General features: G+C 42.0%; 1 protein-coding gene and 1 pseudogene across 1 annotated transcript; one reads left to right on the top strand and one right to left on the bottom strand.

Moving 5' to 3' along the window:
• The first annotated feature begins 18,629 nt into the window (after nucleotides 1-18,629).
• LOC140134125 (peroxiredoxin-like) lies at nucleotides 18,630-19,268 on the top strand (annotated as a pseudogene).
• Nucleotides 19,269-34,436: 15,168 nt separating this feature from the next.
• Nucleotides 34,437-50,672, bottom strand: LY86 (lymphocyte antigen 86). The gene is made up of 5 exons (XM_072154720.1): nucleotides 50,464-50,672; nucleotides 46,420-46,506; nucleotides 36,793-36,921; nucleotides 36,102-36,154; nucleotides 34,437-34,595 (listed from the first exon to the last, which is right to left on the bottom strand). The coding sequence occupies exons 1-5, from the start codon at nucleotides 50,582-50,584 to the stop codon at nucleotides 34,503-34,505; spliced, it is 483 nt and encodes a 160-aa protein (XP_072010821.1). The 5' UTR covers nucleotides 50,585-50,672; the 3' UTR covers nucleotides 34,437-34,502.
• Between the last annotated feature and the right edge of the window lie 21,417 nt (nucleotides 50,673-72,089).

Here is a 72,089-nt window from a genome sequence, read left to right as displayed (position 1 = left end):
GGGGCATGGCCGAATGAAAACCCGACAGATTCGGAAAAACCGCCGCATTAAAAAAAAAAAGTGTTGCTGGCAAGGTTTATCAATAAAGCTGCACTAAAGACAACTTACATTGCAGCCTGGGACTAAAGTAAAGCATCTAGAGAGCTTCACCAAAGGTCACAGGGGACAGAGAGGTCCGTCTGTAACTAAGAGTCATCTGTAAGTTGGGGGTCCTTAAGACGAGGATCATCTGATTAATTAGCACCAAAGACTATATTGAACAGAACTTTATTGGGTGGATACTCGAGTATAAGCCGACCCAACTATTAGCGGAGATGCTGGGGCTACAGCTGCCGCGTCCAAGTGGTGGGTTACACCAGCATTTCAGTGCCCAGTGAAACTTGTGACCGTTGCTCTAGGCTACCAGAAACCAGCGCTCTGTTGCACCCATTTGAGCATCCCAAGCTGCCAGTTGCTGGTACAATCCCCAGATGCCAACATGGAATTATACTGGTGGAGTGTGTGGGGTTCAGTTTATTTGCTGTCGTCGTCCTTCTGGAAGGGCCCCGATGGATCAAAGGGATTGTATGATGGGGGCAGGTAGGTCACGGGGCCTGATGGAGGGGTGTGATAGAGGGGGCCTGGTGGCTGAAAGGGCCTGCTATGTTGCCGGACCTGTTTTGACCACAAAGGCTGCTTGGACAGGGGTGCAGCGCATCGAGTGATGCAGGTCCTACGGAGGGCAGGCTGCGCCCTGCAGCACCGGATCTAGTGATGAGTGCCAAGAAAGCTCCAGTGAGCTACAGTGCACTGAAACCGTGCTGAGGTAACAGTGAGCAGCAGATGGGTCCTGCAGATGGTGTGGAAACTGCTGGATAACGTGTTGATCTGCATCTGATGGTCATTGGCTGCAGCTGGGCTGCCTTTCGATCTCCGGGATCGGGACAATCCTTAGCTGGTAGGGTCTGTGGGGGTCTTGGAGCCTGTGTGGGATCTGTGAAAAAGGGGCATGAAAACACGGGGCATGGGAAAGATGCGGAATAGTGGAAGTGATTTCATGATTTTAGTGATGATATATGTGCTCCATTGTTTTTACTGTACTGTGCAATATGCTGTTGCTATAGCTATAAAAATATATTTATTCATAATGAAAAAAAATGAAGGCAAGATGAAGGCTTTGTAGTTTTCAGTATTTTTCTTTTATCTCCAGGAGACACATATTTTTACTTTATCTTTTGGACAATAAGTCCCCGATTCTTTTATGACGGCTTTTTACAACATTGGATTGATTGGAATGGAAACAGAGAAGTTCAGCTACAAAAGGCAAATCAGGCTATAGTTCAATTTTTGTGTATTCATCTTAATTTATGCTAATGTCTGTCACAGTCTATGGGGATTAGTCCCTTAGGACTAAGTAAGTGAACTCCCTGGACCACCGCGGGAGATAACCACCTTAGCCACACCCGGGAGCGGAGTCTAAGTGAACTCCTGGTCTTCGCCAGAGCCCGCCGCAAAGCGGGATGGACTTGCTGCGGCGGGGAGTCACCAGGTCGCTCCACGGGTGCGACTAGGCCCACGGTGGCAGCCAAGGTAGGGACAAGGGGACCACGGATGGCAGGCAGGACCACGGGAAGGCAGGCAGGCAGGACCACGGGAAGGCAGGCAGGCAGGACCACGGGAAGGCAGGCAGGCAGGACCACAGGAAGGCAGGCAGGACCACGGGAAGGCAGGCAGGACCACGGGAAGGCAGGCAGGACCATGGGAAGGCAGGCAGGACCACGGGAAGGCAGGCAGGCAGGACCACGGGAAGGCAGACAGGCAGGACCACGGGAAGGCAGGCAGGCAGGACCACGGAAAGGCAGGCAGGCAGGCAGGACCACAGGAAGGCAGGCAGGAGTACCGGAGTGCCACAGGATACCAGGACCGCCACAGGATGCCAGGACCGCCACAGGAACCACAGAACAGGGGAACAACACGGAACACAGGAAACCGGGAACACGGGAACTCAGAGGCTTCTGGAAACGCTCAAGAAGGCTTTCTCCTCAGAAGAATGAGCTGAAGATCCGGCAGGGGATGCCAGGCTATGTAGCCGAGCCTGGAATGCCAGAGCCAATAAGGAGGACGCTGGCCCTTTAAGGCTGGGAGAGGTCCGCGCGCGCTCCCTCTAGTGGCAGGAGCACGCGACTGCATGGAAGAAGCATGCGGCCTACACGCTGGGAGCAAGAGTGCAGGCCGGAGCCTGGAGAGGTAAGTGAGAGCTGGGGGAGCGGGGACCGCGGCAGCAGGCACGGGTACACCCTCAATCCGTACCGAGGATCGTGGGTGTAACCGTGACAGTACCCCCCCCCCTTTAGGGCCCCTCTTCTCTTCTTCTTCAGCCTGCTGTTCTTCTTTCTTCGCCTCCTCCAATTCTTCTTGGTGATGAGACACCTTAGGAGGAGAGACGGCACCGGGAAGACTTGGGAAGCAGGCTGGGTCGGCTCTAGGCACACCGGAGCAGCCTCAGGGGAGGCCAGAGCAGCCGTGGCAAGCTGCAGAGTCTCTGGAGCAGCTGTGGCAAGCTGCGGAGTCTGGAACACCACTGGAGCAGCCGTGGCAAGCTGTGGAGTCTGGGGCGCCACTGGAGCAGCCGTGGCAAGCTGCGGAGTCTGGGGCGCCACTGGAGCAGCCGTGGCAAGCTGCGGAGTCTGGGGCGCCACTGGAGCAGCCGTGGCAAGCTGCGGAGTCTGGGGCGCCACTGGAGCAGCCGTGGCAAGCTGCGGAGTCTGGGGCGCCACTGGAGCAGCCGTGGCAAGCTGCGGAGTCTGGGGCGCCACTGGAGCAGCCGTGGCAAGCTGCAGTGTCTGGGGCACCACTGGAGCAGCCGTGGCAAGCTGCAGAGTTTGGGGCGCCACTGGAGCAGCCGTGGCAAGCTGAGGAGTCTGGGGCGCCACTGGAGCAGCCGTGGCAAGCTGCGGAGACACTGGAGCAGCCACGGGAAGCTGCGGAGGCTGGAGAGTCTCTGGAGCAGCATTGGCAAGCTGCGGAGCCACTGGAGCAGCTGCGGGGAGCTGCGAAGCCACTGGAGCAGCTGCGGGGAGCTGCGGAGCCACCGGAGCAGCTGCGGGGAGCTGCGGAGCCACTGGAGCAGCTGCGGGGAGCTGCGGAGCCACTGGAGCAGCTGCGGGGAGCTGCGGAGCCACTGGAGCAGCTGCGGGGAGCTGCGGAGCCACTGGAGCAGCTGCGGGGAGCTGCGGAGCCACTGGAGCAGCTGCGGAGCCACGGGAGCAGCTCTGGGAGCTGCGGAGCCACGGGAGCAGCTCTGGGAAGCTGCAGAGCCATGGGAGCAGCTCTGGGAAGCTGCAGAGCCACGGGTGCAGCTACGGGAAGCTGCGGAGTCACGGGAGCAGCTCTGGGAAGCTGCGGAGCCACGGGAGCAGCTCTGGGAAGCTGCGGAGCCACGGGAGCAGCTGGAGCAGCTCTGGGAAGCTGCGGAGGCTTGGGCGCCACTGGTGCAGCTTTGGGAAGCTGCAGAGGCTTAGTTGCCGCTGGAGCAGCTCTGGGCAGCTGCGGAAGCTTGGGCGCCGCTGGTGCAGCTCTGGGAAGCTGCGGAGACACTGGAGACCCTGGAACCATGCAGGACAGATGAGGTGATCGAACTTGAGGTGGTTCAAATCTGGACTGGATTTTTGCCAGGAACTTGGTATGTGTAACCATGTTCAGGTCACCACTATCCCATAGAGGAGTAGCCCAGTCCAGTGCCTCTCCAGTGAGTAAAGAAAAAACACATGCCAACTTAGTGCGTTCGGGGGTGGACTGGGAGGACGTCAGCTTGATGTATAAGGAGCACTGGACGACAAAACTCCTGCAAAAATTAGGGTTGCCATCAAATTTGTTTGGCATCAAAAAATCTGATTCAGAGTTCGCTGCCGAAAAACATGGCTGTGGGACAGAAACAACAGGAGGAGTCACATGAGCCTGCTGCTGAGAGATAATAAACCGCAGGGTGGCAGCGAGTTTATCCAAGAGTTCTTTTTGCGTAGCAATCTCTTGGGCCTGCTGGGCAATAGTGCTGGGAAAGTCACCCAGAAGCTGGTACGGATCCTCGACACAGTCCATGGCTTTTGCAGGATACAAGACCTTGGCGGAGTCCATGGCCGGATCTTACTGTCATAGTCCATGGGGATTAGTCCCTTAGGACTAAGTAAGTGGACTCCCTGGACCACCGCGGGAGATAACCACCTTAGCCACACCCGGGAGCGGAGTCTAAGTGAACTCCTGGTCTTCGCCAGAGCCCACCGCAAAGCGGGATGGACTTGCTGCGGCGGGGAGTCACCAGGTCGCTCCACGGGTGCGACTAGGCCCACGGTGGCAGCCAAGGTAGGGACAAGGGGACCACGGATGGCAGGCAGGACCACGGGAAGGCAGGCAGGCAGGACCACAGGAAGGCAGGCAGGCAGGACCACGGGAAGGCAGGCAGGCAGGACTACGGGAAGGCAGGCAGGACCACGGGAAGACAGGCAGGCAGGACCACGGGAAGGCAGGCAGGCAGGACCACGGGAAGGCAGGCAGGCAGGACCACGGGAAGGCAGGCAGGCAGGACCACGGGAAGGCAGGCAGGACCACAGGAAGGCAGGCAGGACCACAGGAAGGCAGGCAGGAGTACCGGAGTGCCACAGGATACCAGGACCGCCACAGGATGCCAGGACCGCCACAGGAACCACAGAACAGGGGAACAACACGGAACACAGGAAACCGGGAACATGGGAACTGAGAGGCGTCTGGAAACGCTCAAGAAGGCTTTCTCCTCAGAAGAATGAGCTGAAGATCCGGCAGGGGATGCTGGGAGTCGCCAGGCTATATAGCCGAGCCTGGAATGCCAGAGCCAATAAGGAGGACGCTGGCCCTTTAAGGCTGGGAGAAGTCCGCGCGCGCTCCCTCTAGTGGCAGGAGCACGCGACTGCATGGAAGAAGCATGCGGCCTACACGCTGGGAGCAAGAGTGCAGGCCGGAGCCTGGAGAGGTAAGTGAGAGCTGGGGGAGCAGGGACCGTGGCAGCAGGCACGGGTACACCCTCAATCCGTACCGAGGATCGTGGGTGTAACCGTGACAATGTCTTTTTATTTCTAGCACACACAGGAGTTGATGCTGCAAAGTGATGATTTTTGAAGTCACATAATTTATCTAAAGAAATGAGGAATTTTTATTTTGGTAAAAAAGTGAGAACATGGGTCAGATTTAACAAAATGAAAATGTGTCCGAATTCTAGCATAATTTGCACCAAAAATGTTTTTCTTAACCATTTCTTACACCACATCTATTTGTATAGATACTTTTACAAATGGGACAAAAGGTTAGTGGAAAAGTTATAGGAGCTATAAAACAATACCTGATAGGCTCCAATGCTATGTAGAAAAATAACTTGAGTTCCATTATTTATAATATTTTTTTTTATTACAGGGAGATTTTGTATACAGTTTATATTCTAACTGCTACTTGAAGGTTTGTGTTCGCTGGATTTTTCCATGTTTACTGTATGAAAACAATTGTGGAAACACAAAAAAACTGGAGTCAATTAAAATTATTTGCCCCTTTAACCATATCCCCCTAGAAGGAAAGTTGGTCTTTGTAAAAACACATAAAGGAAACATGGGAAGTGAAAATAGCACCAAATTATTTACCAAATATATTAATCATTAGATTAATATTAGGTGTAACCAGGTTGTGATGTGGAAAGGGCCAATCTATTGAATGTTGCCTTCTCTCCTGGTTTAACCCAGGAAAATCCCATGATGGATGACATGATCAGAAATGTAAATCCTCTATATTATGTCAGTGGATTAACCTAGGAAGAAGTGCAGCACTGCTTCTAAACCAATATCATATGCAAATCACTGGGCCCAGATGGTTTATACCTCTGGCTACTGCTGGAATTATATAGTGTGATAAGCAGACCCCTATTTTAACTGGCACAGAGCAAATATGGGCCAATATCTAAAAAGGGTTAAAAAAACAACCACATAAACTACAGACCTGTGAGTCTAACATTTTAGTTTGTTAGAGATGCTGTTGTAAAAAGGAAACTAAAAACAGAAAAATTGACAAGCAACTACTTACTTGATCCATCCAAGATGGTGGACAATAACAATCCGTCCCTGCACCAAAGTACGAAACTTGGAGACAAAGACATTAAAAACAGACCTGGCCGGAGCCAGGTCACAGCAAAGAGGGTCAATGAAGTACAGACTCACAAGACAAAGGAATATTTGGAACGCAATGATCAAAGCCACAAGCCAGGTAAGGAGCTAACTAAAATGAAAATCTATAGCCAGCACCCGAGGAAGAGTGGGAAGAACTTATGTGATCTCAGAGCCCTGGCCTCATAGAGAACAAGTAAGTATTGTAAGTAGCTGTAAGTAGCAATAACAACAGGTTAACTAATGATGAACCAGAGCTGAACTGCAAAAAAAGACGGGTGTGGTAAATCCAATCAGCAGAGCAAGCTTAAATCCATGTTAACACTACAGTTATTATAGAAAGGCACAAAGATTCAATTAGCGCTATCTCAGTAGCATACTATGGACAGCTTATGAAAAGGAAGTACTTTTGCCCTTACACATGGAATACTGTGTACAAATTTGGGCACCAATGTTCAAAAAGGGCACAATTGAACTGGCTGCAGGATAGAGCAATCAAACAGACTAGAATGTTTAGGGTAGTCTATTTTTTGTTTGATGTTTATCCAAGAGTAGAGATGAGCAAGTTGGTTGAAATTTGGGCTGGATGGGTTTGTCCAAATTTTGTGACAAAATTCAACTTTGACCCATACACGAACCCCATTGAAGTCAATGGGGACCCAGATTTTAATACCCAAATGTGGCTGCAAAATGAGGGTAGTAAGGGCTAGAGGGCTGAAAAATGGTCGGAACAACGTGGCACATCCCTGCCCACAGTGGGCCAATGAAAATACTTGGAATAATAACTTAATATTAAAAAAGCAATCAAACAGTAGGTTTAGCGCTCATATCCTACATGTGGTAGCAGTGGCTGGTAGGAAGGCCATCTTGCAGTTATGGAACCAGGCATTGGGGCCTACCCATTGGCTCTTCCTAGACAAACTATCCTCTATTATGAAGATGAACTGGGTAGAAGCAATGCAGCACAAGGAGACTTGAGTCCAAGGGTACATTCAAATGTAGGGGAACTTTATTTATTTGTTATCAAAACATGCATGGGACAAATTTGTTTCCTGTCAACAGTATAGTCTCAGGAGTTGACCCCACCAAAGGACAACTAAACCCAGCCACATGCCTGGTCCTTTTGGGGGGGGGAGGTAGACTGCTCCTGTTCTCCTATGAAGTAACAGATGGGCAAGGAGGGGGTATTTCATTGTCGGGTAGTGATGGTGACCAGCTCATGTCATCATTTCATAATATTTTTGCGTTTCATCTGTATACTATTTTTTGTGCTTTTTTTGGTTTTGTATTTACTTTTGCACATAACTAGCTGTTCATTAAACCCTAAGCCACCATAAGAGTTTTTGGACCAATCACGATTTTTTAAAATCTGCCCTGTTTCTTTATAAGTAGTTTTAAATGTGGAACGCTTTAACATACCCAGGGGATTTTAAAACAGTTTTCTCGTAAGAAATTTACTTAAAAAGTACTTAAAGTTAGTTAAGACATTTGTCTATTGTGTTTAATTATGGAAAAATGTGAAATTTTGCAAAAATTTGAGAAATTCTCAATTTTCAGAGTTCTAAATTATTTGCTTTTCAAACATATTGTCATACCCCTACCAACAACAAATTCATAACTAACATTTTTTGAATGACTGCTTTGCAGTTGCATGGTTTTTTATGCATTCTCTAATTTTTCTAAGATGTTATGGGACTTTAGGGTGAAATTTTGGTAAAAATCACCAAAACTTAAAGAGGGATCTACACAGCTTTTAATTGACTTTGAGAGGCTTAAAAGAGTGTAGATTACACCATTATAGAAACTACACCCCTAAATGTATGAAAAACCAACTTTAAGCAGTTTGTTAATCATTTAGGCTTGTCACAGCGGTTAAAACAAAATGGCGGGGCAATTTACAATTTGTAATTTTTTTGGAAATACATTAATTTTGGCCAAAAATGTAAACATTTATAGTGAATTCATTGATGAAAAGTACAAAGATTGATACCCAATTTTTCCCGAGTACAGGCAGTCCCCGGGTTACGTACAAGATGGGTCCATAGGTTTGTTTTTAAGTTGAATTTGTATGTAAGTCAAAACTGTATATTTTATAATTGTAGCTCCAGACAAATGTTTTTTTTTTGCCCCAGTGACAATTGGAGTTTCAAAATTTTTTGCTGTAATTGGACCAAGGATTATCAATAAAGCTTCATTACAGACACTTTTAAGCTGGTCATTGCAGCCTGGGACTATAGTAAAGCATCCAGAGAGCTTCACCAAAGGTTACATTGGGCAGAGGGGTCCGTCTGTAACTATGGGTCGTCTGTAATTTGGGTGTCCTTAAGTAGGGGACTGCCTGTATGCTGATACCTCATATGGGTTGGTAAACTGCTGTATGGTTGTACATTCGGGCATAGAATGAAATGGAGAAACATTCAAAGCAGATTTGCATTGTGACATCTGAAAGGCTATGAAATGTTTTTTTTGTTTTTTTTTTTGTAATGTGGACATATGGGGGGTTATTTTTCCGGGATGAGATCCACTTTTCAGGTACATCATTAAGGTTGGATTAAATAGCTAATTGATGAGATTTTATTAACTTTCTTGGTGGGAATAAGAAAATCATTAATTCTGGTTTAGGATTTTTAGCTTTTTTGTTATTTTTGTTCTATGCGTCACCACAGTTACAATACTCCATTTATATAGCTTTTTATGATTGACTTGTTTTCCAGAATATAGAACTCATTTGGTGAGTTGGCATAACATTTTTTTTTTTAATTTCAGAGCCGATTTAAGGCTTGTTTTTTGTAGGACAAGCTGTACTTTTTATCGGTATCATGTCAGGCTAAATGTTACCTTTTGATCACTTTTTATCATGTTTTTATGATGTTAATTGTGAAAATATAGTTTTTTTTTACTTTTTTATGGCGTTCACCATACGGGTTCAGTAACAATTTTATTTAATTGTTCAAGTTGATAAGGAAACATCAAAACCAGTTATGTAGAGTTTTTGTGGTGGAATGTTATATTTGATTTAACATTGGAATGGGATATTTTGGGACTTTTATTCTTTGAGTCATAATTTTTTTATATTTGTACTTTTTTTAACTGTTTTATTTTATCCCAGTATGGGATTTAAACAAGTGACTTAATCATTTGTTAAGTAATATACTGCAATACTGATGTATTGTAACTAGAGATGGGCAAATTGGTGAAAATTCAATTCGACCCGGTTCGCCGAATTTTCAGAGAAATTTCGATTTAAACCAAATGGTTAATGAATCACGGCATGTGACATAACGGTACGTCACATGCCGGGTGTGGGTGCATGGAGATGGCTCACGGGTTGAGCCCTCTCCATAGCCAGTAAGTCTTGGCTTACTGATTCGCGGGTGTTAACCCGCAGAATGCGGCTGGCAAAGGTGTTGGTGGCTTCAAAAAGATTCCTGGAATGCAGAATTGAAAAATTCTAGAATTTGGAGTTACAGGGATGCAGAATTGGAAACTGTGAAGTTTAAAGTTTAAAGTTTTGAGAATGTGGAACTGAAAATTTTGAATTTGAAGTTCTTGGAATGCAGAATTTTCACAACTTTCAGTTTCAAGTTCCAGGAATGCAGAGTTGAAAAATTTCAAGTTGAAGTTCTGGGAATGTGGAAATAAAAAATAAGAACCTGAAGTTACAGGATTGTGCAATTTAAAAATGAAAAAATTTTAAGTTGCAGAAATGTGATACTTGTTCAGACCATGGCAAATCGAAGTTGTGTGGGACCCATGCGTTGTTCATCCTAATGAATGTTAGGATGTACACGTTATCTGTAGTGAGGCAGATCCTCTTGTTGGTGATGACACCACTGGCTGTGCTGAACACGTGTTCTGCAAGCAAAACAGCACCTGCAAGGCTTAGGTGACCAAATATGACCAATTATGCCCTCATGTCCAATTTGGGCTCCACCATGTTAGCCACATTCTACCTCCTAGTAGTGCCTGCACCAAAGTGCACTTGTACTCCCTCGTTTTAGTCTCATGCACTAGTATTGGATCCAGAAGGGTGGTCACCCAGTATTCAGCACTGTTGAGTATCGGGATAAACTAGAGTATCAGTGAACAAGCACTGAAGCACTGAAATATACAGAGGTTCATGGGAGCCAGGCAGAGCAGAGGAAAGGAAAAAGCTATCCTCGGTGAAATGTGTCTTTCTCTCCTTCCTCTCGAGGACCAGTGGTCAGTGGTGAAGTGTTGCAGGTCACTACTGTGACTCACTCGGGCATTCTGGAGTTGGAATTCCAAAATTGCCTGCTGCTACTAACATACCCTTTCCAGCATTTGTAAAGTGGAATTCCACCTTGTTGGTACATCACAAATGAGGTGGTGGCTTGGTAGGCCAAAGTTCCATGGCACACACTTTGAGTAGCAGCTTCTGCAGGTCAGTATAGTTGGACAGGAACATTTGCATGATCTGAGAACAATGTTGCCTATAGTGGCTGTTGGCTCCGAGGATAGTGCTGTGTTGGTTAAGGAAAAAGTCTATACGACTGTATGAGTCATGCACTGGAGAGTAATAAGTCTTTCGGATGTAAGATCCGGCAGATATCTACTAGTTGGAGACTTTGCAAATCCTTTTTGAGGGAACTCAGCTGTCGAAATGGTATGTGACTCTTCACCGAAGAGTCATCAAGTTTGACGTCTAATGGGAAGTCTCCACACAGCACCAGCCTCCCCTCCGAGAACCCTGACAACTCATTCAGTATTTTCCTACAGACTGAGACTGGGTCGCGTTTAGGTAGATATAGGTTCCCTAACGTAAAGATCTGGTCAAATATTTCTAATTTGATAAAAGCATATTTACTTGCTTCATCCAACCGCTTGTCCAGGACAACATGTGAGAGAGAACGGTGGACAGCAATAGACACTCCCTTAGAGCTTGAGTCAGGGTTGGAGCTATGGAACCAGGTGTTGAAATATTGATCTCTAATCACTGGGAAGTGGCCAGTTTTAAAATGCGTTTCCTGCAAAAATAAGATCTTGACACCCTGTCTTCGCATTCCATAAAGACATTCAACCCTTGCACATTCAGAGACCTAATTCTCATGGTCGCCATGACGGGTATGTGGTCGGAGTACTACTCCGTGTACTACTCCAAGTTTGGGGGAAGAGGGACGGGGAACTAAGGAAGAAACACTAGGACAAAAAAACGGGAGAGAGGTTCACAAGGGGCTTGGCCAGGGAGGGGTCTGGAGATGGGGGAAAACCAACTGAGAATAACAGGGAGGGAGGGTAATAGGAAATAAAACAGTAGTGCCTTGTGTTGTAGCGTCTTTTAGTTGATATCTATTTACGCTGCATATCACATCTCTGGGATTTTCTTGAGTGGCTGGGCGGGCTTGGAGGGCTCGGTGTGCCCTATCCAGCTCCACTGGAGATTCAGCAGGCAGATACAGTACTGAGTTGAACACCGTACGGAGCACCTCATGGAGCTGAGAAGGTTCCACTAATTCCGGGAGGCATCTTACACAAATGTTATTACACCTGCCCCTATTTTTGGTGTGTCATCGAGCTGGTCTGCTAGGTCTACTAGGTACTGAAGTTAATAGAAGCCTTGATTCCTGTGAGTTTACTGTGTCAGCTAATGCAGAATGGGTAGCCTCCGAGGCCGTCACCCGATAGGTTACCTGTTGAACTTCTTTATGCGGTACGGTGATCTCTGCACTATAAGATTGCTCCAGCTGCGCCACATAACACTCCATGTCTTCTTTTGTGGGGATTGCTTTCAGATGAGCCTTGAGGGTGCCTTATTCAGCCAGGCCCTCCAGCGCCTGGGAGAGCAATGCAGCTTGTTGTGGAACATACACAGCTTTTGAATACAGATAGTAGTGTGAAGGTTCCTCCGGGCTGATGAGTGGTAGAGAATGCAAGCTCATATGGCACGGGGTTTGAGTGGGGAGCAGCACTGGAGAATGAGGCCATGGAGAAGCTGAAGCCGATAATACATTATGCCAAGTGTCCCCCATCGTGGGCGATTGGGTCATCTGGGGGGGGGACCCTGTGTCAACAGGGGACAGAGGAGTGGGTGGCACATGTCGTCTCCCAGCGGGTGAAGCTTTATTTCCGGCACTTATAGGAGAAGGCCTACTGGGAAGCAGGAATGACCACCAAGGGACCTGGAGGGAGACCTCCCAGTAGGCCAGGGCAAGCTCCTGGTGGATAACTGAGCATTTCCGGCTGGGAGACCCACCAGGGAGCCCAGGATGGCTTCCAGTGGAGAGAGGGCCGGGTTAGATCAGGTGCCACTGGGGTATAGCTGGCAGGGCTGCTGTAGATGGTGTTGCTGTCCATGACATCTCCAGGGGCATGGAGCTGAACCCCTAGGGCAGAGGGCCTTGCTGGAGTGGGGGAGATCATACTCTGGGGGGCAGGTTTGGGAACTCTGCCTCTGTGCCCGTACTGTTTAGAGAACACAGCCCGGTGGAGTGGACCTGTGGCATGGGTGCTGGTTGATTGGGTCTGCCAGCCGTCCTGTCTGTACACAGGGCTCCTCCTCTTCAGCAGCCTCCACCTGAGCTCCAGATGGTGGAGTGGCTGCCAAAATGTCTCCGCCATCAGCTGCCGCAAGGAGAATGGCAGTGGCAGGAATGGTGGCCGCTGCATCCGGTGGCGACTGTGCAGGAGAGCCATGTGCGTCAGCCATCTTGTCTTCTGGCGTGTCAGGGGGTCCACACGCCACACTCTCCATCCCGATCAGTGGTCCGCAATCTCTTCATCCCGAGGCTGCCGCCACTGGGAGACGGAACCACGTTCCATGCCAGGATCCTTCTGCTGGGCCGCTGCAGCTACTCAGCTGGAAAGGTACCTCCCGATACCCCTAGGCGAGCTGTGATGGGTCACAGGGGTCACAACTACTTTCCTGCATGCTGTTCACTATGAAGAGCGCTTTTACGATTCACTTGATGATTCATTAACACAGACAAGGCACATGTTGTTTTTTGAAATGCATCCACACCAAAGTCCAGCCCCTGTGACTACCCCAGGATTTTGTCAGGGTGCAAGGTAAGTTATATTGTAATGCAAATGCATAGAAAAGGCAGAAAAGATGGGTACCTGAATGTTTGTTCATTAAGTTCCGACCGCGGCGTTTATATACTGTATATGTACTGATATGGTCATCTATATCTTCAAGTATTACTACGCTGCGCCGTAGTCTAATGTTATAAGGTGTTATTGTTGAATTTAAAAATGAAAAATTCATAAATAAAATCTTTAAAAAAAAAGAAAAGGCAGAAAAGCAGATTTGTAATGCACGTCTAATAAGCTTCTGCAACCAGTCTTTAGTGAAAAATGAGGTCCCTGGTGACAGGTTCCCTTTAAGATCTCCTTAGATCCAGCAAACTTTGTGTCTTTGTTTTTGTCCAATACATAATTTAATCTACCTGTTGAACATTACTCTAACAAGTTTCAGACACGTGACTGTAGTCAGACTGGCACCGCCACCTCTGAATTCAAACAGAGGTATTATGGAGCCTGGAAAGAGGTGAGTATAACAGGTCTATTACTCTTACAACCCCCTCAGCCACATGTATCAAAATTTTTATTCCAAGACAAACCCATTAATGGTGTTGTTTTCTCAAGTTTGCTGTAGTGAATACCTCTATTCAACAGCAATCTTTACACTGACAACCAAAAGGTTAACTATGGTTTGAACTTTTAAATTCAATTGACATATCTCACTATCCACTACAGTTTTGGACATGAGACTACCATCATGTTATAGACAATCATCTTGACATACATCATCTCATACACTAATTTGTCTTCCAACTATTTAGTTGCTATGTTAGTAATTTATAAATCCACCTTTGTCGTTCAACACTGCCTCAATACTTCTTTTCATGCTCTCAATCAGAGTCACTTCAACTCACTTGGGCAACAAACAATTCTTACTTCAGTGTCACTAGAAAAAAACTTTTAAATGTTAGCAATAATTCAATGAGGACAATACTTTACCAAATACTTCCAAAACACCTTGCACCTGTGCATCTAGAACCTGCTGGACTCCTGGACCAGATATAAAGTGTCTTGGGTACAACAAAAACCCCCTTTAAGGGGTTGTTGCCTGTATATTTCCTCACCTATGCAATAGTATGCTACATCACCAGCATCCAGACTGAACTGGTCTATTTATCAACACTTTCTACCTGTATAGGTATTTCTACCTGTGGCTATGACTGTATTAGGCAACAATACCTCTTATATTACTTAAAGGACATCTACCACCAGGATTAAGGATTGTAATCCAAGCCCACTGACAGGTGTGTGCCCCCTCTGACAAGATCCATACTTCTTTTAGCTTCTTAGGACCTTGTTTTTCTGATTAATGTTTTAAAAATTATGCAAATGAACCTAAGGGGCTTATGGCTCCATAGATGTCAATGGAGTCTGGAGCTCCTCATGTTCATTTAAAACCTTTATTTCTTAAAAGCCAGAGCATAAGAATCTACAAGAAGAGCAGATACTGTCAGAGGGGCCACACACCATTATGTCAGTGGGCTTGGTTTACAATCTTTAATCCTGGTGGTAGATGTCCTTTAAGTCCTTGTTTAAGTCCATGTCTACTCTTGATCACTGGTTGTATCCTATTTGCAGACTCCTCAAATGGCTCCATGACATGCAGGCCTAGCCATTTCATAAGTACTATCCCACTGTGACAACATGTAGCTTTTAGTGTCCCACCAGTCCTGACTTATGAACTGACCTATGGGCACTCTGTCTCTATATGCTATCTATGGGCGCTCTGTCTTTATATACTATCTATGGGCACTCTGTCTCTATATATGATCTATAAGGGTGCTGCAAGTATACACTATCTAGAGGGGCTCAGTCTGTGCATATTATCTATGGGGGCTCTGCCTGTATACACTATCTATGGAAGCTCTAACTGTATACCCTATCTAGGAGGGCTCTATCTGTGTATACTATCTATGGTGGCTTTTCCTGTATACACAATCTATGGAGGCTCTACCTCTTTACACTATCTATGGGGCTCGGCCTGCATATACTATCTGTGGTTGCTCTGTGTGTATATACTATATATAGGGAGGGGCTCTGTGTATGTATCCTATATATGATGGCTCTTTCTGTATACACTAGCTATTGGGGTGGTCTGCCTGTATATACTATCTATGATGGGAGAGGTCTGCCTCTATAAACTGTGTGTTGGAGGTTTTGCTGTATTTACTAGTTATAAAGGGGGGGTCTGGCTGTATATACTATCTATATATTAATTAGGGGGGTCTGGCATATATAATATATTAAGAGGTGCTGTATGTACTTTTATTTATTCGGGGGACTATATATAGGATGTTTTATTTGTGTTGCCAGTTGTGAGGATTTCCTGCAGTGATAAGTCGCGCTTGGGAGAAATTATAAGGAAGTTCTCTTTCTGATGGAGCTGATCGTCAGCAGTATGATACTTCTGCCTCTGTCATCCATGGACAGAGACACTACCTCTGTTAGGCGCCATGCCACAATCTATCGAGGCATGTCTGAGGAAGGGGGCGTGTCCCTCGAAACGTCACAGCCAACATGGAGCTCGATAGATCGTGGCATGGCATCTAAGAGAGGTAGTGTCTCTGTCCATGGATCAAGATAACGTGAGTCAAGCCTATTTATATTACAATTTCATGTGCCGACTTTGTTGGATCGGCGAACTATAACGAAATGTTAATGTTGGAACTGAAGCTGGCTCCTGTGATCCAAGGGTGAAACATTGTTGCAAGCGATACAAAGTTAACATATACGTTTATGGGGCAAATTAATTTTCTAATGAAGAATGTATTGAGGTAAATCCTTGAAGTAAAAATAATGTTTTGCAAAGTTATTTGTGTGGTCATTCTTTATGTCAGAGTATTCCTTAGAGTAAGCTTCTTCTTAGTCACTCCAGCAGTTTGGCAGGGTGTTCTCCTTCAAGCACTTTTCCTAACGGCAGGACACTATAGATTGTGACTGTTCTCTTCATTCTACTTAGTCTAGGAGCAGACATATTCCACAAAAAGACAAAACAAAAAAAATTACATTGACTCGCAGGCAGCACCACACAGCATCTGACAAGTTGTCTGGCTTTGTAGTAAACAAGTCTTATTTTATCACTCCAAAACATGTTCTACTATATCGCTGTGGAAATTTACCAGTTTCTTTTTAGTTAGAGAAATGTTTCTCATTGTAACTCATCGTGACTGTGGGGCTTAACCTTTACAATTGTGCTAATGCCCCCAGAGCTCTTCTGGCTCATTAGCATAATTTAAAAAGTTGATTTTAGATAAAAAATGTAAGCCATGGATTACAAAAGTAAGTGTCCCTGGTTTATCATGCTTTATAATGGTAGATTTCCTTCAAGCATTTCTACAGTTTCATAGAGACACAGTACAAATAAACAGAATGTATATCACATCATACAGTATTAACCAATTTGCATCTATCCAAGTGAACCCTCTATGTAAAATAAAATAAGAAGTTGCTGACTTTGAACAGAGGAAATATGCAAATGTCCAAAGTTCAATGCTCGTCTGCTACATGGCACTGCATTACCATGGGTAGACAACTTTCCTATAAACTACTTATAAACACGTTAGTAAAATATGGTAATCAATATGGTCAGTTTACAGACATCGTAGCACCAATTCCTTGTTTATGATTTACATTTTATATATTAGTAGTCTCTTATATCTAAAAGTCACATTTTCCTCATTGTTTCATAGCATTGGTGTGAATTTACTATTGTCATGGAAGCAAGTGGCCATTCTTGTTTTATTATATCCTTGAAGTTTAGCGAAAATAAGATTTGGATTCTTTGAACCTTATTTAATGACCTTTTAATATTGGATATATATTAAGGCAATAAATATGAGACATCATCCATAAATCTGAGATAGGTGCTATTAAATATTTTATATCTAAAGTAAAGTCAGAAGAGATGCTTTTGGTTTACCTGTCAAGTTATAAATTGTAAATAATGATCATTGCTCAATATGTGTTTTTTATGAGGCTGGAAGCTGACTTATTCCTCTACAAACTGATCATTAGCTCCCACACAAGAACTTTATGTCTCCGCCATCAGTCATTTCACAATTGGTCTCATAAATTCCATTGCACAATTTTCTAAATTTTATCAGTATTCAATCAAATTATCTATCAAAAAGAAAAAATATTTAGCATAAATAGCAAAATTGCTGAGGCCAGTTGAAAGAAGACTGATGGCTGATAAAATCAAGTTACATTCACTTTTATTACTTTGAAGGCGGGAGCAGTAAACATTTAGAATCCTGTTAGCTGGTATAAAACTTTCAAGTTGTAGCAGCTGCAAATGCTCCTAAGTATAAGAACTGTCTCATGCCCCAGGGCTGGATATGACTACTACACCTGCACCCATGTGGTTTGCTGCTAGTAACAGAAATATTGTCTAAATATCTGGTAGTTCTTTGGCTTACATGGAACCAACCTGATATCCATAATACTTATTGTTCAGGTCATCAGATCTGTATTTAGGTCAAAATTTGCTGCCATAATACAAGAATTTGAATGCATTAATATTAAACATCAGAATAGACTGGAATGATAGTGTGATTAATTATACTATTACTGCTCTAAAAGAACACTCTTTTTCAGATATTTGTCATTGGTCAGATACAGTCTTGAATGAGGATCATTACTCTATAGATTACACCTTGGAGGCTGCATGAAAGCTGCTGGACTCCTGGAGCAGATGTCAAGTGTCTTAAGGTGGCATAGCCTATACATTTCTTTACTTGTGGAATATACTACATCATCGGACCCAGCACCAGGGGCTGTTCAGAGGGTGAGGCTGTGCAGGAACAGTCTTTCTGCCTTTGACTATGATTGTATAAAGGGAACACATTTTTCACAACTACAGCTCGGTTACCACAGAACCCTAGTAACTACCTGACACCTTTCTTTTAGCTAAAAATTGACCTCAGATTCCAATATATTCAACTTTTTAATTTTACCTGGTATCTAAAGATGTTTGTAGCGAGTCGAAGTGGGCATGGCCTCCTCGGGCTGAATCCAACAGCTCCTCCCCATGATTTCTCTGCATGTTGCAGTAATGTGATTTTACTACCAGGGTGACTTAATCACAGGTCCTTTAACCTATAAACAATAGAAAACTGTACACCAAGCACATTTCTAATGAAACCACAGCATATCATATCCCATAAAATCACAGTAGCCTGCATGGAGAGGAGTAGAAGTGCATGCAAGCATGCTGTAATTTTTTATGTTGTCCGATATGTGCATGGGGTACAGATTGCTAATGTTAAGAGGCTAAGGGACCTGTGTAGATGTTACCCTGGTCACATGACATTGGGCAATTCCCATCGACTCATTTTATAGATCCCTAGATACCAGGAAAGTTTATAACTTTCATTTTATGGGCCCGTCTGCACAGATCGAGCGCCTGAGCCCAGAGACCACGTAAAAATCATCATGTCTGCCGGAAATGCCAAGATTCTAAATCTTCCTCTGGATTTCACTGCCAAAGCCCTGATGTCAGATGGACAATTAAAGGACCTCAAGCTCGCGGACTATAGAGGGAAGTACGTGGCCTTCTTCTTCTACCCCTGAACTTCACATTCGTCTGTCCCACGGAGATCATTTCCTTCAGTAACCGCGTGGAGGAGTTCAAGAAGCTGTCTTTTTGAGGTCATTGGGGCATCCGTGTACTCTCACTTCAGTCACTTGGCCTGGACCAACGCTCGCCGCAATGATGCCGGCTTGGGAAACATGAAGATCCCCCTGGTGTCTGACCTTCAGCACAAAATCGCCAAGGATTATGGTGTCCTCAAGGAGGATGAGTCCATCGCCTTCAGAAGCCTCTTCATTGTTGACAATAAAGGAATCCTGCGGCAGATCACCGTCAATGATCTTCCCGTTGGCTGCCCCGTGGACAAGACCATGTGGCTGGGCCAGGCCTTCCAGCACACGGACAAGTATGGAGAAGTCTGACCTTGCCGGATGGAAGCCCGGAAGCGACACCATCAAGCAAGCAAGGAGTATTTCTCCAAACAGGGCAGGCCGGCGGTGCTGCTACTCGTAGTCGTAGTCAGGGCCTCGTCTTGCATCTAAGGACGATTTTATAATGTACAGGTTGGCAGTGCCCGTCCGACGGGGTGGCATTACTTCTGAGTTGTAACATTCCTCTAAAGTTAAATTAAAAATTCTTTTGCGAATGAAAAAAAAAAAACTTTGATTTTATGGGGATCTGAGGGAAACAATTTTTAGCTAAAAGGCGTCAGATACTAGGGCTCTATAGGAATGTGTCACTAGCTGTATTTGTGAAGAATATGGTGACAGGTTCCCTTTAAGCACAAATACCTCTTATGTTATTTATACTGCCGGTTTTCCTTTGATGTCCTTGTACAAGTACAATCGGGTCGGGATGACTGAAACGTCGTAATTTTTGATCTGTTACTTAAAAATGTTAACTATACTATGTGAAATACTCACTGAAAAATTAAAAAAGAGAAAAAAAGAATACAGAACATGTGTCACATGTTTCCTGATTGGATACAGATTGGATTGAGAATCCCACATTGAGGACCACCACTAGAAGAGTGTGCAGTTTCTATTGTTCCAGATACCTTGTACAAGTCCAAGTCTAAACATGATGACTGCATATAATGCTATTTGAAGTGTTCTCAGATGGTTCTATGACAACCAGGTCTAGCCATTGTGGGATGTGCTGTAGGCCATGCTTGTCCATTGGATTCTGTGGGCAGGCCCGGTGTAGGTGTAGCCCGTACTGGAACACAAGAAAAAAGTTCAGGTAGCACCAGCTGCAAGAACTCTTCTTCTTGTTATATATGGTGCCACCTGTGTGGTGGGGTTACGTGCTGGATCCCACTATACTTATATTCCATTGTATGCAGTGTGTATAAATAAATGTGTACTTCACAACCTATTCTTTTGTCATAGGATGATCATATATTAGAGACAACCCCTTTAAGATTAAAATGTGCTCAAAATTATAATTAATTTACATTTTAGCTGCAAACTAAATAAACTTCTGAATTATTTTAGCCTTTCTAATGGCTAAATATATTCCAGACCCTTTTGTGAGATGTGTTGATTAGCGTCTTTGGGAATCACTTTTTCTTGGCACATGTTTAGTGTTTTACACACATCTTAAATGAGATATGAAGCTGCTGGCACTTTCTTCAAGCAAATGCTTATGTTACACAGTGAAGTATCTGGAGGTTTGGAGTGGTAATAGTCAGCAATGTCAGTCAATGTAGTGAGAAATTATTATGGGCTGCTGGCAAAATGTCACACTGGCAGTGTCGATCCTGGATAATACAAATGTTAAAAGCAAGGCTGTCAGATGAACAAACCCATTGTGATTTAGGTGTGTGTAGAGTTCTCTAACAAGATTTAAGGCACGGAATAAACACATCAAATATTGTTACAGCTTTTGAGTTTTATTTTATAACATGGGAAGATAAAAGGTTTGCTTCTATAAGGTGAGCGGCTAAGTACAGCCATAAACAAACATGAAATCAAAGTTGTCACAACTTTGGCATAAAGATATGTCACATTTTCTGACCTACAAGGCATATTGGAGGTATCTCTGGTCAAAAGTGTCTGCATCATTAAATTTGTCCCTCCAAGGCCTCCATTTTGACATGAACTTTAACGGAGAAGGAGAAGATTCAGTTTTTCTGGTAATTTAGAAATTGATTTTTTTGTGAATTCATGGATGGTCTTATCAGTGACTGATAGTCCTCCATGTATCATTGTGCATACACGGATAGCCTTCACTGATGACTGGACTGCTCTATAACCTCTCAACAATTATAATGATTATTTCAATGTGTTAAGCCCCTCCTGACCAATAGACAATACCAGAAGCTCTTACTTGGGCCAAGGAGAAAAAGAACTGGACTGTTGCTCAGTGGCCCAATGTGTTGTTTTCAGATGAAAGTAAATTTTGCATTTCAAAATTAACCCCTTAAGGACGCAGGGTTTTTCTGCTCATTTCTCGCTCTCCAACTTCAAAAATCCATAACTTTTTTATTTTTACATGTACAGACCTGTGTGAGGGCTTATTTTGTGCGTAACAAATTTTACTTTCCCATAATGTTATTTATTTTAACATACCGTGTACTGCGAAGCTGAAAAAAAATTCCAAATGTGGAAAAATTAAAAAAAAAAACGCACGTGCATCACGTTCTTGTGGGCTCAGTTTTTTCGACTTTGACTGTGCACTCAAAATAACACCTCAGCTTTATTCTTTGGTTCGTTGCGATCGTGGTGATACCAAATTTATATAGGTTTTATTGTGTTTTAATACATTTTCAAAAATTAAACGAATGTGTACAAATAAGAAAATTTTTTTTTTGCCATATTCTGACGCTAATAACGTTTTCATACTTTGGCGCAGTGAGTTGTGTGAGGTGTCATTTTTTGTGAAATGAGCCGACGTTTTCATTGCTACCATTGTGAGGTCTGTGCAACATTTTGATAATTTTTTATTACATTTTTTATGTGATGTTAAAAGGGTGTAAAAGTCGCATTTCGGACATTTGGGCACCATTTCCCGCCTCGGAGGTCACCGCCGGCCGTAACCGTTTTTATATTTTGATAGATCGGGCATTTTGGGACGCGGCGATACCTAATATGTTTGTGATTTTTACTGTTTATTATGTTTTATATCAGTTCTAGGGAAAGGGGGGTGATTTGAATTTTTAATATTTTATTAATTTTTTTATTTTTAAACTTTTTTTTTCCTTTTTTTCCCCACTATTTCTTAGACCATCTAGGGTACATTAACCCTAGATGGTCAGATCGCTGCTACCATATACTGCAATACTTCTGTATTGCAATATATGGCATTTTTGCAGCACATTCATTACAATGAGCCACTGGCTCATTGTAACGAATCTGCAGAAGTCATGTAGCCTCGTGTCAAACGAAGACCCGAGGCTACCATGGCAACCAATCGCCGCCCCCCGATGACGTTCGGGGGCGCGGCGATCGTAATAAAGACGGCGGCGCACGGGCGCCGCCGTCTTTTAAACGCCGCCATCGACTTTGCCGGCGGCAATGAGAGGGTTAATAGCCGCGATCGGTGCAAGCACCGACCACGGTTATTAGCAGTGGGGGTTTTCTGCAATATGCAAAAACCCCCACCCTTGTATGAAGAGGACTCAGCCCGTGAGCCCTCTTCATACACTCCTTATACCTCTGCGCCGTAGAGCTACGGCGCAGAGCGTTAGGGGGTTAAGGTCCCAGAGTCTAAAAAAAGAGGCACACAATCCAAGCTGCTTGAGGTCTAGTGTGAAGTTTCCACAATCAGTAATGGTTTTGAAGCCATGTCATCTGCTGGTGCAGGTCCACTATGTTTTATCAAGACCAAAACCAGCGCAGCGGGCTATCTGGAAATTTTAGCACTTCTTGCTTCCCTCTGCCGACAAGCTTTATGGAGATGGAATTTTCATTTTCCAGCAGGACTTGGCACTGGTTCACACTGCTAAATGTACCAATACCTGGTTTAATAAGCACTGTATCACTGTGCTTGATTACCCAGCAAGCTGATCTGACCATAACACCATAAGAATCTATGGGGTATTGTCAAGATGAAGAAGAGAGACACCAGACCCAACAATGGAGATGAGCTGAAGACTACTATCACACAACCTCGGCTTCCATAACACCAGACCCATTAGCTGATCACATCCATGCCTTACTGCATTTGTGAAGTCATTCATGTAAAAGGATCCCAGACTAAGTATTGAGTGTATTTACTGTACATACTTTTCATTTGGGCAACTTTTCTTTGTTCAAAAATGTCTTTACAGTTGGTCTTATATAATACTAGCTGTAGATCCTGGCCTTGCCAGGAATAGGAAATAAGCGCTCTTAGCTATATAAAATAGAATGGGTAAACAAAAAATATTTTATATGTATCTATCTCTCTCTCAGACTGTTTCTCTCTGACTATCTCTGTCTCTGACCGTCTCTTTCTCTGACCCTCTCTTTACTGTTTCTGACCGTCTGTGTCTGTCTCTTTCAGTAACTGTCTCTGACCATCTTTTCAAGTGACTGTCACTGACCATCTCTTTCAGTGACTCTCTCTGTTTATGGCCTTCTCTGTCTCTAACCGTCTCTTTCAGTGACTGTCTCTGACCATCTCTGTATTTGTCTCTGACTGTCTCTGTCTAGACTGTTTCTGACTGTCACTTTGTCTATGGGGAAATGTATCAGTGTCCCAGAGTGTCAGAGAGCAGAACTGTTCTAGTTACCCATGGCAACCAATCAGAGCTTTATTTTTGCATAGCTGTTTATAAAATTATAGCTGATCTCTGATTAGTTTCCATGGGCAACTGGAACAGTTTTACCTCAGACATTTCTGATAAATCTGCCCCATTTCTGTATCCCTATCCATCTTACCGCACACATAAGCTGTCTTATACTCATTGCCTATAGTGACCAATCAAAGATCATAACTCATATTAATGAGTCAGCTCCTGAGGCACACTATTCCACAGATTGATAGTTCTCATTGTAAAAAAGCCCTGTCATGTCTGGTGATTAAACCTTGTTTTCTCAAGATGCAGACAGTGCCCACTTTGTCGATAATTTAACCGGGAAATACGTTCCACCATATTTTTTGTATGGACCATTCATATAGTTGTATAAATTAATCTTGTCCCCTCTTAGTTGTCTTTTTTTCTAGGGTAAATAAATGTAGTTTAATCTTTCCTCATAACTGAGACCCTCCATACCCCTTATAATTTTTGTGGCTCTACATTGAACCCTCTCCATCTCCAGGGCATCCTTTTTATGGACCAGTTCCCAGAACTGGACAGCATATTCCAGGTGAGGCCGAACCAATGCTTTGTACAGTGGTAATACTACATCCCTATCCCGAGAGTCCGTACCACTTTTGATACATCACAAGATCCTACTGGCTTTAGAGGAAGCTGATTGACATTGCATGCTGTTATTTAATCTATGATCTACTAGTACCCCCAGGTCCTTCTCAACAAGGGACTCTGCCAGGTTTACTCCACCAAGGACGTATGTTGCATGTGGATTATTATTAGCTCCTAGGTCCATAACCTTACGTTTATCCACATTAAACCTCATTTGCCGAGTCGAAATACTCAGTTTGTCCAAGTCACCCTGCAGCCCATGAACATCCTCCATAGACTGTATTACACTACACAGCTTGCTGTCATTTACAAAAATAGGCACTTTGCTATTAATTACTACTCTATATTATTAATAAATAAATTAATTAAAGAAAATCTACAATTTGATTTCATGAATTATGAACCAAACAGAATGCTTGAGAATGCTCTCACTACACTGATGCAGGCACATAACTTGTTTAATCTCTGAGCTGAGTGGTTTTGCTGAATATAAAATTATAAAATTCAGGACCTTGGGAAATCTGGATACCTACATAAACAAATGATACACTGAGCTTCCTGAACTGTGCAGACAGAACTTATCATCTGGGAGCTGGATGACTCATACACAGCAGCTGGGGGATAGTGCAGCGATTGATTACTTCTGCCTTTCAGGGATAACACAATGATTATATAACACAGGCCTCATCCAGACACTGTAGCTGGAGTGCGCTGTCAATGTGACACCTAAACTTAGCCTCCCCAACAAGAGATATGGGGTGAGGTAAATATTACTTGTTTATTTTTTATTAGGGATTTATCTGGGACCCATAATATAAAAATTACCAAAACTTTATTAAAATAAGTTTTAATAAGATTACAGTAATCTTACTAAGTAAATCTCTACTAGTGACTCTCCTGTACTTGCAAACTGTATTCCAGAAGTTCATCTTCTGTACTTTATTTCTTCTTATTTTTTGCAGATATTTATAGTGAAAAAAAAAAGTCAACGCAATGTCAACTCAACATTTTTACCAAATCAAAAGGGCCAAAACTAGAGTAGATATCAGTGCCAGTCCATTTTGCTTGAGTCACTCTTTCTTGGTCAGTGTCCATATTGCTTTAAAAGAAACATCTATTGCTGACAGCAATGGTAATTTGTAACATTAAAAAAACCTGCTGTCTTGCTCTATATCTTCTAATTTGGATACTTAGACATAGACTAAACATCAGTTAGCTGCAAACATAGCCTATATAAAGAGTCCGTGACTAAATAAAGATACTAACATATTTGTTTATGACTGAAAACAATTACCCAGGGAACAAGCTGCATGGACTTTTTGTATTAGAGTCTGTTCTATTGGTTAGGCTGCTGGTGCACGTCCATTAAAATGACCTTTTGGAGATCATGGGGCCACGAGTAAACTTCAAGCCAAAGTGAAGAAATGATTACACTGAAAAGCTTAGCTACAGTTTCTTATTAGTAAATGTAAAGTGAGATTGCATACTCCGACCACAATGGCTTCATTATATGTGTGCTGTTTATTTTAGTGTGCAATCTTTCTATCCTTACTATAATGGAAAACCTTTTTTTTTAATCATAAATTTTTTATTAGATTTTCAAAACAGTATAAGAAACATATGTCTTGGGGCAGTAAACCCAGGCACGGGATACTGTCCCTTATTAATAGAGAGGAACACATGTATATGGTGTTTACAGTCTGTGTTTTTATAGTGAGGGGTACATGTATATGGCTTATACAGTCCATGTTTGCATAGTGAGAAGTACATGTCAACAAAAAGGAAAAAGACGTGCGGCACTCACCGGTCACAAGGGGAATGTTCACTTTATTGAGGGAAACAGTTCATGGCAGGGAGGATGCACGCCACGCCAAGGTGACGGGCCTTTTCGCGCAATGTGCACTTTCTCAAACCTCGGGCAATGCGAGACTACTGTGAGCAGCTGATATACCTGCCTCGGGTTCGCGTTGCCTGGGAAACAGTACATACACAAGGTATTAAAATACATAGCAAAATAACTTAAAAACAACATAGAACAATGTTTGAATATAATACCTGTTCACTTAAAGTGAACGATAGTAACAGCTGGACATTTTCTATAAATGTATATGTGTGCATCTCCTCGTGGACAGCCAATGGGCGTACACTATCCTATTATTGGATAAGGTCACTGCAGATGGGCAAACCCAGGGGCAGGCAGATGTGGTGTCGCGAGGGCACTATGTTCAAGAGACGGGGGCAAAAACAAGTGGCTACTAACGCAGTAGAAAAGACAAAAGATATAATATAAAATATCAGTTTGTACGGTCAAAAGACCAGGTCATAACGTGTGTACCGCGTGATAGTTGAGGGCGAGTTTCTTCTAAAGGAATACACTGAGATCATTTCTATCATTCAACCCCATAGCACCCAATGCATTGTATTTGAGAATGAGTTTAGGCTCTTGTCTTAAAAGGGTTTTGGGGCGATCACCTCCCCGGGGATCTACTTCTACTTTTTCCAAACCTGCAAATTTTAGCACTTCAGGGTTGCTCCCATGTTTTTCCCTGACATGGTTGATGAGGCGGGGGCAGCCTTTTCCTGTACTGATGGAGTGACAATGTTCACGGAACCTGGTGAACAGATTTCTAATGGTTTTGCCGATATAGTAATATTGGCAGGGGCAGGTGATTGCGTAGACTACAAATGTAGATCTCCAGTTTATGAATGACCTGACTACATGTGGTGTTCCACCCAGTAGAATTGTTTTGGTTTGTAAAATATGCTGGCAAAAATTACATGTACCGCATTTAAAATTCCCCACCGGGGTACATTTTGATAGCCATGTGGCTTCAGTTGAGGAAAAAACTGATGAGGCTTTAAGACATGAGGCTAAACTCATTCTCAAATACAATGCATTGGGTGCAATGGGGTTGAATGATAGAAATGATCTCAGTGTATTCCTTTAGAAGAAACTCGCCCTCAACTATCACGCGGTACACACGTTATGACCTGGTCTTTTGACCGTACAAACTGATATTTTATATTATATCTTTTGTCTTTTCTACTGCGTTAGTAGCCACTTGTTTTTGCCCCCGTCTCTTGAACATAGTGCCCTCGCGACACCACATTTGCCTGCCCCTGGGTTTGCCCATCTGCAGTGACCTTATCCAATAATAGGATAGTGTACGCCCATTGGCCGTCCACGAGGAGATGCACACATATACATTTATAGAAAATGTCCAGCTGTTACTATCGTTCACTTTAAGTGAACAGGTATTATATTCAAACATTGTTCTATGTTGTTTTTAAGTTATTTTGCTATGTATTTTAATACCTTGTGTATGTACTGTTTCCCAGGCAACGCGAACCCGAGGCAGGTATATCAGCTGCTCACGGTAGTCTCGCGTTGCCCGAGGTTTGAGAGAGCGCACATTGCGCGAAACGGCCCGTCACCTTGGCGTGGCGTGCATCCTCCCTGCCATGAACTGTTTCCCTCAATAAAGTGAACATTCCCCTTGTGACCGGTGAGTGCCGCACGTCTTTTTCCTTTTTGTTGCCTTTTACTGCTAATCGCTATACTGGGCGTGCACCGCGGTATTGGGACACGATATATGTCATCCGGTTCACCATCCCGGCTCACGGACCTGCTTCTGTCCTTGAAGGCGATATATGAATGTGGTAGTGCCGGTAGCTGGTGCCTTTCTTACTTGAACATGAGAAGTACATGTATATGGTGTATAAAGCCTGTGTGTATATCTATAGTGAGGGGTTCGTGTATATGGTGTATAAAGCCTGTGTGTATATCTATAGTGAGGGGTTTGTGTATATGGTGTTTACAGTCTGTGTTTTTATAGTGAGGGGTACATGTATATGGCTTATACAGTCCATGTTTGCATAGTGAGAAGTACATGTATATGGTGTATAAAGCCTGTGGGTATATCTATAGTGAGGGGTTCGTGTATATGGTGTATGAAGCCTGTGTGTATATCTATAGTGAGGGGTTTGTTTATATGGTGTTTACAGTCTGTGTTTTTATAGTGAGGGGTACATGTATATGGCTTATACAGTCCATGTTTGCATAGTGAGAAGTACATGTATATGGTGTATAAAGCCTGTGGGTATATCTATAGTGAGGGGTTCGTGTATATGGTGTTTATAGCCTGTGTGTGTGTATCTATAGTGAGGAGTAAATGTATACTGTGTATACAGCCTGTGTGTATCTATAATGAAAGTTACATGTATATGGTGTATACAGCCTGTGTGTGTGTATTTATAGTGAGGTGTAATGTATGCAGTCTATACAACCTGTGTATGTATCTATAGTGAGGGGTACATGTATATACCTCCCAACATTTGTGAAAAGGAAAGAGGGACAAAATGGCGGCGATCCCCATAAGCCACACCCCCAATCACTCCCTGGCCACGCCCTAAATTTTAGCCATATTAAAATAATAAAAATCATCTCAATAAAAAAAAAAAAAAAATGATCCTCATTGGGATTTGAACCCAGAACCTGCAGTGTCCATGTCCAATAATAACACAGCGCCTCAACCCACTGAGCTATAACCTCAGTGATTGACAAGCGTTGGTACTGCCTTGGTATATAGGGAGGGATCTTCTCAGAGATTATTGTAATTATTGAGACTATTATTATTATTATGGAGATTATTATTATTGAGATGATTATTATTATTTTTACCATTATTAATAATCATCTCCATAATAATAAAAATAATAAAATTTATAATAATAATAATAATAGTCTCAATAATTACAATAATAATCTCTGAGAAGATCCCTCTCTATATATCAGGGCATTAGTCTGTGTCACAATGTAACACTGGCTGATAACATGTCTTAGTAACCAGAAATCCTCAGCTCTGTATCACTGGGCTTATAGCTCAGTTAGCTAAGCTCCTGTCTATGGTGCACAAGGTCCCAGGTTTGAATCCCAGCCTGGCCAAAACTTTATTTAATTTAATTATATAAAGAGCTTGTGTCTGGGGAAGCCCTGGAGACCATTTATGGACAGATACTGATCTGACCTGATGACGTGGTCCCTGCTCTCTCCGCTAAGCCGACACTTCTCTGAAAAGGATTCCCTGCCCGATGTCTGCTCTGGGGAACCCTAGGAGATGCAGTGACCATATATGGACAGATGCTGATCTGAAGCTGATGACGTGGTCACTGCTCTGCGCTAAGCCCGACACTTCTCTGAAAAGGATTCCCTCCCGATGTCTGTAGAAGCCATTCTGTACTGTGAGTTCAGACTTTCAAAGTATTTACTATGCGGACACAGCGCAGGGACACAGCGGGACCTGGGGGGAGAATCCGTGACAATCTCATAGCTGCCCGTGACGCGGGGCAGAGGTACGAAAAACGGGAAAGTCCCGTCAAAATCGGGACGGTTGGGAGCTATGCATGTATATGGTGTATACAGCCTGTGTGTGTGTGTGTATTTATAGTGAGGTGTAATGTATATGGTGTATACAGCCTGTGTGTGTGTATCCATAGTGAGGTATAATGTATACAGTCTATACAGCCTGTGTGTGCATATATAGTGAGGGGTACATGTATATGGTGTATAAAGCCTTTGTGTGCATCTATAGTGAGGGGTACATGTATATGGTGTATATATAATGAGGGATACATGTATACAGTGTGTATATATAGTGAGGGGTACATGTATACAGTGTGAATCTATAGTGAGGTGTACATGTCGGAATGAGGGGGGGGGCATGGCATACAATTGCATCATACAATTTCATATTGGTAAAAAGGAAAAGATTGACTGTGAAATTATGTATTATCAGAAAAGGGGTGCTGCTAGGGCCGTGGCCTAGAGATCAGCTTTTGTCCTTCTTTCTCTTTCTGAAAAGTTTGGAGGTATGTATTTAGATAGTTTGCTTACACAGGAAAGGTAACTAGGAGATACATAGTAAATCAACAATGATCAGACATTTTACATATGATATGCGCATTTAGAATTGTCTAGGCGCATATTTACAACATATAAAGTAGCTCTGAGGGGAATGAAAAACCATATAAATTACTCCTTTACCTAAAAATTGATCTGTTAGCGAGTCAAGTAACTAGAAAATAATGAAGACTTTGTGAATGAAAACAAGTCTTTATTGAACAATCTATTCATAAATTACATCACAAGATATTATCTGACTAAAAATACCCCATTTAAAAGGACATAAAAACACAAAGCAAAACAACACGGACAATGGGGCAGATTTACTTAGCCGGTCCATTCGTGATCCAGCGGCACGTTCTCTGTGGAGGATTCGGGTCTTCCAGCGATTCACTAAGGTAGTGCGCCCGATGTCCACTAGGTGTCGCTGCTGCGCTGAAGTCCGTCAGAGTTCACTGAAGTTCACCGTCCTACCCTGGTAAGCGCGTGTCAAACTACACTTTTTTTAAAAAAATACGGCCACGCCCACCTATTTTCGGTGTGTGCATGCCGGCGCCGATGCGCCACAATCTGATCGTGTGTACCAAAAACCCGGGGCAATTCAGGGAAAATCTGCGCAAAACTGAAAAATTCGGGTAACCCCTCAGAAAAACGGGATTCAATAACCTGTGTGCAGGTTATAGATAGTGCAGGATGCCAGGGTAAAGGACAAACTGCTTTTATTGTCTCTACTTACAAAAGCACAGGATAAAAGCTTGCATGTAAAAAAATCTTTTATTGTGTATTTGCTATCGTCAGAGAAGAAGCAAGATGCTCATAAGAATGACTGGAGGGAAGGTACACCTGAGGAGCACCTTTCAATGTTCACCCACCATTTGTCCCTTTTCGTCTAGCCACCAGGCCTTAAGTTGTTTGGCAATCACAGCTTGGTAGTAAACCTCTACAGAAGGGCAACCCAGACCACCCTCAGATAATGGTAAGAGCAGTATAGAGAGCGGAGTTCTCGCATTTTGTCCTTACCATAAAAAGGTGGTAAGAACTTTTTGAATTTGAGATAAGGAAGACTTTGTCCGTACTATTGGCAGGTTGTGGAAATTATATAATATCTTTGGCATCACCTGAGATTCTGCCTAAGCATGAGATAGATAAGTTAGTCTGAAGATCCCGAGTATTGGTTTGAGTAAGTGCTTTAAAGTTCATAACCACTAATTTGCTAGCGGGGAATATGAGGGTATCTGGAAGCTTCTTCTGTGGTTTAGCTCTAAGTGGGGGAGTCGGGGATGACTGGTGCCTCCACGTCAAGCAGCAACTCATGCCTTGTTACCAATGCAGTACTGCTGGCAGAGGAGTCCAGGGTTAACAATGGCTCTGAAAGGAGAAGATCACCCTCAGTCACTGGAGGGGGAGATGTCGGAGGCTTGCTGACTTGCTCCGTTGCGCCCTCATATGTCATGTGGCCGATGCCATCTTGGGAAGCCTTGGTCACTGGGAAAAACTTAGAAAGCTTCTGAGGGCTCTTATTTCTGTGGCTCTTCGCCATGTTCAGTAAGCCATTAGGTGTATGTGGGTGAGTTCCCCACTGTCATACAGTTTTCTAAGTTCTGCTAATTACCACCTTGCAGTGGAGCCAGCAATTTACATGTCTGCTACCAAGCACAACAGGACACGCCTCCCCACAGAAAGCCTTTTAACATGTATCGATTCCCAGAGTCACAGAGGCTAGAAACTCATCCATCAGCTGGAAAACTAAGCATTCAGATTGAAAAGGGTTAAGGTGATACAGAATCAAGCATACAATCAAGCATACAAGCCATAGTATGGTCAAGACCTCTTCTGAAAAAAGAACATGTTCAGAAATTATTTATGTGTCTTTATTTCTGAATACCATGAAGAAAGTGCTTGTCCTCAGATACCTTAGCATCATCATTTGTGGAATAAGTTTTGGTGTATGCATAGCTACAGTGGTGGCCAAAAGTATTGGCACCCCTGCAATTATGTCAGATAATACTAATTTTCCAAAAAATTATCGCAATCAAAAAGAATTGTCAAAAAGCCAAATTTGATATAATTCCACACCAAACATAAAAAAGGGGGTGGACAAAAGTATTGGCACTATTTGAAAAATCATGTGATGCTTCTGTAATTTGTATTATTAACAGCATCTGTAACTTACCTGTGGCACCTAACAAGTGGTGGCAATAACTAAATCACACTTGCAGCCAGTTGAAATTGATTAAAGTTGACTCAACCTCTGTCCTGTGTCCTTGAGCATGGAGAAAAGAAAGAAGGCCAAAGAACTGTCTGAGGACTTGAGAATCAAATTTGTGAGGAAGCATGAGCAATCTCAAGGCTGCAAGTCCATCTCCAAAGACCTGAATGTTCCTGTGTCTACCGTGCGCAGTGTCATCAAGAAGTTTAAAGCCCACTGTGGCTAACCTCCCTAGATGTGGACAGAAAAGAAAAATTGACGAGAGATTTCAACGTGAGATTGTCCAGATGCGGGATAAAGAACCTCGACTAACATCCAAACAATTCAATCTTCCCTACAGGCCAAGGGTACAACAGTGTCAACACGTACTATCCGTCGGCGTCTGAATAAAACGCAACTGTATGGTAGAATACCCAGGAAGACCCCACTTCTTACAAAGAAACATAAAAAAGACAGGCTGAAGTTTGCCAAAACTTACCTGAGAAAACCTAAAACGTTTGGCAAAAATGTTCTCTGGTCATAGACAAAAGTAGAGCTTTTTGGGAAAAGGCATCAACATAGAGTTTCCAGGAAAGAAAAGAGGCTTTCGAAGAAAAGAACATGGTCTCTACAGTTAATCATGTCGGAAGTTTCCCTGATGTTTGCTTTGCTACCTCTGGCACTGGACTGATTGACCATGTGCATGGCTTTATGAAGTCTTAAGCATACCAACAAATTTTGCAGCATAATGTATGGCTCAGTGTGAGAAAACAGGGTCTTCCAGCAGGACAATGACCCAAAACAAACTTCAAAAAGAACTAGAAAATGGTTTAGAGAAAGCACTGGAGACTTCTTTGTTCTTTGAAGGTACTCATAACGTATGCGAGCAGATTTTTGCTTCCATACGAAGGCTCTAAACAGTGATAGTATATTTTGAAAATATCTCTGTGGTATCCATACCGGGGTACTATGTATAATGTATAGGACTTGAGGCGTAAAAATAATTTTTACTAAGTTTTCCCTGCCTATAGGGGACTTTGGCAACTTACACCACGTATTAGTCTTCTAATCCGGGCAAGGATTGGGTCTAAATTATTAGCTAAGTAGTCCATAGGCCTAGCCGTTACTTGCACTCCTAGATATTTAAAGGAGCTGACTACTTGTAGTTGGGCTACTGTCCTTCAGATCTCAGGGGTTATCTCTACAAGGGGTAAGATTGCAGATTTGCGCCAGTTTATCTGGAATCCAGAGTACGTTCCAAAATCCTGCATTAACGCCATAAGAGGGTCAATAGATCTCTCCAAGCATCCAAGCATGTTGTGTGCTTTCTACCTATTTTATACTATAGGAACCTGTTATCACATTGAGAACACAAAAACTTACTTGATTCTAGGCCTTCTATGTGCAAAATAAACTATGATTCCTTGTTATTGGAGGTATTGAGACTTAGAATTCTTTTCAAACTTTTGTTTCTTCTGCCAACTTTCTAGCAGACTAAGCATGTAAAAAGCCCCATTACAGAATTTCTGGCAGAATGGGGCGTCCCAGTCTGCCATATTTACTGTAGTTTCCTCTGGAAAACCGTCTGGGACTGCAGCTGACTTCTATGCCTGGTCTAACTTAGTGGACATTACATTCTGGTGATATATTGCCAGCCAGATATACCGGTACTAGGAAGCCGGGGGCCTTTTGTGCAGTACACCGGTAAGTTGTGTGGATCTACAGTATGGACACATCTTCGGTTTTGCATAAAAGAGAGCATTTTTGAAGGTAATGTAATGATCTCAGTTGGTCTGGGCAGTGAAAGTTAAGTGTTAGGCAGTGCCAGGGTTTATTCTGCATATCCAGGCTCTACTGGTTATTCACTTATCAAGTTTCAAGGACCATTGTCCTGGCTGCTGGCTTTAACAAGAAGTGAAACACGGATGTTTATCTTCCTGCACTGAGAATGCAGATAATTGTAGGGAGCAGCTGCAACTCTAAGGTTGCACAGTTTTCTCTCTGATTTGGGTTGTTCAGTGTTTTTACATAGATTTAGACTTTCCTGCAGTAAAAGCTGCTCCTGCACACAGATGAGGTGGTGGTTGAAACCTTGTAAGCACCCCATTGAGAACCCCCTTACATTGATGAAACATACTGTATAAGGAGAGCTAAACAAGTAGACCTGCTGGAAAAGCTTGAATTATTCCTCACATACGAGGATACCTTACAATAAATCAAAGTAAACATTAGATCGTTATATGTCAGTACAATAACTAATCACAATTGCATCAGATTCAGACACTTTATTTAGATTTTATTGCCATAAGTAGCTGTTGCCATAATTATTGCCATAATTAAACTGTTGGATGACTATAAACAGTGAAGTTTACACAAGCAATTATATAATTATTTTCATTTATCAGCTCCAGGTTTATGAAATATTCTCCCTGCAAAAGGCAACAGAAGAGATAATGAATAGCTAAAATATCAGTTGGGTCCTCTCTTTTCTTGCTGTGAATGAACTTGTGGATGAACTATGAGCAGTTGCTCTAAAATTTATAATCAAATATCTAAACTGACCTGTAGATAACTACATATGTTATTATATTCAGATTTAGTCTAAATTTACACATTCATGTTTTCCTGCAGATTTTCAAAAATAGTAACGCAAAAAGGACGGCACCTTACGGTAGTAAGGACGGCATCACTTGGACAGTGCATTTGCAGGATGTTACAGAGCAAGCTCCGGGGATGGGACTCCTTGCAACACATAAGACACCCTACTTGCCGATAAAATTGCCGCATGATGACTGAGCTTTGGTTGAGAGCATCTGTATTCAGTGATCCAGATATATTATTGTGTCTGCGCTAGTTTTTTGTCTAAGGTTACATTCACACAAACGTATGTGGGGGCTTATATATCCGTACCCCATAGATGGCAATGGCCAAATGTTGTGGTATTGCTCTGTACATGGGAAAAATAGCCGTGCGGGCATACGTTTGTCTGAATGCAGCCTCCTGAGAACAGACCAGATTAACTTAGAGCGTGCAAAACTATTAAATAATGTGGCACAATGTGCACATTATTGCACAAAGGCAGATTGCCCCAGTTTTCATATATCTAGGCCTGTGTGTACATGTTGAGGCACATATATAATTTTCTTGTCACTTTCTTGGCCACAATGTTGAATTTGCACTCCTTAAAGGGAATCTACCACCACAGATCTACCTATAGGTGCATCTATAGGATGTCAGGATATCCCCTTTAAGGGCTAATCCTAACGTCCCCGCAATCTTTTACTAACTTTTAATTCCCTAATATGTAAATTTTCTAAAGAGGCTACTGGGCATGGAGTTGCCGGAGCTAAAGCTACATGGTGTGGCTACTTCATGCCCCAGTAGCCTCTTTGATCCTCCTACCAGAAATCTTTGGTGTGCAGCTCCTCGTACCTGCGCGCCCTCGTCCGTGAAACCTTGTCCGGCTTCAGAGCCATGACCGCGCAGCCGCGGGCCTGCTGTTCTGCACATTTGCAGACGGAAGGTTTCTGGGATGAGGGCGCGCAGCTACGAGGATTTCTGGTAGAAGGAGAAAAGAGGCTACTGGGGCGCGGAGTAGCTGCGCCGTATAGCCTAAGCTCCGGCAACTCCAGGCCCCAGTAGTCTCTTTAGAAAATTTACATATTAGGGAATTAAAAGTTAGTAAAAGATTGCGGGAACATACGGATTAGCCCTTAAAAGGGCTATCCTGATGTCCTATAGATGCACCTACCACCCGATCTACCTTTATAGCTAGATCCGTGGTGGTCGGTTCCCTCTAAACCTACCTGCTTTTTTCTGCAGTGTTACCCGAGCCATCACCTGATTCCAGATGTTTCTTTTAAAAAGTCACAAAATAGTGGTTGTTTTTGATTAAAAATTTATATATGATCAAAGTGAACTAAAATAATTCTTACTTTTGGAAGACTTGGACCTCCAATTTTAACAGAATGATTGTATAGCACAAATTCTAAAAAAAAAACAGTTCAGAAAGTCTATAAAATATATCCCTGTGAAATAGAATCAAACAAGCAGAACATAGACTTGACTTGAATCAAAAGTATCTAAAGACAATAACATATTTGACTTGGCCATTTTTAAAAATACACTGAGACCACTTGGAACTAACCATTTAGGTTGCCATAGAAGTGTTGTACATTAAAGGGTGGCCTTCTAAAAGTCAAGCATATGAAAATGCAATGTTAAAGTGTCCAATATAGTACAAATAATGATATCCCAGAATCATGGATTTTATGCTTCATCAACATATTACAATTGACCCAGAGTACTGACATTGTAGACATGTTATCCTAGGCCACATGCATAGGTGGTCTTCATTCTATATATGGTAATCACTCTTGTAAAACATACGGGAGGCTTGAGTACTAAAGTACAGTACGGGAGGCTACAGTACGGCTGTCATTCCAGAGGCCAAGTCACAGCCTATACCAACCTGTACTTTGTATCTGTATTTGCTGGAAAGTGATTGGCGAGCCATACATTTTCTATAATAAGTTTAATGCTTTAATCTCCTTTATAAATGAATAAGCATTCATTATATACCGGTACCTTTGGGAGTAGTAATGCATATTAGTTGATTTATGTTACCTCCTTTTTTCTTTCCACAGAAGGAAAACTTTGGGGCTGTTTTCTCACATAAAGTTTTTTCTTCATGGAATAAGTAAACTCCATTGTAACCAATCCTAGAATTCATGTAGAGTAAATTGATATCCTGCCCTGAAATAAATAGGAAAGTATTTTTTAACCTTAAAGCTTAATGAAGCAGCAAACCCTAAAATTACATGGATCCTGTGGGGTTTGGGTTATAATATCTGATTCCCAAGTAAATAAACAACATGTTGAACACTTTTTGTCCATATACCTGAAAGAATTGCATTTTCTAATATTTAAACATCATTTTCTCTGCATAATATATGGATAATTGGAAAATGTCTGGCTGTCTAGGTAGGAGTCAATGGTAACAATTCTAGTGATTGAGGCTCCTAGCTCATAAGGTCATTGTCAATGTGTGTGATCCAGTAAAAAAGTGTATAGTTACATCCTGGTGGCTTAAAGGATATCTACCTCCAGTTTACCGGTGGTAAAGTGTCCTAATTAGACTGCTCATTCAGTGTAGGAGATGGGGGGACTGTTTTTAAGGCATCTTCATTGAAATGTGAACTTTTTAAAACAGTCAGTGGCGCTCATGTGACAACAGGTTCAATAGAGGCAAAGCTGCTTAAAGGGTCATATTCTATGCAAAAACTAAACATTTAGGTGGGCATTCATTTTTAGTGAAGACATTTATACTTGTCTTTTCTTGGGGTTTCCCGGTTTTGGACATGTTTGATGTATCAGGAAGCTGAGTCTGTGGAGTTTTTGAGACTTTTTATTATAAGTCACACAAAAGTCATTTTGTCTAGAGTTTTTCCTACGCCTGATAAGGTTTGGACTTTTTAACCATGTTTGCAACAAAATTTCATACATCCAAATAAAGTTTTTGGGGTTGCTATGAATAACCACATATTCTCTACCTGAGTTGGCTTTGGACATTATACATGTACTTTGCCCTGACCATACCATGTGGAGAGTAACTAGCTTTAGTGTGAGTTCATATTTCTACTATTTGATTATGTGATTTTATTACATTTAAAATGCCCATCAACAGAGGTTTTTCTGGAACTAGGTGGAAAATTTAGAACCAAAAGCTTTGCTTTTTCATTTACCTAGGCCTGATTCTAGCCTTTTTCTGCTTGAGGGGGAAAACTTAGGCCCCTTCTCCACTGGCGTTTTTCACGCGCGAGTTCTGCGCGTGCATTTGACGCTCAGAACTCGCATTGCACTCTGTCCCATTGTATTCAATGGGTCTTTCTCCATTAGCGTGGTTTTTAACGCGCGTGCTTGCGTTCGTTTGCACGCGCGTCAAAATCGCAGCATGCTCTATTTTTGCGGGTCACGCGCGTTTTTCACGCCCCATTCAAGTCTATGGAGATGCATCAAGAACGCATTGCACTCGCAATCATTGCAAGTGCAATGCGAGTGCAATGCGTTTTAAACGTAAGGGTTGCTAGGTGACCAGAATAACATTATTTCCCCTGCTCGCGATCGAGCATTTAATTAAAAAAACACAATGAAGAACAGTGAAGAATAGAATAAAATCATTGTACACAGTGAACACAGTGACCACAGGATCATTTAAGATAAAAACACAGTGCAGAACACAGTGCAGAATAGATTACAGATGTTCGGCACATCTGCTTACTTGTCGGGAGATACGCGCGGAACGGTGCGAACAAAATAGCATGTGAAGAACAATATATATGTGTGAAGAACACATTGCAGATGTATTTAAACATCTGCAATGTGTTCTTCACACACATATATATTGTTCTTCACATGCTATTTTGAACAACAATGTGCCCATCCTTGTAGTGGATAACATCGGTTACACCGCGGCTGGCAGCGCCTCCTCTCCCCCGCAGGACATTCCCGCAGGGTGTTATCAGATAACACTCCCGTGTGTACTGTATGCGGCACTGCCTGCCCTCCATGTAACTGAAGCTTTCCCTCAGTCATGTAGCACAGCGTTCATACACGTCAGGGACGTATGACAATAGTAAGCAGCCGCCACCCCCTTAATGTGTGCTGCACAGGTGCCGTGTCACTGCTGGGGCTGTCCCATTGTCGCAGGAGAAGAGGGGACACGAGGGCTCGGAGACTGTGTAGTATGCAGCTGTTCCCTCACTCAAAGTCCTGCAGCGCCGCAAGGAGGACGGCAGCAGGCACCTGCTGTACACGGGAGCACGCAGCCCGACACCTGCGGCTGCTATCCCGTACAGAGAAGGGGAACCTGGCGGTGTGTGAAGGTTTCCTATGTCACTGGCACCGCTCAGCAGACGTTACCCCGCGCCTGTGTGTACAGCTACGAGTAAAGGGAGGGTGGGCGACACCTGGGAAACTTTGTGCGCGCTCACGCCGTGCCCTGTCTACACCGCGGGGAGAAGAACAATATATATGTGTGTAGAACACATTGCAGATGTATTTAAACATCTGCAATTTGTTCTTCACACACATATATATTGTTCTTCACATGCTATTTTGTTCGCGCCGTTCCGCGCGTATCTCCCGACAAGTAAGCAGATGTGCCGAACATCTGTAATCTATTCTTCACTGTGTTCTGCACTGTGTTTTTATCTTAAATGATCCTGTGTTCACTGTGTTCACTGTGTACAATGTTTTTATTCTATTCTTCACTGTTCTTCACATCTGCTAAATTGTCGGGAGATAATATACGCGCGGAACAGTGAAGAATAGATCGCCGATGTTTGCAAATTATCAGAAGACATTATTTTTCAATTAAATAACACATTTTAATCCCAAACCATGGTCCCTTTGAAATATGCTCGAGTCTCCCATTGAATCGCGCGTCAAAAATGCGCCGAAAACGCAAAAAAAACGCAAATTACTCCAAGGAAAAATGGAACAAAAACGCAGCCAAAACGTCAGTTTTTCACGCATTGCACCCTGACGTGAAACGCAACGCTAGTGTGCAAGAGGCCTTACATGGGTCTGCCCATGAAAGAAAGTTCTTTAATTTTAAACCTCCCTTACTTTACAATTTTAGTCAGTTTTATTGCTGTTTTTGGTCCTATCATCCAAACTATCTAATTTTTCTTCTGTCGTTTTGGCGACTTTGCTCTTTTCATGTACCTTTGTTTTCTAGATGTTCAGTGTGACTTTTCACTTTTTTTGCTTATTTTTGTGACTTTTCAGGCGCAAATCTGCACCTGGTCCAGGACAGGTGCAAAGGCAGTATTTTTTTCATGGACCCTATTTTAACATGTAAATTGGAATTACCATATATACTCGTGTATAAGCCGAGTTTTTCAGCACAAAAAATGTGCTGAAAAACGTCCCCTCAGCGTATACACGAGTCAATACTTAAGTCAATGGGCTTAAAAAATAATAAGCTTATATACTCACCCTCCGGTGGCCCTGATGTGCAGCGCTGCTCTCCCGATGTCCGCGCGGCTCGTCTTCTGGCTTCCCGGCTCGTCTTCTGTCTTCTGTAAGATCGTGCCGGAGAGAACAATGGCAGCGCCCAGCACAATGTGACAGAAAAGGAGCCGGGAAGCCAGAAGACGAGCAACGCGGACATCGGGGGAGCAGCGCTGTACATCGGGGCCACCGTAGGGTGAGTATATAAGTTTATTATTTTTTTAAATTCTGGGCTGTATACTACTGGGGTCAGGCTGTATACTACTGGGGGCAAGCTGTATACTACTGGGGACTGGCTGTATACTACTGGGGGCAAGCTGTATACTACTGGGGGCAAGCTGTATACTACTGGGGACTGGCTGTATACTTCTGGGGACTGGCTGTATACTACTGGGGGCAAGCTGTATACTACTGGGGGCAAGCTGTATATTACTGGGTGCAGGCTGTATACTACTGGGGGCAGGCTGTATACTACTGGGGACTGGCTGTATACTACTGGGGGCAAGATGTATACTACTGGGGACTGGCTGTATACTACTGGGGGCAAGCTGTATACTACTGGGGGCAAGCTGTATACTACTAGGGACTGCCTGTATACTACTGGGGGCAAGCTGTATACTACTGGGGGCAAGCTGTATACTACTGTGGGCAAGCTGAGCTGGCTCTATACTACTGGGGGCAGGCTGTATACTACTGGGGGCAAGCTGGGCTGGCTGTATACTGCAGGGGGCAGGCTGTATACTACAGGGGGCAGGCTGTATATTATAGGGGGCTGGCTGGCTATATACTGGGGGGGGGGGTCTGTGACCAATGCATTTCCCACCCTCGGCTTATACTTAAGTCAATAGGTTTTCCCAGTTTTTGGTGGTAAAATTAGGGGTCTCGGCTTATACTCGGGTCGGCTTATACTCGAGTATATACGTATGTCACATGGTTTAAATGTTTTACATTTTGCACAGTAAACTGTTTTTTGAAAATTCTGAAATTTGCGCATTTACATTATTTCTGAGGGTGCAGTCACAAGTCACATTTAACGCATGTGTTTAAAAATGCACTGCAACAGCTGAGATTTGCCTAATTAAACAGCTGTTAACACAGGTGTTAACATTGCATTAACACACGTGTTAACAGTGTGTTAACAAACATATACGTTAACATGATGTTGAAGCATGTGTTAACAATGCATTAATGGTTGCATTTTGTAAACGCAAGTGTAAACAGCTGTTTAGTTAGGCAAATCTCTCTTTAGCAGTTGCAGTGCGTTTTTGAAAACATGCGTTAAACGCGATGTGTGACTGCACCCTCAGGGTGAGGTCACATGTACCACTTTAATTGCATTTTGAAAACTATTACATCAGCTGAGGCGAGGTGATTTACCTAATGACATTACTATATTGCATTTGCATTTACAAAATGCAATGTAAACGTGACATTAACGCATGTGTTCACATTGCGTTTAATATGCGTTTTGTAAACGCAAATGTTAACAGAAATGTAATTAATCAAATCACCTCTCCTCAGCTCTTTCAAAACGCAATCAAAACGCAACGTGTGACCGCACTCTTAACACCACGTGTGACAGCAGACTCATATGTTGTCATCTCCCTGGGGTGTGACTAGAGTGCTTAAAAATGCAGGACACAGTGTCTAATCCCAAATTAACAGTAGTGTCCACTCCTGCATATACCCCCCTCACATGGCTTGTCTCCATGTGGATTTGAGACAAAAAGTCTTAAAAAGAAGCCTTAATTTGTGCCTGCCAGGATAGGGAAAATTGAAAGTGTATCAGAAGTAAAAAGCCATGATCATATATAGGGCGCCAAAAAGAGCTGCCAAATGTCTCAAAAAGTCACCACAGAAAGACAAAACTATGATACATGTGCCCCAATGAAACACTCAGCTCTGCTACCTAACCTATAACACACTCTGTCAGCACTGCTATGCCTCCCCCTACCCTAGGATAAAGACCTCATCTTGCCTGTAGTTTGTAGAGCTAGTCTAGTGCCTGTGGCTGTAGTATGTCTGAGCTGGTATTGTAATGCAGGGGGAGGGGCAGGAGGCAGAAGGAACTGCAGCGTGCATTCACAAGAAATTATTCATAAGACGAATCTACAGAAGGTTTACAGTCTGATCCAGGGGTAACAAAATTGTAAACACAAGGACTGATTAAGACAAGTTGAAATTATATCTGTGAAATGCTGTATTTTTGTTAATAGCAGTGAATTAGAGAATGTTTTATTACCTTAAATCCCCCCCAGCAGCTCACCGCTGATCCCCTGCTATATTTGTCTCACCGTCGAAAAAAGAAACGGAGCTCCGCACCGGTAATGGGGTAAAATTGTTTCTTGTCTGGACTTTATTTCATTGACATCTTTAAAATATACATGGCATGTCCCCTAGACCAGTGATTTTCAACTAGTGTGCCGCGACACATGGTCGGGTGTGCCGCGGGGAAAGTTCCTCAAACTATGGTGCCCCCTGTGTTTTGTATCCCGGCAATGCGCAATCACGGCTTTTTACAATGTAGGAGACGTGCACAATAACACATGCGCAAGCTTTGAACCTCGCACGACAAAATGACGTCACCGAGGCCGGCGCATCATCCTGAGAGCGGAGAGACTCTCGCATTTGCCCACCGCCAAGGTAGTGCCCACCAATAATGCTGACTATATGAGCTTTTGCCTGAGTATATGAACTGTTGGCAGAATACTCAGCATATGAGCTGGTACTTTTAGTACTCCAGCACTATACTGCATATAACAATGAGAAATGTAAAATGAGAAATACTATAGTCATGAGGCTGGAGTCAGGGGCGTAACTACAGTGGTAGCAGCCATAGCAGCTGCTATGGGGCCCACAGGGTCAGGGGGCCCCATCATCCAACCTGACAAACTAAAGAATGGAGGATGCGCACCATTATATACATATTATGTTGCACATATGTGATGTATAAATGCTGTATCTGTGATGTGTATGTACTCGATGTGTATATATACTGCATTATGCTCTATATGTGTACTATATATACCGTGCAACTGTAACTCACATTTGTGAGCCTATAAATATGTATATATTTTTTTAAGGGGGAATGGAGCCCCATTAGGAGGTCTGCTATGGGGCCCTGCCTCTCCTAGTTACGCCACTGGCTGGAGTACTACAAGTACCAGCTCATATGCTGAGTATATGAGCTGGCACTTGTACTCTGGCCTCATGGCCATAGTACTTCTCATTGTACCCCTTTATTTTGCAGTATATGAGCCACATAATAATCAGCACCATATACTAAAAACAGGGAGAAACTGAGAACTGTTGAGGAAGAGCTTTGTGTGTGTCTTTCCACCATTCCTGCCAGGATTTCCCTTTTGTGTTTATCGAAACAGGCCCAGGTTTCACAATGAGCGCGTAAAATAAATTTAGAATCTATATTATTAACTATATGTATAATATGACTGTTTTAGTGTCATTTTGTGCTATTTTGGTTGGTGGTGTGCCCCAGGATTTTCTAAGTATAAAAAGTGTGCCGCGGCTCAAAAAAGGTTGAAAATCACTGCCCTAGACCATATAGAGGAAGGTAACCTACGCGTTTCGAGTTCATGTGGCACTCTTAGTCATGGTTAACCTGTTTAGAAAAGACGCCAGGATATGTACCCACTTCCCGGAACACCTTGGTCACAAATCCAAGAGATATAAAAACAAGGTAAGTATATAAAAACCGATATTATGTACCCGTAATGAAGACCTGTACAGTATTGGTTTAATCAGCATTGACAATAGCAGTAATAATTTTAGTTTTTCGTTGAGACCCTTGCTGATAGAAAGCATAACATCCTTCTAGCGCCCTAGTTGTAACGATTCCGTATATTCCAACCAAAAACTGGTCTGGATCACAGGAATCAAATTCAAATATATGTGATCCAGAAAAACGTGCATGGCAATAGTTAAATCATACGTCTAAGCTTATTGTTAATATGCAATTGAATAGTCTAAATACACACAAACGTAATAATGAAACATAATTTCACGTTTAAAGTTCATTCCTGCTGGAAATCTACTCTTTAGGCAAAAGATCCAATAAGCTTCGCGGTCCTGTAAAATTTTGTATATACTTATCTTGTTTTTATATCTCCTGGATTTGTCCCATGTCTTCGAGATTAACTTGGGTCATGTGACCAAGGTGTTCCGGGAGGTGGGTACATATCCTAGCGTCTTTTCTAAACAGGTTAAACATGACTAAGAGTGCCACGTGCACTCGAAACGCGTAGATTACCTTCCTCTATATGGTCATGTCAATGAAATAAAGTCCGGACAGACAAGAAACAATTTTACCCCATTACTGATGCGGAGCTCCGTTTCTTTTTTCGAAGGTCCTGGATATACATTACGTCGGTGTGGATCTCCTGCACATGTGAATGGGTCAAGTCGGTGAGCAACAAAAACTCTTTTTCTTATATATTTGTCTCACACCCTGCCCACACCCTGATCAGAATATGCTGACAATATTACTAATGACACATGCTAATGCTGTTTCACATACTAGTAGGTCAGTTATGCATGAATTAGTGGCATCGAGTACCTTACAGGAAACAAACTGCTCCACCAAGAAAAGACCTTCATCCTGGCTTTTCCCATGCATCACTGCTAAATTTCCTACCAAATGTCTTCAGCTCCCAGCAGCACACCTCCACACTGCACCCCTAAAAATATCACAGTCACTTACAGTATAATGTAACCTGTATATATGCAATTATATAATTTATATAATATAATATATTGAAACCAAATGCAAATGCACACTCAATAGTTTATATACAGCCCCCAGTCTATATACAGCTTACCACCACAGTCTATATACAGTGCATTCATAGTTTATATACAATTTCCCACAATCTATGTACAGCCCCCTCAGTCCATATACAGTACCTCCACAGTCCATATACAGTGCCCCAACAGTCTATATATAGCCCCCTACAGTCTATATATACAGCCCCCTCATAGTCCATATATAGCACCCCACAGTCTATATGCAGCCACCTCATATGTTATACAAAGTCCCCACAGTTTATATTTAGCTCCCAAAATATATATATAGCTGCACAATCTATATATAACCCCAGACAATCTATATACAGAGCCCCCTCATATGTGACATACAGCTCCCATACAATCAAATCATATGCAACCCCCTCATAGTTTATATAGATCCCTACAGTATATGCAGCCCTTTTATAATTTTAACAGGTTTAATAGTTTTAACAACCTCCTTAATAAATGTATATGATGTGGCCAGTAATAAAATAATAAAACTACTGCTCACCTCCCTGTTCCCATTCTGCTGTGGACTCCTCTTCTCCTGGGTCCCGGCTCTGCGCAGGGATGTGGGCGGTGTCTGATGATGTCATCAAACACTGTCTGGGTCCTCCAGAGTGTACAGAGTGGGGCATATAAACGGGTCTCTTCTGCAACTCTCTGCACATCATTTGCATCTGTGTCTTAAAGATACAAGTGCAATTGATATATCTCACATATTACAAACTCAGCCATTCGTACTTGTGGTGGGGGCGATTCGGGAGGACTGCCCAAGTCACCCACATTACAAACAGCAATTCTGACGCCCTCTCAGCTGCCGCCTGCGGGGAGATTTTCATACTGCTCTGTGGCATATACAGTATCATTGTAGTGAAGGGGATTTATGATAATCCTATAACCTAATGCCTTTCTTTTGCGGATTTCTGATTTGCAGCAAATATGTGACTCTGAGTGACAGTGTTCTACAATGGAAGAAGCTTAGTTGAGTGAATCAAGCCCAGAGCTCTAGAGTCTAAAGTCATATAAAAAAAACATTTCCTGATGCTACAGGATACTCCGTTTCTAGTTAAATATTATATATTGGGGGAGATTTATCAAGGCTTGTATGCCATTTTTATTGCTTACAAGCCTTGAAATAATTGTAATTCTTGGTGTGCCAAATGAGTGTGGAGGGAGGCGTGCCAGGTGGCAGAGTGGACCTGCACACTAGCTGTAACCTGTGCCCTTTCAGGCATAAGTTATAGTGCAATTCTACGCCAGACAGCCTCCAGATAAATCTACAAAGGTGGGATGGGACGGTTTTAATCATATGATGGCACACATTACACCAGTGTATGATAATTGTGTCATAGTTCATGGCTTTAAATGTTTGCCCAGCTCGAAATAAATCCCTTGACATAAGTATGAAAGATATCTACTTTATATACCTACTCAAAATTACACCAATTTTAGCCATTAAACGTTTTCCAAGACTTCTATAACAAGGATCCATGCTGAGTCCGGCATCTTGCATTGGATCTGGAATGAAAAAGTGTATTTGCCGAATTAATAAAAGCACAGCTGTACAGTATATCAGAGAAATAGATTAAGAGGTATACAACTTTGTCTTTTTTGCATGAGTTATAGCTCTCCTGTTAATTTGCATGTTTACAAGGTTTACACTAGAAAGCAGGAAATGCACTGCTAACAGGGAAGTCATGTATTCCATGCATGCAAGGGACTCCTATGTGGTCTGTAAAGGGTAAAGTGGTATCAACCTGTGTAGGACTCAAAAGGGTGGTTACCAATAGTTACCAAAAATGTAAAATTTACACCTTTGTGCACACCACCATATCTTCAAGGTCTAAGACCTTGAGAGGGGAGTAAAAAAGATGGATACATCTTTCATCCATGAATGTTCCTAAGTTAGATCTTTAGCAAACCCAGGCTTACATAGATTCATGTACACCAGTCATATTTTGCCCTGAAGTGTAACCCATATCCATGAACCAGAGAAACTATATTATCCGTGGAGGTGTCTAGAGAATTTGAAACAGACAATTTACGATGATTTAACATCGCCTTTTTGGTTACAATTAAAGTAATATTTCTATCTCTAAATTGCCTTATAATTGCAGGTCTCAGAGAAGTCAATGGAGAAGAGGTTCTTCTCAGAGTAGTTGAAAGCACAAAATTGAGAGCCCCTCAGACTAATTTGCTTAATTTTAAAAGTCTATTTTTGTAAAAACCAGGAAAAAAACCTAGAACAGATCCTGCCAGAGGGGGCACAAACCTGTATGTAAGTGAATGTTGGAGCATGACATGTAGGGTGTGACTTTCTATAGCAGAAATCTTCACCAGATCAGACCTGGTCTTAGGTCCAAACTGGCATAGATTGAGACTGGAATTAAATAAATTCTTAATAAATTCCCACCTATATTTTTTCATATGTTAGATACCAAACTGAAGCAAGGCGTGGTTTTTGGTTGCGGATGGCTCTATGTGGCCAAACTTAGAATATGAGTTTTTTTCTATGCAGGGGGATTCCATTTTAAAGCAGGGCATAGGCAGAGAATGTGCCAATATTCTGTTACATAAACCCTTAGGTTGCATTTTATAAAATGCTGAATACTGTACATATTGGAGATATGTTCTACACTCTGACACTTTCAGTCTCCAAGTATTAAAACTCTGTTCTGGAGTTACATACCATGAGTCAGGTACCATCCTCTTAAGGATTCAAACCTGGTTGGACCTATTCACCATATTTCTGGGTAAAATAACTAATTTTGGAGATTCAGAACTTCTGCATTGTAAAAAAGCCAAGCTTAAAGGAAACCTACCATCAGAAATCTACCTATTAAGGGAGATCTGATGGCAGGTTTCTATTAACCTACTAAGCCCCAATCTATCTTTACCTCATCCTTTAATGCTTTCTAAGTTAAGCTAAATTTATCTACCTAATATATGCAAATTTTTCAGAGGCTACTCCACGCCCCAGTAGCCTCTGCAGTCCCTCTTACCTGCGTGCTCATGGTACGCTCCTGACACGGCCCCTGCTGTTTCCAGCTGTATGGAATCTCTGCGCATGCACAGCTAGAGGACCGACGTGAACGCGTATAGTGGTGCTCTGGCCGCTATTGAAGCCAAAGCTAATGCAATTGTATGAGGAGGATATTGTGAATGTGCAGATGGGTGGGAAGGCATGGGCTACTGGTGCATGGGGTAGCCTTTGCTCCCTCTGGCTGGAGAGACTACACCATGGCCCCAGTAGCCTCTGCCAATAATTAGCATATTAGGTTTTAGGGTTAGGGTTAGAGATAAAGTAGGGCTTAAAAGCTAGATTTCCAATGGTAGTTTTCATTAAAAGTGAGAAACAAACATGGCAGCAGAAGTCATTACAGATGTGTTCCGCTTCTTTTAAAAAATTACTTTAAGTTCATGAACGATACAGGCTATGCCCACATTATTTCCCATTGCATTGGTTTCTTTTGGGTGACTTACACTTACATTGTCTATTTAACTGTAACTAAATGCTCAGGCCACAGGGAGATCAGCATTGCCTACCAGCAAAGCTTCACCCTGAAATGTCATTGCAAATAAACTTTTAGGTTTTCAATTACATTAAACGTCTACTCAGGAAATGTTCCCGTGGGAGCAGTTTGAAGGTCTTAAAAACTGTTATTTATATCTCTTGTCACATTTGATATTAAAATCCTGCTAAGTATGAGTTAAGTCCAAAGAATAGAGTTTAGTAATTTTTACATTTTTTAAAAATATAAGAGCTGTTGTATTAAAAGTAAGCAGTCATAGAACAATCACAAAGAAGTGTAAAAGAGATGAAGAAGGAAAATTAAGGGAAAAGAAAGGTTGCGTAAACCTGCGCAGGTGGACCATCCATGGAAAATGATCCAAAAGGGAAGGCAGGGAGCCATTGTGGGAGCAGTTGGCTTGGTGCCACCATGGGAGGTTTAAAAACCCTCCCACCATGTTTAAAACCTATTGTTCCCATCATTTAAGATTGAGGTGAGTATTTCGTTGATAGACTGGCACTACAGTCAATCTCAGTATTCAGTATTGGATGCCCTTATTATTATAGATTAATATTGAATGTACCTAATAAAAAGGTATGCTTGAGCTTATATTAGGTCACTAATAGTGTAGATTAGTTTATCCATTTGTCTTATACTCCACTAATATCAACATTCCTAATCTGTGACTAGATAGAGGATACTGCACTAAGGTCAAGGACTGCTAAAAAAAAACATGTACAAAAATTGTATTAATTTCAATTGTGACCTCCTATATTAAAGATTTAGGGATCACGGTTATCCCAAAAAAAGCATGGCGAGAAATAAAGAAGAAAGGATCTTCTATACCAGTGATGGCGAACCTTTTAGAGCCGAGTGCCCAAACTACAACAAAGACCCGCTAATTTATCGCAAAGTGCCAACACAGAAATGTAATTTGTGATTTATACTCCCTTCTCTGTCACAGTTTTCATTGATACCAGCACCTGCGGACACCAATAAAGCAGAAAATAGTCCCAGGCTGAGCTGTCACTTTAAAATAGCTCTGTGCACAGCAATTCCTGGGCTGTCTGGGACTGCAGGAAGATACCAGGAGTAATCTCTGGTGATGGCCTGAGTGCCCACAGAAAGGGCTCTGAGTGCCACCTCTGGCACCAGTGCCATAGGTTAGCCATCACTGTTCTATACGAAACACAACAGCAAAGCACAGAACAAAACATTAAATGTATTGGTACATATGATGCATATCTAAAGGATCTTGAAAAGATATTGGCCAATCCTTATGTCAGATGTAGACCTAAGAGAAAGACTAACAGAAAAATCTGAGGAAAGAATTTGAATGACTACTTAGTCCACAGTCATTTCACTACTTGTGACATTATCAATAATACATGGTTAAAATCTACAATCATCTGTTCACATCCATGTGGTACGTGTCCCTGCCCCGTGCCTACATACTTTTCAAAATCCTGCAAGGTTGGAAATGGCGTAGTTTTGCTCATGCCTCTTGATGTATCCAGCGGGACACGGATTCTCTTTTGCAGAAACCCCTAAAGAGGCAGTGCTTGGGAACAATGGCAAAACTCTATACTTACCCAATCTATTTTAATATTTCTATACTTTCCACTCCAAACTTTTGGTCCTAATTGACCCATGGAGATGTCATCACATTGATTGTGTTTTATCTAAACTCCCCTTCCACCGGACTGTATATATAAGGAGGCTCTGCCAGCACTTACAGACAATTCTAAAGGTCCCACTGAACTAGCCCTTCTCTGAGCTACGACTGTCTACTTATGTTGAAGTTATAATGGAGAATATCTAGTTTGTGCTGAGCTGGCAGGCAGGACTGTCATTGCATGACTTTGGTAGGTATCGCTTGTGTTATAAGTTATCCTCAGCATGGCGTGAAAGTTATTAAAACAGTCAGGACAATGCAGTGATCTCTAGCAAACAAAGAACTCACCACAACTTTTATAATATGCTTCAACCTCCTCTGTCTTGCAGATCGTATGAGTTGGCCATTCTTTCATTTCTCCTGGAAACAGCAACTGTGAAATAATAAGAAAGATGACAAAATTCTTCATTCTGCAAATATTTTATCTTAATCTCTAGATAGTTTTAGGCTTTTGATACTGCAAATATATTGTAAACAAATTTTAGTTCCCCAAATAAATTCTGGTTTCACTTCCTGAATTGGTGTTTTACATTGATTCACTATGTTTTAAGGAAGTATACAGGAAGGAGGAGACACATGCAGAGGGAGACACTTTATGCAAGTCAGGCTTTCTAAGTGACATTTATTTTATTGTGCTCACATTTTACATTTATCTGCCTCATTATTGCTCTGCACACCAAAGGTAGAGAACAATACCAGGGCAGCAACTTTGTAAGCTCTGTAGGGAGGTGTGAGGACCCATTGCCATTGGTTTTGTCTGAAGGTTTTAGTAGTGGGTGTCCATTGCATGAAGTGGCATGATGTATGGAAAAGGTTCAGCCATGCATCCTGAACAATACTTTGGCATACTATTCTGAGAAAGCTTCATGCAGGACAGTTCAACCATTTAACTTCAGCAATCAATGTTGATCACAGCAGCTAAGGATCTTGACAGAGAGAAGGGAGGCTGACAGGGCAGCAGTGACCTAACAGAGGTGTCAGTGTCTGGCAATTACTGGATCCTATTAAACCAGACCTAAGAGGCTGAATGTCAGTGAAAAACATGTGTTCTAGTGATCAAGGTAAGTCCCAAGAGGAACAGTAAAAAAGGTCAAAGTTTAAAAAAACTAATAAATAAGATCACCCTTTAAATATTGTGGTAGTCGGACAACCGGACAGATTCGGACAAACTGCGTTATTTAAAAAGCAAATTGTGTCGCAAAATCAGCACTCACATGCACCGAGAAGAAGAAGGTGAACTCCGGCGGACCAAAGTGGGGGAAGCGACACATGCAGGAAATTGGACGCACGATGGTCCGACAATGCACGGCAGAGATCGCGACAGGACCAGGTAAGTAAATGTGCCGCATTATGTTTTCACATAATGATCAAGCCCTTATAATGTTCTTCTGATATATATACATTAGTTATACTTCTCAGAATAAGGCTATATATAAGCAACAGAGTTTTTCTCAACATGGGTTTTGTTGACCACAGAGGGGCAAGGGTAGTCCCTCAGGCTCGTTAGAAGAATTTCAAAATTAGATTTTAGAAGGAAGAAGGGCATTGATAAAAAAAATATAAGAAGATTACCACAGTCACAGTGCCTAGATCTGTGAATGTGTGTGGTTTAAGTGAATTAGGTAATGTGCACTATCATCCTCTAGATGGTGCTATTTACTAGCCTTCGTAGGGTTATCTTGCGACAAAAAAACTTAAAAAAAGTAAGTAATTTATTGGGAATTCATTGCAGCACTTTTAGGTACGCTACATGTAATAAATAAACTCGGTGTTTTACCACAATATCAGTTATTTTTGTAAACACAGTCTAGCAAAATTTCATCAATATATTTTTATACTTGGAGCAATAGTGAGATTTGTCACTGATGCACAGATGTAATAAGGCCGTTCTTTAGTTAACTGTGAAATACAGTAGGTTGTCATCAATTTCGGTATGAGTGTGAAAATTGTTTAACACATTCAAGCTTTTTATTTCAGAAGATTCATTTCAAGATGACATTTCAGTGATTACATATTCTGCCCCCCACATTTAATTATTTAATATCCCCCCCCCCCCCACAATGAATTATTTCCTATTCTGCCCCCCCCACAATGAATAATTACATATTCTGCCCCCCCCACAATGAATTATTTAATATTCTCTCCCCCCACAATGAATTATTTAATATTCTCTCCCCCCACAATGAATTATTTCCTATTCTGTCCCCCCCACAATGAATTATTTAATATTCTGCCCCCCCACAATGAATTATTTAATATTCTCTCCCCCCACAATGAATTATTTAATATTCTCTCCCCCCACAATTAATTCTTTAATATTCCCCCCCCCCACAATGAATTATTTCCTATTCTGTCCCCCACACAATGAATTATTTAATATTCTCTCCCCCCACAATGAATTATTTAATATTCTCTCCCCCCACAATGAATTATTAAATATTCCGCCCCCCCACAATGAATTTTTACATATCCCCCCCCCACAATTCATTTTTACATCAAATTAATTATTATATACAATAAGCCCCTTTTACAACTGATTGATCAAAAAAAAACCCCTGTACACTCACCTCTGTCAGCAGGTCCCGCGTCTTCGTTCTTCAGCCCGCGGCCAGACAGGAAGGGGTGCGCGGCAGCGTGATGACGTCATCACGCGGCCGCGCATCCCAGTTCATGGAGTGATGTGCGCCGGGGTGGTTTTCCGGCCACATCGCTCCAGTAATAGTGCTCGACCGGCCGGAACGGCCACATCGAGCACTATACAGAGGAGGCCCCTGCCCGACTGCCAGTGGCGTACCGACCGCTGTCGCCATTGATACGGTCGGTACGCCACTGCAGCTGAGTATCTTATAGTGACTATGGTATGTAATTTCCTGAACTTAATGTTGCTATGGCTCAGGGCATTTCTGGTAATCTACAACTACTCTGCAGCCAAGGAAGAGCTTGCTGGAGGTGACATGTCTTGTGGATGGTGTGCCACTAAGTAATGGGTTGGTGCAATGCGTTCCTGTGAATAATAACTGTTCTTTTCAACTTTTTCAATTTAAAGAAAATGAAAATCCATCGTGATAAATCAGGGAGACTCACTCATAGATCCAGGCACCGTGACTGTGGTAATCTTCTTTTATTACCCATAGCATCCATTCTTTAAAAAATACTTTTTAAATTATGCTATTAAGCACGAGGGGCTCTGGGGGTCTCCAGACCAGTCTTTTCACTGGTTGCTACAATGAGCAGTGCAGGTCTCACCCTCCTCCTGCACCCACTGCTGCTGCTAGAAGGAGGAAGAGAGCAGGGGAGGTTGACAAATGTTCTGCTCATTGTAACAACCAGTGAAAAGATATCACTGAGGGTCTCTGGAAACACCCCAAAAGACCCCTCAGGCTTATTAGCATAATTTTAAAAGTTAATTTTAGAAGGAAGAAAGCCTTGAGTAACAAATATCAGAAAATTACCACAGTCACAGTTCCTGGATCTATGAGTAAGTGTCCCTGGTTTATCATGTTTGATTTTGATGGTAGATTTTCTTTAAAGGGATCCTGCCACCAGAACACTGTTTTTAGTCTCTCCCACATCCCCACAGACAATACCAAGCATAACAGTTTTCTTGAGATTTCTAGTTTTTTTTTTCCAACAATAACTTTACCTTACTCCCTGCTTAGTTGTCCCCTGGGCGTGGTCATCGTTGCTCAAAGTAAGAGCCCCCCTCCACAGACAGCATGTTGAGAACATGTCAATACAAGTCAATACAAGAAACTTTATATATATCTTGCTTGACAAAAATTTGTATCCAATCTTTTACAATCTTCCCTTTATGAAATTTCTGCAGAATTTTTTTGCTATTACCATGGACAAAAGCTCCCTGACATGTGATATTATTAAGATTGCCCTGTGCCGCCTGAATCCACCAGCGGCCACAACCCCTTCAATCACAGTTTTGTGCAGTGCATTTTGGTCTTGTCGATCTTAAGGACATTTTTCCTAAAGTCTTATGGGGTTTTTTTTCAAATGCAACTTTTCCATGTGCTGTTATGTTCTTTTTGGAACGAAAAGGCTTTCTCTCTCCCTCAAAAAAGTCACACTTGTTCAGACATTTTTTTTTAACATCAACATTGAACATGCTAACTAAGCATTGTATGGTCAGAACTTGGGATGAATATACTGTGATAATTTTGGTGGCATTTGGTTGGCAGCACCTTGCTGCTACTAACCTCTTTATTTCTGTAGAAGCAGTAAGTATGTATTCTGCTTCTGCATTTTTATAGTTTCTTTTAATTACATTGTAAAATCTGTTGTGTGTGATCTGCTTGTTGTTTTTCCTTAAATATTCGAAAATTCTATGCGTCAGATTTCCTGCATCCATGCATACCTAGGACCAAATAATGCCTATACATTTTAGTCCATATCATTGTCACAAAGTATAGTCTGTCTCTTTAATTACAGCTTTATTTTAACTAGCTTTAAAAAGATAAGACTAGAGGATTGTATTCGCAGACCTCTCTGAACACCCATTTTATCTCAACATGCTTGTTGTTGGCTTCATTGCTTAGCACTTTACCATAAGGCCACATCACAAAGTGGTAAGATTTATCAATCAGTTTACTGCAAAATTCTGACATAATTTACGCCAAAATGTCTTAGATGCCGCTCCACATTTATTCACTTTGGCAAAGGGACACGGTCTTTGGGAAAAAGGGTCAGGTCTTGACAGGATAATTGGGTGTGCACCAAAAATTCAGCAAATGGGCTAGAAGGAGGTGCAAAGTGAGGCTTGAAGTTCTTAAACTTCGTGCACTTTATATCAAGCATCAGACAGATAAATCAGATGAATCAGATAAATCTGGTGCAGGATCACTCAGTCTATTTGAGCATTTGTCTTTGAGACACTTTTGTTAAATCTGCCACAGTGTCTCTGTCTCATGTTTTCTGGTGAAAACCCTCAGCTTTATATGACCTCTCCTAGACAGCCTTCCTTCATCACTAAGGTAGAAGGCTCAGCTTTGCAATACTTACCAGCATCACCGGAACAGCGGACAGTGACCCCTGAGCAGAGCTACCCCTATCATAAGACCATGAGGAGTAAGCTGCGGTATTGTAAGACGATTGGTAACTAGCAATGTGCAGTTCCAGAATATCTTTGTGTATGTATGTATGTAGCCATGTAACCAGCAAGACTAAGCATTAAAGCATTAAACCGTGTCTAGATCGTTTCTATGTTTGTTTTGTATTGTGTGTAACCACAGAGGCGCAACTAGGAGAGGCTGGGCTCCATAGCAGATTTCTGCATGGGGCCCCCCTTCCGCTTAAAAAAAATATATACTTATTTAGGCTGCATTCACATAAAGGTGTGCTCGCCTGGCTATAGCCTGGCAGGCACACGTCTGGCATGCTATAGACGCCTATGATGGAAGTATATCGCGTAGCAAATTTGAGGCCAGATATGCATCCCTTACACGTTCTTGTGAATGTACCCTTATACTGTACAGATATGTTTATACAATTAAACACATTTATACACTGATATATACACACCTTTATATATTTATATATACGCACATAAAGTTCTACACTTGTATACTTGCACCCATATACATACAAGTATACACTTATACACACACACATATTTATGCACTCATATACTTTTCTACACTAATACCCATATAAATCATACATATATCTGAGTATATGCAAACTTATACAGTATATACACATATACACACATACAGTATACACATTATATATATATATATATATATATATACATATACAGTATACACTGACCATATATACACATACATGCAGTATAAAAACACCATATACACACATGCTGCATATACATACAGAATTTACACACATATAGCAAATACACACACATTCAGTTTATACAGCATATACACACATACGAGAAATACACACACACTTTCAGTATATAGAGCATAAACATATACACTCACCGGCCACTTTATTAGGTACACCATGCTAGTAACGGGTTGGACCCCCTTTTGCCTTCAGAACTGCCTCAATTATTCGTGGCATTGATTCAACAAAGTGCTGGAAGCATTCCTCAGAGATTTTGGTCCATATTGACATGATGGCATCACACAGTTGCCGCAGATTTGTCGGCTGCACATCCATGATGCAAATCTCCCGTTCCACCACATCCCAAAGATGCTCTATTGGATTGAGATCTGGTGACTGTGGAGGCCATTTGAGTACAGTGAACTCATTGTCATGTTCAAGAAACCAGTCTGAGATGATTCCAGCTTTATGACATGGCGCATTATCCTGCTGAAAGTAGCCATCAGATGTTGGGTAAATTGTGGTCATAAAGGGATGGACATGGTCAGCAACAATACTCAGGTAGGCTGTGGCGTTGCAACAATGCTCAATGGGTATCAAGGGGCACAAAGAGTGCCAAGAAAATATTCCCCACACCATGACACCACCACCACCAGCCTGAACCGTTGATACAAGGCAGGATGGATCCATGCTTTCATGTTGTTGACGCCAAATTCTGACCCTACCATCCGAATGTCACAGCAGAAATCGAGACTCATCAGACCAGGCAAGGTTTTTCCAATCTTCTACTATCCAATTTCGATGAGCTTGTGCAAATTGTAGCCTCAGTTTCCTGTTCTTAGCTGAAAGAAGTGGCACCCGCTGTGGTCTTTTGCTGCTGTAGCCCATCTGCCTCAAAGTACTGTGCGTTCAGAGATGCTCTTCTGCCTGCGATTTGAGTCACTGTTGCCTTTCTATCAACTCGAACCAGTCTGCCCATTCTCCTCTGACCTCTGGCATCAACAAGGCATTTCCGCCCACAGAACTGCCGCTCACTGGATGTTTTTTCTTTTTTGGACCATTCTCTGTAAACCCTAGAGATGGTTGTGTGTGAAAATCCCAGTAGATGAGCAGTTTCTGAAATACTCAGACCAGCCCTTCTGGCACCAACAACCATGCCACGTTCAAAGGCACTCAAATCACCTTTCTTCCCCATACTGATGCTCGGTTTGAACTGCAGGAGATTGTCTTGATCATGTCTACATGCCTAAATGCACTGAGTTGCCGCCATGTGATTGGCTGATTAGAAATTAAGTGTTAACGAGCAGTTGGACAGGTGTACCTAATAAAGTGGCCGGTGAGTGTATACCATATACAAAGCATATACAAAAACACACACATATATATATATATATATACTTATATATATATATATATATGCATGTATAAATACAGTATATGTATATATACACATAAACAAAGTATATGCATATATATGCATAAACACAGTATATGCATATACACAGTATATACATATATACACTTATACACCGTATATACACAGTATATACATATATACACATCAACACAGTATATGCATATATACACAGCAACACAGTATATACATATATACACAACTACACAGTAGTAGTTACATCACTGTGTAACCATATCAAACTGTAGTGTCTGTATATATCCTATCCCGAACTGCATGTTACTCTATGCCTGAACACCATGTACAAATGAATTTCTCCACAGAAGATCAATAAAGTAATATCGTATTGTATTGTAGTTCCCACTCTGCATTGGCCTGTGCCCCCATCCACTTACTTATACAAGCTGGCAGCCAGGAAGCTACTAATGCCCAGAACATAAACACATAATACACAGTACTTACAATCTTGTTTCATACTCTTTTTTTGATGAGAATATAACATCCACATATGCTGCTCATCCATTTACATAAAGGAAACCTACCATGAGTATTCTACTATCAGAGGTAGACAATATGGTAGTTTCCTCCTGCCTCCCTCTGCCCTATTCTGTAATTTAATAATCCTGGAACCTAAGTTGTTAAAAAACTTTATTCTTAGTAATATGTAAATTAATTGCAGAGGCTACTATTGGGGTGTGTACTAGCCTTGGCTCCCCATGCCCGGCCAAGCTAGTACACGCCCCAGTAGCCTCTGCAATTAATTTACATATTACTAAAATAAAGTTTTTAACAAGTTAGGTTAGGTTTAGCGTCGCCTCCAGGTTTAACTAGGCCCCTGGGTAACATAGCCTTTGTGGACCCCTTATTGGGCCTCCCTCCCCCCGCAGTAACCACACTGCCCCCCTCAGATAGCCTCACTGTTACTCCCTGGTAGCCACACTGTTTCCCCACCTGGTAGCCACACTGTTCCCCCCAGGTAGCTTTGCTGTTCCCTCCCCCCGGTAGCCCTCCTCACGAGCCACACTGCCCCCCCTACATAGCCACACTTTCCCGCCTATGTAGCCATGCTGTTCCCTCCCCCAAGAGCCACACTGCCCCGTCCCCCTTTACCCACACTGATTGGTTATGCTTTCATTATTTCATTTGAGTGGTCATTTACATGATGCATCTTTAATAATGGCTTAGGACATTTGCATATTTACATGTCCATTACACATATACATTGTTTGTATTCGATAGTGTTCTTCTGATTTACTTTGTATGCTCTTACTTCTATGCCACATTGATGCAAGAAACTCCTTTGGGATCAATTATATCTCATTAGCTGCTTTACCTCTCTTGTTGTTGAGATGGACACCATTAAATCAATGGTACAAATATTCATTTCTTTGCTGACACAAGAAAAAGATAGCACTTTGCAGAACAAGCCAACATATATGTGATCATCGTTATGCAGGGATGTGATTTGTGCACAGTAATAGTAGCTGGGCCAAGATTGTGTCCACAAATGGTCTTTGGCCACTACTCTATATTGGATCATAATAGTATAAAAACAAGATAGCCCCATTAATTGTAGAAAAGTGCACCCATGGTGCTTTCCTATGTTAAAAGGCCTTTCAGACCCAGAAGTTCATTACCCATGTAATGTTGTTGGTGGAATGGCTAAACTAAGGGCTCTTTAACATTGGTGTTTTTTCACATCTGTGGTTCAGTGATGTCCACGGATGCCTCACAAAGCCATTGTTTCAATGTCCGTTGATTTTTTTCTAGTGTGAATCACAGAGGGCAATATGTCATTGGGCTCATTTATTTTTCTTTCTTTTTTGAGACTTTTTTTGGTGCATTTCAATTGTTTGCACATTTTTGCGACTTTTATAAATGTGCACTGAAGTCAGTTGGACATTAGTTTATCATCGGTAACACAAATTTATCTTCTTTTCCAGATGTGCTAAATGTCGCAAATTACATTTGTCATTTAAAATTGTCTAAAATTTGCGCCATTTTTTGGCACCAAAAACTCCAGACAAAACCATACTTAAAGAAAACTTAGAAAATGGAAAGAAGTGACTTGAGACATTTGTGGGGTATTTATAACAAATGTTACAAAAAGAGATATGAAAAAAAAACATTTAACACAAGGAAAAAGTGAGATAAATGACCAAAGTAGCAGATGGAAAACAGACAGGAAAACACAAGCCAAGCAAACAGAGATAACATAAATGAAACAAAAACTGATGTGATGTCAGTGTTTTTAAATGATGAGGTTGAAAAACATGGTGTTATGTTTTGCGTATGTTAAACGGTTTTTTTGTGGACACGGAGACAATATGGACGCATAACAGAGACACAACGGAGACAAAAATCAACAGACATGCAACAGATGAGCAGCACATACGCCAATGTGAAAGCACCCTTACTAGATAGAAATGCTGGAAAGCTGTAATCTCAGACCAAACATCCCACATGTGTGGCAAGAAGATTAAGGACAGTTTCATATTAGTCTGTGGTCAGCCCGTGATCACGGACATGACTAGTGCGAACTGATCATTATGGTGGGGATTGAACTCTGTGCATATATTGATATATGAAGCACAGAACTCTTATTCCCCCGATATGCAACAGAGCCAACAGTAGCCTGCTGTAAAACACCAATGTTGGAATAGCTTAGAATATTGGAGGTCAACAACAAGTCCCATTGAAAACTTCACTGAAAAGCCACTTTTTTTCCAGTTTATCCAGTCCAGGTATTCATGTAATACTTACCTACAATGCATCCAAGGCAATAACTGGAAGTCAGGTACTGGAAGTAGAGCTCCACACTTGCCAACACTTCTCCTCGTCTGGGAGGTGAGGCAAGAGGAGCTACACCATTCAAGAGAGTGGTGCCAAAAGGACTGGTGAGTCCAAGATAAGCACTGATTATCTTGTTACATACGGACACTATATATAGTCTAGGCAACAAATATATGGCTATGCTGTAATCTTCTTGCCACATACAAGGGCACACTTACTAAGGGCTTTGCGCCTGTTTTCTGATGGACTTTGCATGTTCTTTTAGGTGTAAACTGCTTACACAGGTATTTAAGAAGTGTCTGCACCACAAATGTGTCGCACACAATAGTTTTGTGGCACAGCTGCACTAGCCACCATACCACACAAATTAGGGGGCGTTCCGGCGCTCATGTGGAGCGTGTGCCAGATTTAACATGCAAAGTCTGTTGCATGCCCTATGTTAAAGGTGCACCACAAAAAAGTTGGTGAACTCTTCCTGGCCAGTGCAGGGAATCGACAGATTCATGATTTCTGGCGCACGTTCTTAATGAAACCAAGCATTATACACGGGCAGAGCACTTTTAGTGCAGCTTCCGACAATCTTGTCCCAATATATATATATGCTATATATACACTATTTGTATTTTTATTTGTTTATTTTTGTTCCAGGGCCCTGATAGTAGGAGACAACTATTCCATTTAATTTCCACATTTCTTTCTTTGGTATTCTTTGGATTTTATAGATATTTATAGAACTCAGGTTCCAAGTATATACCATATGAACCTTTTGCATGTACCTTATGCATCACAATTATCACATTATTATTTGGTAACAAAGACTTTTCCATAAGGAAAACTTATTTTAGAAATGTAATTTCTTGATAATAATTACATTGTTGGAACATGTGCCTTTTAGCAACAAAAAAAATTGTGTTACCATAGTTAAAGGGGTTGTTCAGTTTCTGCAAATATATTTTGTGTTTGGATAATGAAAAGTTATATGACTTTCCACTATATTTTCTTCAGTTCTAATCATTATTCAGTTTAGAAAAAAGACGACTGAGGGGAGACCTCATTACAATGTACAAATACCTGAACGGACAGTACAAGGATCTCTCCAAAGATCTTTTTATACCTAGGCCTGTGACCAGGACAAGGGGGCATCCTCTACGCCTAGAGGAGAGGCGATTTTACCATCACCATAGACAAAGGTTCTTTACTGTAAGAGCAGTGAGACTGTGGAACTCTCTGCCGCAGGAGGTTGTTATGGCAGACTCTATGTACATGTTCAAGAGAGGCCTGGATGACTTTCTGGAGAGAAAATATATCACGGGTTATGGGGATAAAACACTTATTTAATTCTTGAAGGTTGGACTTGATGGACTTGCGTCTCCTTCCAGCCTTATATACTATGATACTATGATACTAAGATTTCCTCCTGGCTAGGATGGATGCCTTAGAGGCCACCTTTAAAAATTCATTATTGGGCCATCCACAACAGCTACATACAAATATTACCTGACACCCAGCAGCAAGAAACTGTGAGGCAACTGGTAACAGGGGCCTCACAGAGTGAACGAGAAGGTGCACTATACAACAAGCTGTGGTTATCACTTTGATGACATTTGTCCCTATACTTTGGGCCATAGGTGTTGTTTCTAGATTACCGTATTCTGTTTTTATTCACTTGGTGACTCTGTCCATCAGTTGTAATAAAAGAACAGGCTGTTTGAATTTACTGATGTCTAGCTTTCTTATAATGCCCAAAAATGTTTCCTTTTGCCCCATTTTAAACTATAGAATGTTAAATTAATAAACCTTTACACCAGTAAAATAAAACTGTTTATTTTGTATCATTCAGTACTGTGTCTGTGTCTTTTTTCAATAAATCAATACTAAAGAAATGTTCTTTATTTCATGTAGAAAAGAAATGCAATCTTTTTATTCTATTTTAGCAGAAGTAAAGAATTCAAGGTTACACGAGGATATGCTTTATATTGCAATTCAAGCAGTGTTGAGGCACAGTTTTTACCTGAGGTGAATGAACTATGAGTTTCACACTGATTTTGTTATCTAGCCATCAGTTGGCTGAAGTATGATACAGGTGCTTATTTACTAAGGGTCGCGGATCGCACTTTTGTCGGACTGTTCATAGTTTTCAGGAATTGCGCAGCTTTGACAAGTATTTAGCAGGGGATTGGATTGCGGTGGGGCTGCACTGGCTTTCATGCGACAGAAATCGGGAGGCTGAGCGGTCCGATGGATTCGGACTAAGCGGGGGATTTAGCTTTAAATTTGTGTCGCAAGACAATGCACTTACATACACCAGGAAGAAGAAGGTGAACTCCAGCGGACCTGAGCGGGGAAGTGTCACATTCAGGATATCAGGCGCACAATCTTAGTGAATCACGGCACAGTGCATTATCGTCGGACAATGCACTTTGTATGAACTCCAGCGGCCGGGTAAGTAAATGTGCCCCACAGTGTCTAAGGCCCCTTCTACACTTGCGTTTTTCACGCACGTGTTCTGTGCGTGCTTTTTGACATGCAGAACTTGCATTGCACTCTGACCCATTGTAATCAATAGGCTTTTTCAAAATTGCATTTGTTTTCACGCACACACGTTTTTTAAAGGTGCGTTTAAATCTCAGCATGCTCTACTTTTGAAAGTCCCGCGCATAAAAAACGCACCATACAAGTCTATGGAGACACATCAAAAACGCATTTATGCATCAATTGCCATAGAAAATATAAGCCTCAGTCCTGAGTCCTTTTCACGCGCGTTATTTGTGTGCGAAAAATGCATTGAAATCGTGCATGAAAAACTGAGACACTGAACAAACTCTGACTGAAAACTGATTGAACTCTGATGAAAAATGTCAGTTTTTCACAGACCAAACCCTGATCGCACCCTGATCAAACTCTGACGTGATCTGCAACGCAAGTGTGAAAGGGGCCTAAGGATGCACTTTAATTATATTCTGTACTGTATGGTGCAAAGAGAATGGAAATATTTTTTGGTATTGGCCATATTTTAAGGGGAGATGTTTCAAAGCAAATTACTACTTCAATGTCTTTTGAGAAACCAGTTAACCTGTTTCCAGTCCTCCATGTTGATTCTGAAATCTAACCATATGCTAAACATGGTTTTGAGCTAAAGTAGACACTATTTAGTGCCTGCTTTAGGGGATGTCCACTTTTTCCATTTTAATGCATTTGTTTATGTAATAGGAAATCCTGCAGTTTTAAATCATTATGAATTTGAAATTATGCTCAAATAGCTGTCTTATACTCGAGCTAAGAGGCTTTTGGCAGCCCTGTACTTTTGGTTGACCCTTCTTCCATAAACTGATTGAACACCTTATACCACCTTATCATTGTTTTAGTTTCGCTACACTCAGAATAATTTCAGTAAACTCAACAAATATCAGATTTGCCCCATTGGGTAAATTATCTAGAAGCTGCCTTAAAACTGGCCAAAATTGAAACAACTATGAAAGCAAATCAATAAATATCAGATGTCATCTGTAAGTCACTGGATTTAATTGTAGCCTAATTTCAGAAAAGTTATCTACTACTTTGCATATTTACAGTTAATATAATTTAACCATTATGTATTGAAGTACTGTTATGCATAGGGATAATGCTATTGGTTATATTAGCCTATGCAAAGTAGTTAGTAGTGCTGGAGTAGCATCACTTTTTGGGTCTTATACAGTGGTATTGTTTGTATTATTGGTATTTGTTTAGTGAGAATAATCAGTACCAGATTAAGATGCTGGGGACTTGTTGAGGGACAGTGTAGTCAGCGAAAATGAGAAAAATTATGTGTGCCTCATTTGGGTAATCTAACCTATGTTCCCTGCATGGCACATGTTAGATTTGCTAGTAGGGACCACAATGGCATTGACAAAATAATACCTTGATTTATATATCTTCCACACCGTCCTATGTCTGTTGAGGCAAACAATGACAATAAATGTGGAGGAGAAGATGGAGGATGAGGAGGACTCATGGATGGAAGATGACATGTATATTTTCCAGGAAGCAAATGAGGTTGACCTTCAGCAACCAGGTAAGCTGCTTGCTGGGTCGCTTATTTACTGTCATATTGTTACCATCACAGAGAGGAATCCCTTTTTATAAAATAAAAGCCTGGATTTGAAAGGGAGCAAAACATGGCCTACCATTGGAAACAGCAGTTGAAGTTACAGAGGCAAAAGCAGCTGTCAGTACAGTTTGCAGAACATAATCAGCCCGTGTGCCCTCTCCATGCACCTGCACCGACACGTGCCATACTATTACGGCGCACGTCGGGAAGGGGTTAATGTCAACCAAGTATCTGTCAACACTAACATATTGCAGCAGCCATTCCTTCCACCATTTATCTACAGTATCTTCTATGATTTCCATCAGAAATGTGTCCTTTTTTGGGAGTAGTTTGACAAAATTGAACACGGTAGGAAATGTCCATATGTGTAGGGTTATTGAGTCAGTTAGTAGGGGTTAGTGAGGGTGATGATTGCTGCCACAGAAGTATAGAGCTTCTGGAACAAGGCAGAAGATTTCTGGTTGTGATTTGCCAGTACCTGAGCATTGATAAAAATACAATTGTAACATCTGTGCTAAAGACTTCCGCTGTCCGCAGAATGCGGCTTAGATGGCATTACATTTTCTCTTTCTGTTCTACTTCTCAATTGCCTGTGTGAACATGCACTTAGCTTGCTAGCTGATTAGTAGTTGATGTCTTGCAAAGTCTTTTGCCCGGGCAAACTGTGTACTGTCATTTGAGGGATGGGCAGCCGATCTAGTCAGCTGCTGGGGGTGGTGTCCAGGAACTCCTTTATATATCTGCCAATGCCATTACACCTTTCTGGTTTTACTGGTCTCCTGATTCCTTTCCCTATTTCTTCTTGCAATCGCTTTGCTATACTGTGTATCTGACCTTTGCTTCATTATTTGACCATTCTCTTTTCCCCTTGCTTCTCTGCCATCTTGGTCTTTACCTGGTTCTGTCAACTTGTTCTGTTATCTGTTTTCTGTCCCTCTGTGTTTGGTCCGCTTTCCTTTGCACTTGACCAAAAGTCCCTAAGGGTTTGCAAGGTTTGTTAGGTAGGTGACAGGGGATGTTGGTTAATCTAGGGCCTGCACCCACTTTCTTTATTGTAACAACTTCTTGGAGTAGGATGGGACTTAAGGGCTGCATAGTGGGAAATTTTAAAAGGGAAAGTGTTTAATTCAAATTTTTCTACAAAATGTAATTTAAATTTTATTCAAATTTATTTGGAAAAGGAAATGGTTGGTAGAATAACTGCATTCTATTCATTAGATTTTAAACAGTATATAGTAGTATTTATAGAACTTGTATGCAGCAAAAACTAATTTGTAATGTAATTTAACATGGGGAAAAGTGCTAGTTTGGTATCAAAAGGAAATTGTATATAGAATAGCAGCACTGCCATTTATGAAAATTTGCCACAGAAAATACCAGCAAAAAACTGAACTGAAGTGTTATTAATTGCAGTGTAAAAATGCTAGTTTGGGATAATAAGGAAATTCTACATTGTAGAATGACATCAAATGATGTGAGTTTGCCACAGAAATACACAAAACACTGTAGGCAATAAATGTAATTAATGGGATGTAAAAATGATACTAATGCTTGATGTAGAAAATACACCAAACCCTGACACTGTGAGCAGCAATTATAATTAAATATTTTATATATGTGGCTCCTTCTTCGGCTCATCACCTTCATATATAAGGTGCACTGGACTATAAGGCGCACCTGATAATAAGGATGAATGACCAGATGGTGGCATACCTGTGCACAGTTCAAGGCAGCTGTTGTCTGTAAGTACAGTTCATATATAAGGTGCATTGGACTATAATGCGCACCTTTGATTTCTGAGAAAATCAAAGGATTTTTTGTGCACCTTATAGTCCGAAAAATACAGTATTAACAACACACTGTCCATTTGATACTAATGTTACCTTTACTGTAAAAAGAAGAAACAGAAGCTCTTCCATGATGAAGTCTCTGCTGGAGCACATGCTGACACATTGCTTTCCGCCCAGCCCATCACACTAATCACTGCATTACATTGTCAACACTGTAAACATCATTTTAAACGATTATCTGTAGAACATAATTAGTTAATATAAATGAAAAACAAATGTTCACTGAAGTGCAACGGTCAATGGTGCCATTCATCCCACTTGCTAAAAAGCATGTTCAATTCTACACCATTAGAATTAGTATTCTTTAACCCGATAAGGATGCTATGCTGCAGTTCAGGATAGTCCAGTATACATTTCAAAACATTGTAAAAATGTATTTTAATGAGATAAGTTAGAATGTGTATAAACCTATCTATATCTGGGTCAGAACCTAAAACAAATAATGAGTATTACCACCTTAATTACAAAGGTGTAAACAATACAGTACTCCCAATTTATTATGTGAGGGGATATCATTAGAAAATGCAATCATATCACAATCACTAGGCGGTTCATCTTCACCCTTTCTGAAAATAAAAGGGTAGAACCGAGAATCTACATCTCCTTTCTGGGCAATGGAAAATGCTGAAGCATCATGCTGGAGAAACTGTGGAAGGCACAGTAATATACCTGTGCTGCAGTTCCTTCATTCCCAGAATTGGTTGGGCTTCTCAAAGGCTCTATTGTTAACTTCCTGGTGTATGTATACACCACAAAAAAATAAAAGGAAATCAACCAGTAAAAAAACAATATACACACTTCTCTCAGCTTAACACGTTGGGATCACCTAGAAAAGAAAGCATCCCGGAGCGCAGGGACAAGATGTCCGGTACTCCGGGCTGATAATTATGCATGCCCTTTGCCACCGACCTCTCCCATGTTGGGAGAGGGAGGTGACGTCATGCGAGGAGGTGCATGACAATGCTAGGCCTCATGAGCCTGTAATGTGACAGCTCTTCCTGCATGATTCTACAGACTGGCCTGCCTGTTTGATTTTCATTGAGCATTATTTATGTTTTATTGTTCTCAATGCATGCCACCACATAATGAATAGCATTAGAATAAGCAAAATAATAATCAAGAATAAGCAAAATAATACTAAAATGATTCCTTCCTAGATAACAGCACAGTATGTTTCTGATATCTCTATATTTAAGCAATATAAAAAAATCTGTGTTTGGAAGCAATACTCCACAGAAATGGTCTGACATTAACACAGTGAACTCAAGAGACCACTGTGGAAATTAAAGCTTTATCTAAGTAATATTAATGTGAAAGAAAAGAAAAACGATGATAAATAAACTAAAATAAATGGACAGTTATGACATGTCAGTTACTGTCTTTTTAACACCTTAACGCCACAGCCCTTTTTCATTTTTGCATTTCCATTTTTCATTCACCACCTTCAAAAATCTATAACTTTTTATTTTTCCATGTTATGAGCTGTGTGGCAGCTTGTAACAAATTGCACTTCATAGTTATTGTATTTAATATTCTATGCCGTGTACTGGGAAGCGGGAAAAAAATTCCAAATGCAGTGGAAACGCATTTGCACCGTTTTCTCGTGGGCTTGGATTTTAAGGATTTCACTGTATGCACCAATTGACATGTCTACTTTATTCTTTGGGTTGGTACGATCATGAGGATACCAAATGTGTGTATGTTTTATAATGTCTTCTTACATTTACGAGAATTAATACCTCCTGTGCACATTTTTTTATTTTGCCATATTCTGGCACTAATCATTTTTTCATACTTCAGTGTACAGATCTGTGAGTGGTGTCATTTTTTGCTAATTTTGATTAAGTTTTCAATGCTTCCATTTTTAGTACTATCCGGCCTTTTGATCACTTTTTATTGAAATTTTAATATTTTTCTTTTTGAAGCTGCCACCAGCTTTGCATGGGGTTTGTGTGCTAGCACCAATTGCAGTTGTTACTGGTAATTCTTTGCTGGAATATGCAGCAAAGACTTACCGGCTATGGAGAGGGCAAACTGCCATGCCAAGCTTAGAAGTGCCTATTTCACCAGAAGAGTCTTCTTGCCATCCAGAGATTCCTGGGCTTCGCTAATTACTACTGGTAGTTCATACCACATTTTTCCTCCCTCATGTCTCCCATTGTGGTGCTGACCAAAAAAGACACCAATCCTAAGCTCTGGCCTCTGATGGCTGAATAAGCTTTCTCCAAGCTAAAGTCTGCCTTTGCCTCTGCTCCTATACTCACTCGGCCCAATACGAAAACTGCTCCTGCTAGAGGTTGACATCTCCTCGGTAGGAGCTGGAGCCGTTCTCACCCAGAAAGGGGGCATAATTGGGGATGAACTAGCTCCTCAACATATCGTTCCTCCTGAACGGTTTGTGGCTGCTCCTGTGGATCTATGGCAAATTCCTCCTGCCCTTTGGAAGAGAATATTATCTTGGGGACATTGCTCTCGTGTGGCTGGGCACCCTAGGGTGCAGAGATCTGTCACTCTCATCTCTTGTTTCTACTGGTGGCCAGGTCTGGTCAAGGATGTACGATACTTCCTGCGCTTCCTGTGCCCGAAGTAAGTCGTCACATCTCAAGCCAACAGGTTTTCTCCTGCCACTGCCTAAACTCAGCTGCCTATGGACTCACGTGGCCACTCACTTTGTTACGGATCTTCCGCCAACTTCTGGTAATACCGTCATCTGGGTAGTTACAGATGACCGTTTCTCTAAGATGTCCCACTTCATTTCTCTGCCTGGTCTTCCGTCATCTTCCCAGCTTGTTGTTTCTTCACATCTTCCGGCTCCATGACTTCCCCAGCACATTGTCTCGGACCGAGGGGTCTAGTTTGTTTCCAGATTCTGGCGCTCCTTGTGCAACTAACTTCAAGTAAAGCTGGACTTCTCCTCTGCCTATCACCCGCAGTCTAATGGGCAAGTAGAAAGAGTCAACCAGACTTCGGGCTGCTATCTACAGCACTTTGTTTCCGCTCGACAGGATAACTGGTCCACCCTGTTACCTTGGGCGAAATTCTCTTATAATTCTCTGGTGCCGCTCCTTTCTTGTTAATGGACGACATCCACTCCCACCGCTTACTCTCTCTGTGCCTTCTGATGTCCTTGCTGTGGAAGAGTGGGTACAAGACCTCAAGTCCGTCTAGTATCAAACTCGTCAGTCTTTACTTTGGGCATCTGCCCGCACCAAAACTCAGTCTTCTCTCCGGGTGATAAAGTGTGGCTGTCCTCCAGATATGTCTGGCTGAAGATTCCCAGCTACAAACTCGGTCCTCAATTCCTTGGTCCATTCGAGGTGCTGAAGCACATTAACTTGCACATCTCAAAACTCTTTCCACGTCTTCCTTCTAAAGCCTGTCATCCTGAATCGCTTCTCCCGGCAAGTAGCCCCCTTTCCTCCTGAGGCTGAATGTCTTTGAAGTAAAGGAGATCTTAGACATGAAGTCGGTTAAAGGGTGCCACTTAGACTCCACTCCCAGGTGTCGGCATACGTCATCACGGTTCAGTGGGTCCACCTCCTTCAATCCTGACAGCCTCCTTTTGCTACCTTGAAAGGCAGCCCCCACAGCAACAAGTATGACCTAGAAGAAGTCTAATAACATTATGTGGGATTAAGCCAAATCAGTATATATATTCCAGAAGAACAGACTCCCAACTGTAGACAGCATTGTTTCTGCCTGGTTGGAACAGCATAGGGAACTGGTTTGGCTGTGTGAGAGGCTATTGACTAGGGTCATAAGGTAAGAGTTCTCCTTATGGAGAATTAGCCAATTAAGGCCATCTTATAAGCGTGTGAAGACTTAAAGCCATAGATGCTCCACTAGGGGATTCTGGGAAGTATGCAAATATGTTTTCAAAGATGTTAAATGGAAAACAGTGGTGACAGTACAATTAACCCTTTGTTTGCCTGCTCGCTGGAGCAGAGCTTGGAGTCTCTCATCTTCCCCAAGCACTCGGGCAAACATGCTCACAGTAACTCTCGCTGCTAGAGCTTTGTGTGAAGATGAGAGACTCCTCCACTCTCCATTGATTCTGCCATCTGCTTTCTGGTCTATGGTCCTTAAGGTATAAATCTGATAGTCCTGTCAGGGTTGCTGAATGGGTCTGCTCTCAATCACAGGAGGCACTCCAGACCTAGCAACTGCGAGCAGGCACACTCAGTGAAATTGATAGAGTATTGCAGATGCAGGAAGCACCGCATCAGCGGTCGTAATAGTATAATAAGGGGAGGGAGTCAAGGCTCTGTTCTCTTAGTGGCTGACAGTGGCTTAGTCTGACAGTCTTTTGCTATAGTCTTCCGAGTTTACAGAGTGTCCATGTCCTCCTTTGCCTACCCCACCATTCTCTGCCCCGACATACCCAACTTGGAGAGGCCCGAAAAGTGGAGGGGAAGGGGAAATCAATATGTGTAACCCTTAGGGTGTAGATTGCCAAGTGACAATATCTGAAATGCTTCCAGTATGTGATGCTTCTTTTTCATGTGCTTGCACCTTATAGGGGTTTTTCCTAGACTAAGGAAAAATTGTGAGGTGGCCAGGGAGGGGTTGCATTAAAAAAAACAACATGTACTCACCTCGTCCAGTGCACCCGGTGTCCCTTTCCACGGTCCTTCTCGGTCAACCCTTTTAACGTACTGGATTCAGTCATGATAGTCATGGATGCTATGACTGCTGACAAATAGATGTTTGCCAATGCAAATATTGTGTTTTCTCCTGGTCCATCCCACATATTGACGTTAGGATACAGGGCACTTAATCATATTCAATACATTATTGTAATGGTTCTCATGTTTCATGTTTCTGTACTGTGTAGTTATGAAGTATGTAATGGTGGTTTTATGGAGAAAACAACACAAAAAACTTCTATTGCCATTACAAAAATTGCTCCCCTTATATGAAAACCATTCAGAAGTGTTACTTTTGACAGAGAAGACAATAAGGGAAATAAAGTCTCCCAGAATGGTAGTGTAACATTTGTGCCAAAAATGTCTTCTGTCCGCAGAATGCAGTTTAGGAGGCGTTGCTGGCTCTATTGGGGTTGATTGCACCACACCCACTTCCTCTGCCGCTCAGCTCTGGTCCAGCAACAGCTAACTAGCTGTGACGGACAGACCTCTACTCCAGTCATCTGGGGAGAGGCTCTTTTACCACCTATATACATTGCATTCACAGCTAATCAAAGCACTGGTTATATTCCCAACTTAGATTCCTGTTTGCTTGCTATACTTCTCATATTTCTGGTTTTCCGATCTTGGCTTTTGTATTTTTGACGATCCCTTTTGACTCTGATTTTGTGCTGAATTTGCTATCTTTATTGTGACCTGGACTCCGTAACATCGCTTTTTGTGTGGTGCCACTGTGCCTAGTAAGTTGGCAGGCGACAGTTTGGGGGCCCAATATAGGGCCCACTGTCCTGCCTGTTATCCCTAGCGTCTGGCCTCCTATTACAGATAACTTTAGTAGAAAATAAAGGGAAGTTAATTCTTGATAAATTCAGAGGTCAGTGCTGTATCTGCTGCTGAATGTTAAAGGGGTATTCCGGGAATATGAACGCCTGACACAAAAACCCATGATGATATAAATAAATGAGTACAACAATACTCATTTATCACTAAGGTGGAGTTATCACTAAGATGGCCACCACTGGAAACTACAAGTTCCATGATCCTTTAGTTCTCAGTAACTCCTCCTTCCTCTTATACTCTCCCAGTGATGATGTAACAGGTTTTCTTGTTCTGTTACCATAGTAATGATGTGTAACTGTCATCACCAAAACACTGACCATACTGGATGCACTGCAACCAACCCACTACAGCCAAACTTAGTGGTGATCACATTACCTGCCCAGGCAGATGCCGGACATGTGATGTGGACATGTGACCAGCAGCCATCTTCTGTCCTGTGTATGCTCTGCAACGGACCGCACGGAGGAAATTAACGGACTGATTAA

The sequence above is a fragment of the Engystomops pustulosus genome, chromosome 5 (assembly GCF_040894005.1).
Source record: "Engystomops pustulosus chromosome 5, aEngPut4.maternal, whole genome shotgun sequence".
Taxonomy (NCBI): domain Eukaryota; kingdom Metazoa; phylum Chordata; class Amphibia; order Anura; family Leptodactylidae; genus Engystomops; species Engystomops pustulosus.
Note: the sequence above shows the minus strand (reverse complement) of the source record. Positions and strands in the feature narration are given on the sequence as shown.

Bases quoted from the DNA above. Each gene is read 5' to 3' on its own strand.
- LY86 (XM_072154720.1), bottom strand. From the start codon at position 50,584: ATGAAGAATTTTGTCATCTTTCTTATTATTTCACAGTTGCTGTTTCCA. The intron at 46,507-50,463 runs GTGAGTTCTTTG...TTTTCATTCCAG, and splicing joins AGCATATTATAAAAGTTGTG to ATCCAATGCAAGATGCCGGA. The intron at 36,922-46,419 runs GTAGGTATATAA...TATTTATTTCAG, and splicing joins TAAAATTGGTGTAATTTTGA to GGCAGGATATCAATTTACTC.